General features: G+C 41.9%; 2 pseudogenes across 2 annotated transcripts in view; both read left to right on the top strand.

Annotated features, from left to right (window-relative positions):
• Positions 1-826, top strand: part of LOC145338721 (perforin-1 pseudogene) — a 20,424-nt pseudogene extending 19,598 nt beyond the window's left edge. Inside the window, exon 2 of the transcript XR_013885875.1 lies at positions 1-826. This exon is cut by the window's left edge and continues 1,617 nt beyond it. The product of XR_013885875.1 is annotated as a perforin-1 pseudogene (transcript).
• A 14,846-nt stretch (positions 827-15,672) lies between these two features.
• On the top strand, positions 15,673-41,915 carry LOC145338720 (perforin-1 pseudogene; annotated as a pseudogene). Its single transcript, XR_013885874.1, has 2 exons — positions 15,673-15,711; positions 39,471-41,915. The product of XR_013885874.1 is annotated as a perforin-1 pseudogene (transcript).
• The last annotated feature ends 9,559 nt before the right edge of the window (positions 41,916-51,474 follow it).

The raw sequence follows: 51,474 nt of genomic DNA on the forward strand, positions 1-51,474 counted from the left end.
CACCTGCCAGGATTACACACCCCGGCCTGACGGACCTGCCTTTACCCCCGACCTGGGATCCGCCAATTTCACCCTGCTCCCGGTCTTCCCCTCTCCACCTCCAGCGGAAGAGGCCCCTCCCTCGGTCGTACTGGCCTGAGATCTGGGGTTTTGCTCCTATCCCCGTTTGTGGCTACCCCTCCCCTCCCACCTTCCTCTCCTCTCCCCACCCACTGAAGATGCCGGTCCCCGCTCCCCTCTGCTCCGTCCCGATCCTGCCTCCGGGAGAATCCTGGTCCTTGCTTCCCAAAAACGCCAGCCTGCCCAAGGTACCAGCCCCTCAATTTGACCGGAGGGGATCGAGATAAACTCCCATCGCCCCCCCCCCAGACTGGCTTCTGATCTCCGTGGAGCGGGTACAATAAATCAGGACAATACTTTGTCACCAGGTCACCTCAGAATGGGGTCGATCAGAGAGACACCCCGCCCCCAAACATCCCCCCCAACCGTCTCAACACCCCGTCAAGGGTTCCGGAATCGCCCATGACACCCGGGTGGAGGTGCCACGATCAGCCTCGGTCCAGAGGCCAATCAGGTTCGAATGAACTGTCTGTCACCCAATTCCAGACACTCCTCCAGGCCCGGATCCCAACTCCCTCAACCGGCATTCCAGTGGAGGCTCCCTATCGCAGCAGCAACGCTAAAAGCTTTGAGCTAAAGAGATGCTTTGAATGAATCACAGTAAAGCAAGGGATTCCGCACACCAGGCGGTGCAGCGACAAACATGAAGGCATGCTGAACTGCTCTTGCATCTGTATAATCTTACATTTTCCAATAAATGCAATTGAGAAGCATTTAGCCTGCGATGTATGATTAGTCTGTGTGGGGTGCTCAGGGGACACATGGAGGCTCAGTCGGAGAGGTTGGTGGGTGCACAAAGCTTTTCTCAATCAGTTACGCTTGGAGGAAGAGAGCATCCACCGAACGTATATTGGCGTTTAATGCGGAAAAGTGTGAGGTAATTCACTTTGGCAGGAATAACAGATGTGTTGAGTATAGGGCTAACGGTCGGACTCTGAATAGTATGGATGAACAGAGGGATCTAAGTGTATGTGTTCATAGATCCCTGAAAGTTGGGAATCAAGTAGATAAGGTTGTTAGGAAGGCATACGGTGTCTTGGCGTTTATTGGTAGGGGGATTGAATTTCGGAGCCGCAGCGTCATGTTGCAACTGTAAAAAACTCTGGTGTGGCCGCACTTGGAGTATTGTGTTCAGTTCTGGTCTCCACATTACAGGAAGGATGTGGAGGCTTTGGAGAGGGTGCAGAGGAGGTTTACCAGGATGTTGTCTGGTATAGAGGGGAGGTCCTATGAGGAGAGACTGAGGGATTTGAGGTTGTTTTCGTTAGAAAGAAGGCGGCTAAGAGGGGACCTTATTGAGACATATAAGATGATTAGAGGTTTAGATAGGGTGGACAGTGATAGCCTTTTTCCTCGGATGGAGAAAGCTAGCACGAGGGGGCATAGCTTTAAAGTAAGGGGGGTAGTTATAGGACGGATGTCAGGGGTAGGTTCTTTACCCAGAGGGTGGTGAGGGATTGGAATGCCCTGCCTGCTGCAGTTGCAGATGCGCCTAGTTTGGGGGCGTTTAAGAGATCCGTGGATAGGTTTACGGATGGAAAGGGATTGGTTTAGGTTAGAGGGTCATTGCTTTTTAATTGGTCAGCGCAACATCGTGGGCCGAAGGGCCTGTTCTGTGCTGTAATGTTCTATGTTCTACACATCTTTGGACACTAAGGGACAATTTAGCATGGCCAATCCACCCTAACCTACACATCTTTGGAAACTAAGGGGCAATTTAGCACGGCCAATCCACATAACCTACACATCTTTGGACACTAAGGGACAATTTAATGGGGAGGTGAATAAGGGGCACAGTGATGTGTGTGGGTACTGGGGCCAGGGGGTGTGGATAAGGGGGATACACACACATCGCTGCCCCACTTACCCACCTCCCCATTACCCAGACCGAACGCCACCCCTGCCCCCCTTTTCCCCCCCACCGATCGCCCACAGAGTGGAAGCGGACCCCCCCCCACCTCCATCCCTAGAGATCCATCTGATCTGCCTCCCTCCTCCCCCCAACCCCTCGACAATGACCTGGCCTCACTACCGCCTGACAACAAACGTGCCTATCTCCCAACCCCCCCAGAGAATGGTCTGGCCTCACACCCCCCACTCCCCTCCAGAAGAACATCTGAACCGCCTCCTCCCCGACCCCCACCACCAGACAACGATCTGACCCCCCCACCCCCACCACCAGACAACGATCTGACCTCCCCCAACCCCCACCACCAGACAACGATCTGACCCCCCCCCCCCCCCACCCCCACCACCAGACAACGATCTGCCCTCCCTCCCCTCCTCCCCCATTCCAACCAGGCTCCAATCGAACTCCAATCGGGGGGCGGGGGGGGGGCGGTGATCAGTCCCAAGTGCTGTGGGACGCTGGAACCTGAAGAACAGGAAATGCTGTGAAATCTCAGCGGGTCCACCTGCGTCTGTGCGGAGAGAATAGAGCCAACGCTCCGATTCTGGGTCACACTTCATCAGAGCTGAGGACAGGGACAATCCGGATGATCCTCAGCACTGTGAGGGTGAGGGCGGCTGTAACTGATAACACAGACACAGGGGCTGGAAACAGCGGCGCTGAAGGCTAGGAATGGTGCTAATAGCGGCCAAATCCAGAACAGCTTCTTCCCTGCTGCTGTCAGACTTTTGAAGGGACCTACCTTTCATTAAGCTGATCTTTCTCTACACCCTTGCTGTGTCTGGAACACTACATTCTGCACCCTCTCCTTTCCTTCTCCATGAACGGTATGCTTTGTCTGTACAGCGCGCGAGAAACAATACTTTTCACTGTATCCCGATACACGACAATAATAAATCAAATCTAATCCAACTAAGCGTGTCTGAGTGTGTCAGCATGTGTGTGTGTCAGTGTGTGTATATGTGTGTGACAGTGTGTGTCAGTGTGTCTCAATGTGTGTGTGTGTCAGTGTGTGTGTCAATGTGTGTGTGGGTCAGTGTGTGTGTGTCAATGTGTGTCAACGTGTGTGTATGTCACTGTCTATGTGTCAGTGCGCGTGCACGTCAGTATTTGTATGTGTGTGTCAGTGTGTGTGTGTGTGTCAGTGTGTGTGTGTGTTCCTATGTGTGTGTCTGTATCCATGTGCGTGTCAGTGTGTGTGTCAGTGTGTGTGTGTCACTGTGTGTGTCACTGTGTGTGTCAGTCTGTGTGTGTCAGTCTGTGTATGTGTGTGTCAGTGTGTGTGTGTCAGTCTGTGTATGTGTGTGTCAGTGTGTGTGTGTGTGTGTCAGTGTGTGTGTGTGTCAGTGTGTGTGTGTGTGTCAGTGTGTGTGTGTGTCAGTCTGTGTGTGTCAGTCTGTGTATGTGTGTGTCAGTTTGTGTGTGTGTGTCAGTGTGTGTGTGTGTCACTGTGTGTGTGTGTCAGTGTGTGTGTGTGTGTGTCAGTGTGTGTGTGTGTGTCAGTGTGTGAGTGTCAGTGTGTGTGTATCAGTGTGGTGGGTCAGTGTGGTGGGTCAGTGTGTGTGTGTGTGTCAGTGTGTATGTCTGCATATGTGTGTGTGTCAGTGTGGTGGGTCAGTGTGTGTGTGTGTCAGTGTCTGTGTCTGTGTGTGTGTGTGTCAGTGTGGTGGGTCAGTGTGTGTGTCAGTGTGGTGGGTCAGTGTGCGTGTGTCAGTGTGTGTGTCTATGTGTATGCCACTGGATCCCGCAGGGATCTGTTCACATTATGAATGGTTTGGGAGAGGGAGCTGAATGTGTTATCACCAAATTTGCCGATGATACAAAGTTGCGTGGGAGGGTGAGCTGTGAGGAGGATACAGAGATGTTTCAGTGTGATTTGGACAGGCTGAGTGTGTGGGTATCTGTGTGGGAGATACAGCATCATGTGGATAAATGTGAGGGGATTCACTGGGGAAGCAATAATAGAGACAGATTATTACCTGAATGGGTGTAAATTCAGAGAGGCGGGTACTCAGCGAGACCTTGGAGTCCTCGTCCATCAGTCGCTGACAGTAAGCCTGCAGGTACAGCAGGAACTAACAGTTAAAATTTAGTTCCTAGTCACAAGTACGCTGACAATAACACTGCAATGAAGTTACAGTGAAATTCCCCTCGTCGCCATGCTGCGGTGCCTGTTCGAGTCAATGCACACTGACTGGTGTCTCTCAGTCCTCTCACTCTCTCTCAGGGAGATATCTGTACACTGACTGGTGTCTCTCAGTCCCCTCTCTCTCAGGGAGATATCTGTACACTGACTGGTGTCTCTCAGTCCCCTCTCTCTCAGGGAGATATCTGTACACTGACTGGTGTCTCTCAGTCCCCTCTCTCTCAGGGAGATATCTGTACACTGACTGGTGTCTCTCAGCCCCCCTCTCTCTCTCTCAGGGAGATATCTGTACACTGACTGGTGTCTCTCAGTCCCCTCACTCTCTCTCTCAGGGAGATATCTGTACACTGACTGGTGTCTCTCAGTCCCCTCTCTCTCTCTCTCAGGGAGATATCTGTACACTGACTGGTGTCTCTCAGTCCTCTCTCTCTCTCTCTCAGGGAGATATCTGTACACTGACTGGTGTCTCTCAGTCCTCTCTCTCTCTCTCTCAGGGAGATATCTGTACACTGACTGGTGTGTCTCAGTCCCCTCTCTCTCTCTCAGGGAGATATCTGTACACTGACTGGTGTGTCTCAGTCCCCTCTCTCTCTCTCAGGGAGATATCTGTACACTGACTGGTGTCTCTCAGTCCTCTCTCTCTCCCTCTCAGGGAGATATCTGTACACTGACTGGTGTCTCTCAGTCCTCTCTCTCTCTCAGGGAGATATCTGTACACTGACTGGTGTCTCTCAGTCCCCTCTCTCTCTCTCTCAGGGAGATATCTGTACACTGACTGGTGTCTCTCAGTCCCCCCTCTCTCTCTCTCAGGGAGATATCTGTACACTGACTGGTGTCTCTCAGTCCTCTCTCTCTCTCTCTCAGGGAGATATCTGTACACTGACTGCTGTCTCTCAGTCCCCTCTCTCTCTCTCTCAGGGAGATATCTGTACACTGACTGGTGTCTCTCAGTCCCCTCTCTCTCTCTCAGGGAGATATCTGTACACTGACTGGTGTCTCTCAGTCCCCTCTCTCTCTCTCAGGGAGATATCTGTACACTGACTGGTGTCTCTCAGTCCCCTCTCTCTCTCTCTCAGGGAGATATCTGTACACTGACTGGTGTCTCTCAGTCCCCTCTCTCTCTCTCTCAGGGAGATATCTGTACACTGACTGGTGTCTCTCAGTCCCCTCTCTCTCTCTCTCAGGGAGATATCTGTACACTGACTGGTGTCTCTCAGTCCTCTCTCTCTCTCAGGGAGATATCTGTACACTGACTGGTGTCTCTCAGTCCCCTCTCTCTCTCTCTCAGGGAGATATCTGTACACTGACTGGTGTCTCTCAGTCCTCTCTCTCTCTCAGGGAGATATCTGTACACTGACTGGTGTCTCTCAGTCCCCTCTCTCTCTCTCTCAGGGAGATATCTGTACACTGACTGGTGTCTCTCAGTCCTCTCTCTCTCTCAGGGAGATATCTGTACACTGACTGGTGTCTCTCAGTCCCCTCTCTCTCTCTCAGGGAGATATCTGTACACTGACTGGTGTCTCTCAGTCCCCTCTCTCTCTCTCAGGGAGATATCTGTACATTGACTGGTGTCTCTCAGTCCCCTCTCTCTCTCTCTCAGGGAGATACCTGTACACAGACTGGTGTCTCTCAGTCCCCTCTCTCTCTCTCAGGGAGATATCTGTACACTGACTGGTGTCTCTCAGTCCCCTCTCTCTCTCTCTCAGGGAGATATCTGCACACTGACTGGTGTCTCTCAGTCCTCTCTCACTCAGGGAGATATCTGTACACTGACTGGTGTCTCTCAGTCCCCTCTCTCTCTCTCAGGGAGATATCTGTACACTGACTGGTGTCTCTCAGTCCTCTCTCTCTCTCTCAGGGAGATATCTGGACACTGACTGGTGACTCTCAGTCCCCTCTCTCTCTCTCAGGGAGATATCTGTACACTGACTGGTGTCTCTCAGTCCTCTCTCTCTCTCAGGGAGATATCTGGACACTGACTGGTGTCTCTCAGTCCACTCTCTCTCTCTCAGGGAGATATCTGTACACTGACTGGTGTGTCTCAGTCCTCTCTCTCAGGGAGATATCTGCACACTGACTGCTGTCTGTCAGTCCTCGGTCAGGGAGATATCTGTACACTGACTGGTGTCTCTCAGTCCCCTCTCTCTCTCTCAGGGACATATCTGTACACTGACTGGAGTCTCTCGGTCCCCTCTCTCTCTCAGGCAGATATCTGTACACTGACTGGTGTCTCTCAGTCCCCTCTCTCTCTCTCTCTCTCAGGGAGATATCTGTACACTGACTGGTGTCTCTCAGTCCTCTCTCAGGGAGATATCTGTACACTGACTGGTGTCTCTCAGTCCCCCCTCTCTCAGGGAGATATCTGTACACTGACTGGTGTCTCTCAGTCCCCTGTCTCTCTCAGGGAGATATCTGTACACTGACTGGTGTCTCTCAGACCCCTCTCATTCTCAGGGAGATATCTGTACACTGACTGGTGTGTCTCAGTCCCCTCTCTCTCTCTCAAGGAGATATCTGTACCCTGACTGGTGTCTCTCAGTCCTCTCATTCTCTCTCAGGGAGATATCTGTACACTGACTGGTGTGTCTCAGTCCCCTCTCTCTCTCTCTCTGAGAGATATCTGTACACTGACTGGTGTCTCTCAGTTCCCTCTCTGTCTCTCTCAGGGAGATATCTGTACACTGACTGGTGTCTGTCAGTCCCCTCTCTCTCTCAGGGAGATATCTGTACACTGACTGGTGTCTCTCAGTCCCCCCTCTCTCAGGGAGACAGTTCCTGTGTACAGATACACTGCCCTGTCTCTCTGAATGCTGGTATCCTTCATGAGAATGTGAGTGGGCCTTTTGCCTGGTTATGTTGGTGTCACCATTGTGTGTGTCCCTGCAGTCAACAGGGGGTTTGAGTTTAAGAGCCGTGGGGTTTTGCAGCAACTGTACGGGGCCTCGGTGAGACCAGATTTGGAATATTGGGTTCAGTTCTGGTCCCCTCAGGATGTGGGAACATTGGAGAGGGGAGATTTACCAGGATGTGGCCTGGTTTGGAGGGCAGATCTGATGATGAAAGGTTGAGGGAGTTGGGGACTTGTCTCTCTGGAGCGCAGGAGGATGAGAGGCGACTTAATAGAGGTTTAGAGAGGGGGATAGATAGAGTGGACATTCAGAGACTATTTCCTCGGGTGGGTGTAGCTGTTACTAGGGGGCTTAACTATCAGGTGGGAGATATCGGAGGGATATCCGAGGTAGGATCTTCACTCAGAGAGTGGTTGGGGTGTGGAATGCACTGCCTGCTGGGATAGTCGGATACTTTAGGAACTTTCGAGCGGTTATTGGATAGGCAGATGGAGCACACCGGAATGATAGGGAGTGGGGATAGCTCGATCATGGGTTCGGACATTTCTCGGCACAACATCGAGAGGCCGAGGGGCCTGTACTGTGCTGTTCTGTTCTATGTTAAAGGGCTTGTTTCTCAGTGACCTGCTGCGTAGCCTGAGGCCTGTCGCCTGTGGAGCTCAAACAGAAGTTTAGTAGGCCTGGAACCCCAGGCTTTCTTTCTGCTCTAAGCTGCAAAGCTGCCTTGTGTTTTCACAGGTGCTCCCAGAATAGATGTGGGAACTTGGCCTCTGAGATCCTCCCTTCTCTGCCTTGACCGAGGTGTGACTCGCTGTCCCCACAGCGTGTCAGCTCACTGCCTGCAGCTGCCTGGTGTTCTTGACACCCCTGGCCTGTGCTTTTGTTGCTGTCGTGCTGTTTGTGGTTGGCGGGGCCTTGGTTAGCAGGCAGCAGTTTCGAGCAATTTCTCCAAGAGCTCGGGGTAAAAGGCTGATAGCCCTGTGTGCAAGGAGCTAGGCTGCTGAGGGCTCTTCGAGGGGCTGAGACGGTGAGGGTTAATGGAGGCCAGGAGGAGAGAGGGTCACTCGAAGCCTGGGACAGGAAAGGGTTAAGGGGGGGACTGAGAGACACCACTCAGTGTACAGATATCTCCCTGAGAGAGAGAGAGAGGGGACTGAGAGACACCAGTCAGTGTACAGATATCCCCCTGAGAGAGAGAGAGGGGACTGAGAGACACCAGTCAATGTACAGGTATCTCCCTGAGAGAGAGAGAGAGGGGACTGAGAGACACCAGTCAGTGTACAGATATCCCGCTGAGAGAGAGAGAGGGGACTGAGAGACACCAGTCAATGTACAGGTATCTCCCTGAGAGAGAGACAGGGGACTGACAGACACCAGTCAGTGTACAGATATCTCCCTGAGAGAGAGAGAGGGGACTGAGGGACACCAATCAGTGTACAGATATCTCCCTGAGAAAGAGAGAGAGAGGGGACTGAGAGACACCAGTCAGTGTACAGACATCCCCCTGAGAGAGAGAGAGGAGACTGAGAGACACCAGTCAGTGTACAGATAATCACCCTGAGAGAGAGAGAGAGGGGACTGAGAGACACCAGTCAGTGTACAGATATCACCCTGAGAGAGAGAGAGAGGACTGAGAGACACCAGTCAGTGTACAGATATCTCCCTGAGAGAGAGAGAGAGGACTGAGAGACACCAGTCAGTGTACAGATATCTCCCTGAGAGAGAGAGAGAGGGAGACTGAGAGACACCAGTCAGTGTACAGATAATCACCCTGAGAGAGAGAGAGAGGGGACTGAGAGACACCAGTCAGTGTACAGATATCACCCTGAGAGAGAGAGAGGGGACTGAGATACACCAGTCAGTGTACAGATATCTCCCTGAGCGAGAGAGAGGCGACTGAGAAACACCAGTCAGTGTACAGATATCTCCCTGAGAGAGAGAGAGGGGACTGAGAGACACCAGTCAGTGTACAGATATCTCCCTGAAAGAGAGAGAGGACTGAGAGACACCAGTCAGTTTACAGGCATCTCCCTGAGAGAGAGAGAGAGAGAGAGGGGACTGAGAGACACCAGTCAGTGTACAGATATCTCCGTGAGAGAGAGAGAGAGGGGACTGAGAGACACCAGTCAGTGTACAGATATCTCCCTGAGCGAGAGAGAGGGGACTGAGAAACACCAGTCAGTGTACAGATATCTCCCTGAGAGAGAGAGAGGATTGAGAGACACCAGCCAGTTTACAGACATCTCCCTGAGTGAGAGAGAGAGAGGACTGAGAGAGTCAGTGTACAAATATCTCGCTGAGAGAGAGAGAGGGGACTGAGAGACACCAGTCAGTGTACAGATATCTCCCTGAGAGAGAGAGGGGACTGAGAGACACCAGTCAGTGTCCTTGGACCTGTTTCCATCTCTCTGCACCGTTAGTTCATCCACTGTGTTGCAAATGCTCCGCGGGTTAAGGCACAGAGATTTTAAGCTTGTCTTTTTAACATCATTTGCCTTGCTCCCGATCTCTTTGTCTCTCGTCCTGTGTCCTTGGTTTCTCTGCCTATCAAGTTTCTTATTCCCTGTTCTACCTTGAGAGAGGTGACTGCAGCCAGAACCTTTCCTGGTGTGCTGCAGTTTCATGTGTTCACATTTACAAACTTTATAACCATTCTGACCAGCAACTGGGTTTCTGATAAGTTCTTTTGTCAGAGCTTTCTTCACAAGTGAAGATAGAGATCTGGCAGTGTTACCACTGCAGTGTTACCAAAGATTCACACGGACATGCAGACAGAATTGTCTCTTTCTATACATCACTCCATTTCATTCTGCAAAGCTCGAAACATTACAGACTGTCTGAATATCACAATTCCACACACTGGTCACATTGCAGGCAGTGGGAGTGAACGGGAAGGGGATTGGGATTGTGTACAGTGGGAGTGAACGGGAAGGGGTTTGGGATTGGGATTGTGTGCAGTGGGAGTGAACGGGAAGGGGATTGGGATTGTGTACAGTGGGAGTGAACGGGAAGGGGTTTGGGATTGGGATTCTGTACAGTGGGAGTGAACGGGAAGGGGTTTGGGATTGGGATTGTGTACAGGGGGAGTGAACGGGAAGGGGTTTGGGATTGGGATTCTGTACAGTTTGAGTGAACGGGAAGGGGTTTGGGATTGGGATTGTGTACAGTGGGAGTGAATGGGAAGGGGATTGGGATTGTGAACAGTGGGAGTGAACGGGAAGGGGTTTGGGATTGGGATTGTGTACAGTGGGAGTGAATGGGAAGGAGTTTTGGATTGGGATTGTGTACAGTGGGAGTGAGTGGGAAGGGGTTTGGGATTGGGATTGTGTACAGTGGGAGTGAATGGGAAGGGGTTTGGGATTGGGATTGTGTACAGTGGGAGTGAATGGGAAGGGGTTTGGGATTGGGATTGTGTACAGTGGGAGTGAATGGGAAGGGGTTTGAATGAGATGGCTTTGGCAGGTAGGGTTAAGGAGAATCCAAAGGCGTTTTACTCCTATCTTAAGAACAAAAGGGTGGCTAGGGGTAAAGTTGGTCCTCTCAGGGACAAACGTGGGCAATTGTGCTTAGAGGCAGAGGGAATGGAGGAGATCCTGAATGAATACTTTGCGTCAGTATTCACGAAGGAGAGGGCTTGATGTCTAGTACGGTCATTGAGGGAGCGGTAGACCGATTGAAAGATCTATTGATTACAAGGGAAGAAGTGTTAGGGCTTTTAGAGGGCATTAAGACCGATAAATCTCCGGGGCCTGATTGCATTTATCCTAGGCTGCTTAGAGAGGCGAGGGATGAGATTGCTGGGCCTCTGACGCAAATCTTTGTCTCTTCTTTGGACACGGGTGAGGTCCCAGAGGACTGGAGGATAGCGAACGTGGTACCGTTGTTTAAAAAGGGTAGGAGGGATAACCCGGGTAACTACAGGCCGGTGAGCTTAACGTCAGTGGTAGATAAGTTGATGGAGAGGATTCTTAAGGATAGGATGTATGCGCACTTGGAGCGTTGCGATCTGATTAAGGATACGCAGCATGGCTTTGTCAAGGGGAAGTCTTGCCTTACGAATCTGGTAGAATTCTTTGAGGAGGTGACAAAAACGGTTGACGAAGGACGAGCCGTTGATGTCGTCTATATGGATTTCAGTGAGGCGTTTGACAAAGTCCCTCATGGTAGGTTGGTACAGAAGATTAAAGCTCATGGGATATGTGGTCAGGTATCTAGATGGGTAGAGAACTGGCTTGCAAAGAGGAGTCAGAGAGTAGTTATGGAGGGGTCCTTTTCTAGCTGGAGGTCTGTCACTAGTGGTGTGCCGCAGGGCTCGGTACTGGGACCTCTTCTCTTTGTAGTGTATATAAATGATTTGGAAGAGGGAGTAGGTGGTGTGATCAGCAAATTTGCAGATGACACTAAGATGGCTGGATTGGCGGGCAGTGAGGTGCAGTGTCTGGCAATACAGCAGGATATTGATAGGCTGGTAGATTAGGCAGATACATGGCAAATGGAGTTTAATCCAGATAAATGTGAGATGATGCATTTTGGCCGGAATAATGTAGGGGGGAGTTATATGATAAAGGGTAAGCCCGTAAGGAATATAGAGTCGCAGCGAGACCTGGGGGTGAAAGTGCACAAGTCTTTGAAGGTGGCAGTGCAAGTGGAGAGTGTGGTGAAGAAAGCCTATGGTATGTTAGCCTTTATAGGAAGGGGTATAGAATATAAGAGCTGGAGTCTAATGTTGCAGTTGTACAGAACGTTGGTTAGGCCGCATTTGGAGTACTGCGTACAGTTCTGGTCGCCTTACTACCAGAAGGACGTGGAGACTCTGGAGAGAGTGCAGAGGAGGTTTACCAGGATGTTGCCTGGTATGGAAGGACTTGGGTATGAGGAATGATTGAAGAAATTGGGGCTCTTTTGCCTTGAAAGACGCCGAGGGGGGATCTCATAGCGGTATATAAGATTATGAAGTGTATAGATAGAGTAAACAGAGGTAAGCTATTTCCTATAATAGAGACACGTTGGACAAGGGGCCATGGACTTAAGGTGAGGGGGGAGCGGTACAACACAGATATTAGAGGGAGGTTTTTCACACAGAGGGTAGTGGGGGTATGGAATGCTCTGCCAAGTAAGGTGGTGGAGGCAAACACGCTAGAGTCCTTTAAGAGTAACTTAGACAGGCACATGAGTGGGTTGGAGATGGGTGGATAGAGGAGAACCTTTTAAATAAGGGTCATTAGCATTGGGGCATCTTTCATTCACAGGTTTTAAGTCGGCCCACCTCGTGCCCAACGAGGGGCATACACGCGATGGGTCATACTTGGGCTGCTCTTGGTTGTTCGAGATTGGCCTAGTGCTTCATGTCGTTAGTGTGTGCCTAAACTGGACCAGATACTGGGCAGGACGACAGCTCAGTGACGATCGCTGATTGCTGTGCAGACACATGGATTTGGGTCGGTGTCTGTGGGAGTTTGTGCATTCTCCCTGTGCTTGTGTGGGTTTTCTCCGGGTGCTCCGGTTTCCTCTCACACCCCAAAGATGTGCTGTTAGGCTGATTGGCAGGAATAAATTGTCCCTAAATTAGTTTCCCTCAGTCTGGATGGCCATAAAACATTAGATAGGGGTCATGGGTTGAGAGGTGGACTGGTGATGTTGAGATGGCGGCGCGGGCTCATTGGGCCGAAGGGCCTGTTTCCCGGGCTGTTTTTGCTCTTTGTTTTTTTCTTTTCTTTGTGTACAGTGGGAGTGAACGGGAAGGGGTTTGGAATTGGGAATATGTACAGTGGGAGTGAACGGGAAGGGGTTTGGAATTGGGAATATGTACAGTGGGAGTGAACGGGAAGGGGTTTGGGATTGGGATTGTGTACAGTGGGAGTGAACGGGAAGGGGTTTGGGATTGGGATTGTGTACAGTGGGAGTGAACGGGAAGGGGTTTGGAATTGGGAATATGTACAGTGGGAGTGAACGGGAAGGGATTTGGGATTGGGATTGTGTACAGCGGGAGTGAATGGGAAGGGGTTTGGGATTGGGATTGTGTACAGTGGGAGTGAATGGGAAGGGGTTTGGGATTGGGATTGTGTACAGTGGGAGTGAACGGGAAGGGGTTTGGGATTGGGATTGTGTACAGTGGGAGTGAATGGGAAGGGGTTTGGGATTGGGATTGTGTACAGTGGGAGTGAACGGGAAGGGGTTTGGAATTGGGATTGTGTACAGTGGGAGTGAACGGGAAGGGGATTGGGATTGTGTACAGTGGGAGTGAACGGGAAGGGGTTTGGGATTGGGATTGTGTACAGTGGGAGTGAACGGGAAGGGGTTTCCTTGTTTATCTCCATGTGTGTAACTACAGACAGTTACCCATATATTCGACCAAAAAACACACCCCTCAACTCAACAGACTGATCAAGACCTTTGATCCTGACCTTCAGAGCACACTCTGTGCTCTCCTCCCACGTACTCACTGCATTGGAGATCTCTACTGCCTCCCGAAGATACACAAGGCAAACACACCCGGCTGTCCCATTGTATCGGGCAATGGGGCCCTGTATGAGAACCTCTCCAGCTCCACTGTACAAAGAACCCCCAGCTTTTGTCGTGACACTACGGACTTCCAACACACACTCAGCACACATGGAGCAGTTGAACCAGAAGTACTCCTGGTCACAATGGATGTCTCCGCACTCTACACCAACATCCCCCACGACAATGGCATTGCTGCAACTGCCTCAGTACTCAATGCCGACAACTGCCAGTCTCCAGATGCAATTTTACAACTCATCCCCCTCATCCTGGACCACAATGTCATGACCTTCAACAACCAGTTCTTCAGCTAGACACACTGAACAGCCATGGGGACCAAATTCGCACCTCAATATGCCAACATCTTCATGCACAGGTTCGAACAAGACTTCTTCACCGCACAGGGCCTTCAACCGTTGCTGTACACTAGATACATTGATGAGATTTTCTTCCTTTGGACTCATGGTGAACAATCACTGAAACAACTATATGGTGATATCAACAAGTTCCACCCCACCATCAGACTCACCATGGACTACTCTCCGGAATCGGTTGCATTCTTGGACACACGCATCTCCATTAAGGACAGTCACCTCAGCACCTCACTATACCTCAAGCCCACAGACAATCTCACGATGCTCCACTTCTCCAGCTTCCACCCTAAACATGTTAAAGAAGCCATCCCCTATGGAGAAGCCCCCCGAATACACAGGGTCTTCTCAGATGAGGAGGATCGCAACAGACACCTTCAGACGCTGAAAGATGCCCTCATAAGAACAGGATATGGCGCTCGACTCATCGATCAACAGTTCCGATGCGCCACAGCGAAAAACCACACCGACCTCCTCAGAAGACAAACACAGGACACGGTGGACAGAGTATCCTTCGTTGTCCAGTACTTCCTCAGAGTGGAGAAGCTACGACATCTTCTCCAGAGTCTTCAACATATCGTTGATGGAGGCGAACATCTCGCCAGGGCCATCCCCACACCCCCACTTCTTGCCTTCAAACAACTGCACAACCTCATACAGACAATTGTCTGCAGCAAACTACCCAGCCTTCAGGACAACAGTGACCACAACACCACACAACCCTGCCACAGCAACCTCTGCAAGACATGCCACATCATCGAAAAGGATACCATCACCTCACGTGAGAACACCATCCACATACTCTGGCAACTCGGCCAACGTTGTCTACCTGATACGCTGCAGGAAAGGATGTCCTGAGGAATGGTACACTGGGGAGACCATGCAGACGCGACAACAACGGATGAATGAACATCGCTCGACAATCACCAGGCGAGACTGTTCCCTTCCTGTTGGCGAACACTTCAGCGGTCACGGGCATTCGGCCTCTGATCTTCGGGTAAACGTTCTTCAAGGCGGCCTTCACGACACACGACAGCGCAGAGTCGCTGAGCAGACACTGATAGCCAAGTTCCGCACACACGAGGATGGCCTTGACTGGGATCTTGGGTTCATGTCACACTATCTGTAACCCCCATGACTTGCCTGGAGTTGCAAAATCTCTCTCACTGTCCTGTCTGGAGACAATACACATCTCTTTAACCTGTGCTGAACCCTCTCTCCACTCACACTGTCTGTACCTTTGAGGCTTGATGACCTGTAAAGACTCACATTCCAACCATTATTCTGTAAATTGAGTTTGTGTCTTTATATGCCCTGTTTGTGATCAGAACTCCCACTCGCCTGATGAAGGAGCAGCACTCCAAAAGCAAGTGGGTTGTGCTACCAAATAAACCTGTTGGACTTTAACCTGGTGTTATGTGAATTCTTAGTGCGTTAACTCCATGTGTCCAAGATTGTCCCAATCTCCCGGTCTCTCCAGGCCCTCCTGCTGTGCAGAGAAAGACACCGATGTATCAAATGTTAACGCATTCACCCTTTGCGAAAGAGGAACCACCATCAGACATCCCTGAGTGTGAAACACACGAACTGTTAATCTCACACCTCAACATACCCCTGATGGACCATTTTCACCACAAAATTGGCGATCTTAGTTCCCACATCAAAAACGTGGCTAACACCTTAAAAGATTGGTCACTGCAGCATCCTGGGATGCTCAGTGGTCAACAGAATCTCTGTATTAAATCCGATGCATCACGTACCTTTAGCATCTGAACATCGGAGACTGAGACAGGGAGCGCTGAACTTTCCGTGCAGGTGAGTGGTGAGATATCCCCAGGTTGAAACAGAAAAACCAGGAGAACAGGTATCACTGGAAGCAATTCTTAATCCACATTACACACGTTGGCAAGGCTTCAGAACCACAGACAGCAGAGACAGTTCAAAAGAAATGATGAGTTACAGAACGGAATAACAGATACCTGGGAATGAGATACACACTCAAAGCCAATTGAGGGGTTCAGGGTGGTTTATATATAGAATAACAGATACCTGGGAGTGAGTTACAGACTGGAATCCAATCGAGGGGTTCGGGGTGGTTTATATATAGAATACCAGATACCCGGGAGTGAGTTACAGACTGGAATCTAATCGAGGGGTTCGGGGTGGTTTATATATAGAATAACAGATACCCGGGAGTGAGTTACAGACTGGAATCTAATCGAGGGGTTCGGGGTGGTTTATATATAGAATAACAGATACCCGGGAGTGAGTTACAGACTGGAATCTAATCGAGGGGTTCAGGGTGGTTTATATATAGAATAACAGATACCTGGGAGTGAGTTACAGACTGGAATCTAATCGAGGGGTTCGGGGTGGTTTATATATAGAATAACAGATACCCGGGAGTGAGTTACAGACTGGAATCTAATCGAGGGGTTCGGGTGGTTTACACAAAGAATAACAGATACCCGGGAGTGAGTTACAGACTGGAATCTAATCGAGGGGTTCGGGTGGTTTATATATACAATAACAGATACCCGGGAGTGAGTTGCAGACTGGAATCTAATCAAGGGGTTCAGGGTGGTTTATATATAGAATAACAGATACACGGGAGTGAGTTACAGACTGGAATCCAATCGAGGGGTTCAGGGTGGTGAAATACAGAATAACAGATACCCGGGAGTGAGTTACAGACTGGAATCTAATCGAGGGGTTTGGGCTGATTTATAAATAAAATAACAGATACCCGGGAGTGAGTTACAGACTGGAATCTCATTGAGGGGTTCCGGGTGGTTTATATATCGAATAACAGATACCCGGGAGTGAGTTACAGACTGAAATCTAATCGAGGGGTTAGGGGCGGTTTATATATAGTATAACAGATACCCGGGAGTGAGTTACAGACTGGAATCGAATTAAGGGGTTCGGGGTGGATTATATATAGAATAACAGATACCAGGGACTTAAACCTGGTGTTTTACTCTGAGATTGTGTCTGCTCTTTAACCTGGTGTTTTACTGTGAGATTGTGTCTGCTCTTTAACCTGGTGTTTTACTGTGAGATTGTGTCTGATCTTTAACCTGGTGTTTTACTGTGAGATTGTGTCTGCTCTTTTACCTGGTGTTTTACTGTGAGATTGTGTCTGATCTTTAACCTCGTGTTTTACTGTGAGATTGTGTCGGCTCTTTTACCTGGTGTTTTACTGTGAGATTGTGTCTGCTCTTTAACCTGGTGTTTTACTGTGAGATTGTGTCTGCTCTTTAACCTGGTGTTTTACTGTGAGATTGTGTCTGCTCGTTAACCTGATGTTTTACTGTGAGATTGTGTCTGCTCTTTAACCTGGTGTTTTACTGTGAGATTGTGTCTACTCTTTAACCTGGTGTTTTACTGTGAGATTGTGTCTGCTCTTTAACCTGGTGTTTCACTGTGAGATTGTGGCAGCTCCGAAACCTGTTGTTTACTGTGAGATTGTGTCTGCTCTTTAACCTGGTGTTTTACTGTGAGATTGTGTCTGCTCGTTAACCTGGTATTTTACTGTGAGATTGTGTCTGATCTTTAACCTGGTGTTTTACTGTGAGATTGTGCCTGCTCTCTAACCTGGTGTTTACTGTGAGATTGTGTCCGCTCTTTAACCTGGTGTTTTACTGTGAGATTGTTTCTGCTCTTTAACCTGGTGTTTTACTGTGACATTCTGTCTGCTCTTTAACCTGGTGTTTTGCTGTGAGATTGTGTCTGTTCTTTAGCCTGGTGTTTTACTGTGAGATTGTGTCTGCTCTTTAACCTGGTGTTTTACTGTGAGATTGTGTCTGTTCTTTAGCCTGGTGTTTTACTGTGAGATTGTGTCGGCTCTTTAACCTGGTGTTTCACTGTGAGATTGTGTCTGCTCCTAAACCTGGTGTTTACTGTGAGATTGTGTCTGCTCTTTAACCTGGTGTTTCACTGTGAGATTGTGTCTGCTCCTAAACCTGGTGTTTACTGTGAGATTGTGTCTGCTCTTTAACCTGGTGTTTTACTGTGAGATTGTTTCTGCTCTTTAATCTGGTGTTTTACTGTGAGATTGTGTCTGATCTTTAACCTGGTGTTTTACTGTGAGATTGTGTCTGCTCTTTAACCTGGTGTTTATTGTGAGATCGTGTCTGCTCTTTAACCTGGTGTTTTACTGTGAGATTCTTTCTGCTCTTTAACCTGGTGTTTTACTGTGAGATTGTGTCTGCTCTTTAACCTGGTGTTTTACTGTGGGATCATGTCTGCTCTTTAAACTGGTGTTTTACTGTGAGATTGTTTCTGCTCTTTAACCAGGTGTTTAACTGTGAGATTGTGTCTGCTCTTTAACCTGGTGTTTTACTGTGAGATTGTGTCTGCTCTCTAACCTGGTGTTTACTGTGGGATCGTGTCTGCTCTTTAACCTGGTGTTTAACTGTGAGATTGTGTCTGCTCTTTAACCTGGTGTTTTACTGTGAGATTGTTTATGCTCTTTAACCTGGTGTTTTACTGTGAGATTGTGTCTGATCTTCAACCTGGTGTTTTACTGTGAGATTGTGTCTGCTCTTTAACCTGGTGTTTTACTGTGAGATTGTGTCTGCTCTTTAACCTGGTGTTTTACTGTGAGATTGTTTCTGCTCTTTAACCTGGTGTTTTACTGTGAGATTGTGTCTGATCTTTAACCTGGTGTTTTACTGTGAGATTGTGTCTGTTCTTTAACCTGGTGTTTTACTGTGAGATTGTGTCTGCTCTTTAACCTGGTGTTTTACTGTGAGATTGTGTCTGCTCTTTAACCTGGTGTTTTACTGTGAGATTGTGTCTGCTCTTTAACCTGGTGTTTTACTGTGAGATTGTGTCTGCTCTTTAACCTGGTGTTTTACTGTGAGATTGTGTCTGCTCTTTAACCTGGTGTTTTACTGTGAGATTGTGTCTGCTCTTTAACCTGGTGTTTTACTGTGAGATTGTGTCTGCTCTTTAACCTGGTGTTTTACTGTGAGATTGTGTCTGCTTTTTAACCTGGTGTTTTACTGTGAGATTGTGTCTGCTCTTTAACCTGGTGTTTTACTGTGAGATTGTGTCTGCTCTTTAACCTGGTGTTTTGTTGTGAGATTGTGTTTCCTCTTTAAACTGGTGCTTTGCTGTGAGATTGTGTCTGATCTTTAACCTGGTGTTTTACTGTGAGATTGTGTCTGCTCTTTAACCAGGTGTTTTACTGTGAGATTGTGTCTGCTCTTTAACCTGGTGTTTTACTGTGAGATTGTGTCTGCTCTTTAACCAGGTGTTTTACTGTGAGATTGTGTCTGCTCTTTAACCTGGTGTTTTACTGTGAGATTGTGCCTGCTCTTTAACCTGGTGTTTTACTGTGAGATTGTCTCTGCTTTTTAACCTGGTGTTTATGTGAGATTGTCTCTGCTCATTAACCTGATGTTTACTGTGAGATTGTCTCTGCTCTTTAACCCGGTGTTTTACTGTGAGATTGTGTCTGCTCTTTAACCTGGTGTTTTACTGTGAGATTGTGTCTGCTCTTTAACCTGGTGATTTGCTGTCAGAAGTGTCTGCTCTTTAACCTGGTGTTTTACTGTGAGATTGTGTCTGCTCTTTAACCTGGTGTTTTGCTGTGAGATTGTGTCTGCTCTTTAACCTGGTGTTTTACTGTGAGATTGTGTCTGCTCTTTAACCTGGTGTTTTACTGTGAGATTGTGTCTGCTCTTTAACCTGGTGTTTTACTGCGAGAGTGTCTGCTCTTTAACCTGGTGTTTTACTGTGAGGTTGTGTCTGCTCTTTAACCTGGTGTTTTACTGTGAGATTGTGTCTGCTCTTTAACCTGGTGTTTTACTGTGGGATCGTGTCTGCTCTTTAACCTGGTGTTTTACTGTGAGATTGTTTCTGCTCTTTAACCCGGTGTTTTACTGTGAGATTGTGTGTGCTCTCTAACGTGGTGTTTACTGTGAGATTGTGTCCGCTCTTTAACCTGGTGTTTTACTGTGAGATTGTGTCTGCTCTCTAACCTGGTGTTTACTGTGAGATTGTGTCTGCTCTTTAACCTGGTGTTTAACTGTGAGATCGTGTCTGCTCTTTAACCTGGTGTTTTACTGTGAGATTGTGTCTGTTCTTTAACCTCGTGTTTTACTGTGAGATTGTGTCTGCTCTTTAACCTGGTGTTTTACTGTGAGATTCTGTCTGCTCTTTAACCTGGTGTTTGGCTGTGAGATTGTATCTGCTCTTTAACCTGGTGTTTTACTGTGAGATTGTGTCTGCTCTTTAACCTGGTGTTTTACTGTGAGATTGTGTCTGCTCTTTAACCTGGTGTTTTACTGTGAGATTGTGTCTGCTCTTTAACCTGGTGTTTTACTGTGAGATTGTGTCTGCTCTTTAACCTGGTGTTTTACTGTGAGATTGTGTCTGCTCTTTAACCTGGTGTTTGGCTGTGAGATTGTATCTGCTCTTTAACCTGGTGTTTTACTGTGAGATTGTGTCTGCTCTTTAACCTGGTGTTTTACTGTGAGATTGTGTCTGCTCTTTAACCTGGTGATTTACTGTGAGATTGTTTCTGCTCTTTAACCTGGTGTTTTACTGTGAGATTGTGTCTGCTCTTTAACCTGGTGTTTTACTGTGAGATTGTGTCTGCTCCTTATCCTGGTGTTTTACTGTGAGATTGTGTCTGTTCTTTAACCTGGTGTTGTACTGTGAGATTGTGTCTGCTCTTTAACCTGGTGTTTTACTGTGAGATTGTGTCTGCTCTTTAACCTGGTGTTTTACTGTGAGATTGTGTCTGTTCTTTAACCTGGTGTTGTACTGTGAGATTGTGTCTGCTCTTTAACCTGGTGTTGTACTGTGAGATTGTGTCTGCTCTTTAACCTGGTGTTTTACTGTGAGATTGTGTCTGCTCTTTAACCTGGTGTTTTACTGTGAGATTGTGTCTACTCTTTAACCTGGTGTTTTACTGTGAGATTGTGTCTGCTCTTTAACCTGGTGTTTTACTGTGAGATTGTGTCTGCTCTTTAACCTGGTGTTTTACTGTGAGATTGTGTCTGCTCTTTTACCTGGTGTTTTACTGTGAGATTGTGTCTGCTCTTTAACCTGGTGTTTTACTGTGAGATTGTGTCTGCTCTTTAACCTGGTGTTTTGCTGTGAGATTGTGTCTGCTCTTTAACCTGGTGTTTACTGTGAGATTGTGTCTGCTCGTTAACCTGGTGTTTTACTGTGAGATTGTGTCTGATCTTTAACCTGGTGTTTTACTGTGAGATTGTGTCTGCTCTTTAACCTGGTGTTTTACTGTGGGATCGTGTCTGCTTTTTAACCTGGTGTTTTACTGTGAGATTGTGTCTGCTCTTTAACCTGGTGTTTTACTGTGAGATTGTGTCTGCTCTTTAACCTGGTGTTTTACTGTGAGATTGTGTCTGCTCTTTAACCTGGTGTTTTACTGTGAGATTGTGTCTGATCTATAACCTGGTGTTTACTGTGAGATTGTGTCCGCTCTTTAACCTGGTGTTTTACTGTGAGATTGTGTCTGCTCTTTTACCTGGTGTTTTACTGTGAGATTGTTTATGCTCTTTAACCTGGTGTTTTACTGTGAGATTGTGTCTGATCTTTACCCTGGTGTTTTACTGTGAGATTGTGTCTGCTCTTTAACCTGGTGTTTTACTGTGAGATTGTTTCTGCTCTTTAACCTGGTGTTTTACTGTGAGATTGTGTCTGCTCTTTTACCTGGTGTTTTACTGTGAGATTGTGTCTGTTCTTTAACCTGGTGTTTACTGTGAGATTGTGTCTGCTCTTTAACCTGGTGTTTACTGTGAGATTGTGTCTGCTCTTTAACCTGGTGTTTTACTGTGAGATTGTTTATGCTCTTTAACCTGGTGTTTTACTGTGAGATTGTGTCTGATCTTTACCCTGGTGTTTTACTGTGAGATTGTGTCTGCTCTTTAACCTGGTGTTTTACTGTGAGATTGTGTCTGATCTTTAACCTGGTGTTTTACTGTGAGATTCTGTCTGTTCTTTAACCTGGTGTTTACTGTGAGATTGTGTCTGCTCTTTAACCTGGTGTTTACTGTGAGGTTGTGTCTGCTCTTTAACCTGGTGTTTTACTGTGAGATTGTTTATGCTCTTTAACCTGGTGTTTTACTGTGAGATTGTGTCTGATCTTTACCCTGGTGTTTAACTGTGAGATTGTGTCTGCTCTTTAAGCTGGTGTTTTACTGTGAGATTGTGTCTGCTCTTTAACCTGGTGTTATCCTGTGAGATTGTGTCTGTAACTCACTCCCGGGTATGTTATTCTATGTAGAATCCACCCTAACCCCTCGATTTGATTCCAGTCTGGGTGTCTGTTTTTCAATATACTGACCACTGCGAACCCCTTGACTAGATTGCAGTCTGTATCTCACTCCCGGGTATCTGTCATTCTCTATATAAACCACCCCGAGCGCCTTGATCAGATTCCAGTCTGTATCTCACTCCCGGGTATGTGTCATTCTCTACAGAAACCACCCCGAACCCCTCGATTAGATTCCAGTCTGTAACTCACCCCCGGGTATCTGTTATTCTGTATATAAACCACCCCGAACTCCTCACTTAGATTCCAGTCTGCAACTCACTCCCGGGTATCTGTAATTCTATATATAAACCGTCCCGAACCCCTTGATTAGATTCCAGTCTGTAACTCACTCCCGGGTATCTTTTACTCTATATATAAACCACCCCGAACCCCTTGATTAGATTCCAGTCTGTAACTCACTCCCGGGTATCTGTTATTCTATATATAAACCACCCCGAACCCCTCGATTAGATTCCAGTCTATAACTCACTCCCGGGTATCTGTTATTCTATATATAAACCATCCCGAACCCCTCGATTGGATTCCAGTCTGTAACTCACTCCCGGGTATCTGTTATTCTATATATAAACCACCCCGAACCCCTCGATTAGATTCCAGTCTGTAACTCACTCCCTGGTATCTGTTATTCTATATATAAACCACCCCGAACCCCTCGATTAGATTCCAGTCTGTAGCTCACTCCCTGGTATCTGTTATTCTATATATAAACCACCCTGAACCCCTTGATTAGATTCCAGTCTGTAACTCACTCCCGGGTATCTGTTATTCTGTATATAAACCATCCCGAACCCCTCGATTAGATTCCAGTCTGTAACTCACTCCCTGGTATCTGTTATTCTATATATAAACCACCCCGAACCCCTCGATTAGATTCCAGTCTGTAACTCACTCCCTGGTATCTGTTATTCTATATATAAACCACCCTGAACCCCTTGATTAGATTCCAGTCTGTAAGTCACTCCCTGGTATCTGTTATTCTATATATAAACCACCCCGAACCCCTCGATTAGATTCCAGTCTGTAACTCATTCCCTGGTATCTGTTATTCTATATATAAACCACCCTGAACCCCTTGATTAGATTCCAGTCTGTAACTCACTCCCGGGTATCTGTTATTCTATATATAAACCATCCCGAACCCCTCGATTAGATTCCAGTCTGTAACTCACTCCCAGGTATCTGTTATTCTATATATAAACCATCCCGAACCCCTCGATTAGATTCCAGTCTGTAACTCACTCCCGGGTATCTGTTATTCTGTATATAAACCACCTCGAACCCCTCGATTAGATTCCAGTCTGTAACTCACTCCCTGGTATCTGTTATTCTATATATAAACCACCCCGAACCCCTCGATTAGATTCCAGTCTGTAACTCACTCCCGGGTATCTGTTATTCTATATATAAACCACCCCGAACCCCTCGATTAGATTCCAGTCTGTAACTCACTCCCTGGTATCTGTTATTCTATATATAAACCACCCCGAACCCCTCGATTAGATTCCAGTCTGTAGCTCACTCCCTGGTATCTGTTATTCTATATATAAACCACCCTGAACCCCTTGATTAGATTCCAGTCTGTAACTCACTCCCGGGTATCTGTTATTCTGTATATAAACCATCCCGAACCCCTCGATTAGATTCCAGTCTGTAACTCACTCCCTGGTATCTGTTATTCTATATATAAACCACCCCGAACCCCTCGATTAGATTCCAGTCTGTAACTCACTCCCTGGTATCTGTTATTCTATATATAAACCACCCTGAACCCCTTGATTAGATTCCAGTCTGTAACTCACTCCCTGGTATCTGTTATTCTATATATAAACCACCCCGAACCCCTCAATTAGATTCCAGTCTGTAACTCATTCCCTGGTATCTGTTATTCTATATATAAACCACCCTGAACCCCTTGATTAGATTCCAGTCTGTAACTCACTCCCGGGTATCTGTTATTCTATATATAAACCATCCCGAACCCCTCGATTAGATTCCAGTCTGTAACTCACTCCCGGGTATCTGTTATTCTATATATAAACCATCCCGAACCCCTCGATTAGATTCCAGTCTGTAACTCACTCCCGGGTATCTGTTATTCTGTATATAAACCACCTCGAACCCCTCGATTAGATTCCAGTCTGTAACTCACTCCCTGGTATCTGTTATTCTATATATAAACCACCCCGAACCCCTCGATTAGATTCCAGTCTGTAACTCACTCCCTGGTATCTGTTATTCTATATATAAACCACCCTGAACCCCTTGATTAGATTCCAGTCTGTAACTCACTCCCGGGTATCTGTTATTCTATATATAAACCATCCCGAACCCCTCGATTAGATTCCAGTCTGTAACTCACTCCCGGGTATCTGTTATTCTATATATAAACCATCCCGAACCCCTCAATTAGATTCCAGTCTGTAACTCACTCCCAGGTATCTGTTATTCTATATATAAACCGCCCCGAGCGTCTTGATCAGATTCCAGTCTGTAACTCACTCCCTGGTATCTGTTATTTTATATTAAACCATCTTTGTCTCTTCACTGGACACAGGTGAGGTCCCAGATGATTGGAGGATAGCAAATTTGTTCTCTTATTTAAGAAGGTTAGCAAGGATAACCAGGGTAATTATACGCCGGTGAGCTTGACGTCCGTGGTAGGGAAATCGTTGGAGAAGATTCTTAGAGATATGACGTATGCACACTTAGGACGGAATAATCTCACTCGCGATAGACAGCATGGTTTTGTGAGAGGGAGGTCATGCCTCACAAATTTGGTTGAGTTCTTTGAGGAGGTGACAAAAACGATTGACGAGGGAAGGGCCGTGGATGTCGTCTATAGGGATTTTAGTCAAGCATTTGACAAAGTCCCTCGTGGCAGGTTGGTGCAAAAGGGATAAAAGGTGAGGTGGCTCGATGGGTGGAGAACTGGCTTGGTATAGAAGACAGAGGGTAGCAGTGGAGGGGTCTTTTTCCAGCTGGAGGTCTGTGACTAGTGGTGTTCTACAGGGCTCTGTACTGGGACCTCTGCTATTTGTCATCTATATAAATGATTTGGGTAACTGGTGTGATCGGTAAGTTTGCGGACAACACAAAGATGGCTGGACTTGGGGATAGTGATGAACATTGTCAGAGAATACAGCAGGGTACAGAACATAGAAAAACTACAGCAAAAACAGGCGCTTCGACCCACAAGTTGCGGCGATGATATCTCCACCTACTAGGCTTACCTGTAACCATCAATCCTATTAAATCCCATGTACTCATCCAGAAGTCTCTTAAAAGACCCTATCGAATCCACCTCCACCACCACCGACGGCGGCCGATTCCACTCACCCACCACCCTCTGAGTGAAAAACTTACCCCTGACATCTCCTCTGTACCTCCTCCCCAGCACCTTAAACCTGTGTCCTCTCGTGGCAGCCGTTTCAGCCTCTGGGAAAAAGCCTCTGGGAATCCACTCGATCAATACCTCTTATACACCTCTATCAGGTCACCTCTCATCCTTCGTCTCTCCAGGGAGAAAAGACCGAGCTCCCTCAACCTATCCTCATCAGGCATGCCACCCAATCCAGGCAACGTCCTTGTAAATGTAGATAGGCTGGAAAATTGGGCAGAGAAATGGCAGATGGAATTTAATCCAGATAAATGCGAAGTGATGCATTTCGGTAGAACTGATGTTGTGGGGGCGGGGTGGGAGGGAGCTGTACAATAAATGGCAGAACCATCAAGAGTATAGACACACAGAGGGACCTGAGGGTGCAGGTCCATAGATCCTTAAATGTGGCAGCGCAGGTGGAGAAGGTGGTGAAGAAGGCATGCTTGCCTTTATCGGACGGGGCACAGAGTTTAAAAATTGGCATATGATGTTTCAGCGTTGGTTAGGCCACATTTAGAATCCTGCGTCCAGTTCTGGTCACCGCACTACCAGAAGGACGTGGAGAGAGTTACAGAAAAGGTTTACCCTGGTTATGGAGGGTCTTAGCTATGGAGGAGAGATTGGGCAAACTGGGGGGTTGTTCTCCCTGGAAAGACAGAGGATGAGGGGTGGGGGGGAGCGACCTAAAAGAAGTGCATAAAATTATGAAGGGCAATAGATAGAATAAAGAAGCCCTACAGAACAGAAAGAGGCCCGTCAGCCCATCGAGTCTGCATCAACTGCAATCCCACCCAGGCCTTACCCCCATATCCCAACAAGTTATACCTGCTAATTCGTCTAATCTACACATCTCAGGACACTGAGGGACAATTTAGCACGGCCAATTCCCCCTAACCTACACATGTTTGGCTACTCAGGGACAATTTAGCACGGCCAATCCACCTAACCTACACATCTTTGGATACTAAGGGACAATTTAGCACGGCCAATCCACCTAACCTACACATCTTTGGATACTAAGGGACAATTTAGCATGGCCAATCCACCTAACCTGCACATCTTTGGGACTGTGGAAGGAAACAGGAGCACCCGGAGGAAACCCACACAGACACAGGGAGAATGTACAGCCTCCATACAGACAGTGACCCCGAGGCCGCGAATAGGGTGAACAGTGGGGAAGCATTTTTTCCCCCAGAGTTGGAAGTGACGAACACGATGGGCGGGGGGCGGCGGGCGGGGGGTGGGGGGGTTGGTGGAGGGGGTTGGGGGTTGTCACAGGTTTCAAGCTGAAGGGGAGGCGAGGTTTAACACAATATCAGACGGATATATTTTACATAATAATAATTTTATAACACTTGCAATATAAGGGGATGTATTTTCCAATATAGTATATTTTATAATAATAGTTTTATACTGCTTATAAAACAAGGGGACATATTTTACAATATATTATATTTTACAGTATAATGATAATTTTATCCTATTTATAATACATGGAGATGTATTTTACAATATATTGTGTAATATTTTATATTAGTTTTATAATGTTTATAATAAAAGGGTATATATTTAACAATATCTTACAATTCATAACATAATAATTTTATAATATTTATCATACAAGAGAATGTATACTTTATAATATAATAATGATTTTATAATATTTATAATACAGGAGTGTATTTTCTAATATATTTTATAATACAAATTTTATAATATTTATAATACAGGGGATATATTTTACAACATATTATAAGATACTTTATAATATAATACTAATTTTAGAATATTAATAATACAGGGGATATATTTTATAATATATTGTGATATATTTTATCATATAATAATAATATATTTATAATACAAGGAACGTATTTATAATATAATACATTTTATAATATCAGTAATTTTATAATACATATAATACTGGGTCTTTATTTTAAAATATATTATATTTTATAATGTAATAATAATCTTATAATATTGATAATAATGGGGGATGTATTTTACAATATATTGTGTCTTATAATAATAATTTTAAAATATTTATAATACGGGGAAAGTATTTTATACTATATTATATTTTATATAATAATTTTATAATAGTTAAAATACAAGGGGACGTATTTTACAATATATTAGAACATATGTTACAATATAATAATAATTTTATAATATTTAAAATACAGCGGGATGTATTTTACAATGTGCTATATTTTATAATAATTTTATAAAAATTATAATATAGGGTGATGTATTTTACAATATATTATATTTTATAATAATAATCTTATAACATTTATAATACAAGGGGGCGTATTTTACAATATGTTATATTTAATGATATAATAATAATTTTAAAATATTGATAATGCAGGGGATGTATTTTATAATATATTATATTTTAATATAACAACAATTTTATAATATTTATAATACAGAAGATGTATTTTACAATATATTTTGTAATAATATAATAATTTTATAATATTTATAATACAGGGTGTGCAGTTTAAAACATACTATATTTTAGAATATAATAATAATTTTATAATATTAGTAATACAGGGGGACGTATTTTATAATATAGTATATTTTATAAGAAATAATAATTTTATAATATTTATAATACATGGGAGTGTATTTTACAATATATTCATCTATGTTTATTAATATAATAATAATTTTATAATATATATAATAATGATGTATTTTACAATATATTTTATAGTACAATAATTTTATAATATTAATAATACATGGGGATTGATTTTAGAATATATTATATTTTATAGTTTACTAATTCTATAATATTTATAATAAAGGGTATATTTTACATTATATTTTAAAAAATGATCATTTTGCTATATTTATAATACAGGGGTTGTATTTTACAATATAGTATCCTTTCAACATAATAACAATAATATAATATTTATAGTACAGGGGATGTATTTTACAACATATTAGATTATACTTTATAATATAATAATATATTTATAATATAGGGGTGTATTTTACCATATATTTTATAATACAATAATAATTTTATAATATTTAGAATGCAGGGGGATATATTTTACAAAATAGTTAAATACATTCTATAACATAATAACTTTATTATATTAACAATACAAGGGGATGTATTTTACATAACATAATAAAAATTTTATACTATTTATCATACCGGGGTATATTTTACAACATAGTAAAATATATTTTATAATACAACAATAATTTTATAATATTTATAACACACAGAGATGTTATTTTATAACATAATAATAATTTTATAATATTTATAATACAGGGGGTGTATTTTATAATATATTTTATAATATAATAATAATTTTGTAATGTTTATAATACAGGAGATGTATTTTACAATGTATTATATTTTCAAATATAATAATAATTTTATAATATTTATAATACGGGGGGTATTTTACAATATAAATACAATAATATCTTTATATTATTTATAACATAGAGGGTATATATTACAATGTGTTATAATATATTTTACAATATAATAATAGTTTTATAATATTTATAATATGAGATGTATTTTACAATATATTTTATAATAATTTTATAATGTTTATAATACAGGGGGAGTATTTTACAATATAAATAAAATAATTTTCTAATATTTATAACAGGGAGTGTATTATACAATACATTATAATATATTTTATAATAATTTCATAATATTTATAGCACAGGGTGATATTTTATAATACAATAATTTTATAATATTTATTATACAGGGGATGTATTTTACAATATTTTATATTTCATAACATAATAATTTTATATTTATAATACAGGGGATTATTTTACAACGTATTGTATTTTATAAGAATTTTATAATATTTATAATACGGGGAATGTGTTTTACAATATATTTTATAATATAATAATAATTTTATAATATTTATAATCCGGGGGTATATTTTACAATACGTTATATTTTATAATATAATAATTTTATAATATTTATAACACAGGGGGTGTGTTTTACAATATATTAGATTTTATAATACAATAATAATTTTATAATATTTATAACACAGGTGGTGTGTTTTACAATATACTACATTTTATAATATAATAATAATTTTATAATATTTATAACACAGGGGGTGTATTTTACAATATATTACATTTTATAATACAATAATAATTTTATAATATTTATAACACAGGGGGTGTATTTTGCAATATATTACATTTTATAATACAATAATAATTTTATAATATTAATAACACAGGGGGTGTATTTTACAATATATTACATTTTTCAATACAATAATAATTTTATAATATTTATAACCCGGGGTGTATTTTACACTATATTACATTTTATAATACAATAATAATTTTATAATATTTATAACACAGGGGGTGTATTTTACAATATATTACATTTTATAATATAATAATAATTTTATAATATTTATAATACACGGGGTGTTTTACAATATATTACATTTTATAATACAATAATAATTTTATAATATTTATAATACAGGGGGTGTGTTTTAAAATATATTGTATTTTATAACACAATAATAAATTTATAATATTTATAATACGGGGGTGTGTTTTACAATATAATAACTTTATAATATTTATAATACAGGGGGTGTATTTTACACTATATTACATTTTATAATATAATAATTTTATAATATTTATAATACAGGGGGTGTGTTTTACAATATATTATATTTTATAATATAATAATTTTATAATATTTATAACACAGGGGGTGTGATTTACAATGTATGTATATTTTATAATATAATAATAATTTTATAATATTTATAATACAGGGTGTGTGTTTTACAATGTATTATATTTTATAATATAATAATAATTTTATAATATTTACAATAGGGGGTTTGTTTTACAATGTATTATATTTTATAATATAATAATAATTTTATAATATTTACAATACGGGGGTGTGTTTTACAATGTATTATATTTCATAATATAATAATAATTTTATAATATTTACAATACTGGGGGTGTATTTTACAATATATTACATTTTACAATACAATAATAATTTTATAATATTTATAATACAGGGGGTGTGTTTTACAATATGTTATATTTTATAATATAATAATAATTTTATAATATTTACAATACAGTGGTGTATTTTACACTGTATTATATTTTATAATACAATAATAATTTTATAATATTTATAACACAGGGGCGTGTTTTACAATATGTTATATTTTATAATATAATAATAATCTTATAATATTTATAATACAGGGGTGTATTTTACAATATATTATATTTTATAATAATATAAAGGGTACAGAGGAGATTTACAAGGATGTTGCCTGGACTGGGAGGCATGCCTTATGAAGCTAGGTTGAGGGAACTGGGTCTCTTTTCCCTGGAGAGACGTAGGTTGAGAGGCGACATGATAGAGGTTTATAAAATGTTGAGAGGAATAGATAGGGTGGATTCTCAGAGGCTATTTCCCCGGGTTGAAATGGTCGCTACGAGAGGACACAGGTTTAAGGTGCGGAGAGGAAAGTACAGAAGTGATGTTAGGGGTACGTTTTTCACTCAGAGGGTGGTGAGTGAATGGAATCGGCTGCCGTCAGTGGTGGTGGAGGCGAACTCGCTGGGGTCTTTTAAAAGACTTCTGGATGAGTATATGGGGTTTTATGGGATTGGGGGTTATAGATAGGTGTTGATGTGATCGGCGCAACTCGTGGGCCGAAGGGCCTGTTTGTGCTGTAGTGTTCTATGTTCTAATAATAATTTTATAATATTTACAATACAGGGGGTGTGTTTTACAATCTATTATATTTTATAATATAATAATAATTTTATAATATTTATAATACAGGGGATGTATTTTACAATCTATTATATTTTATAATATTTATAATACAGGGGATGTATTTTACAATCTATTATATTTTATAATATAATAATAATTTTATAATATTTACAATACAGGGGGTGTGTTTTACAATATATTATATTTTATAATATAATGATAATTTTATAATATTTATAATACAGGGGATGTATTTTACAATATATTATATTTTATAATATTTATAATACAGGGGATGTATTTTACAATCTATTATATTTTATAATATAATAATAATTTTATAATATTTACAATACAGGGGGTGTGTTTTACAATATATTATATTTTATAATATAATAATAATTTTATAATATTTACAATACAGGGGGTGTGTTTTACAATATATTATATTTTATAATATAATAATAATGTTATAACATTTACAATACAGGTGGTGTGTTTTACAATATATATTTTATAATATAATAATAATTCTATAATATTTAGAATACATGGGGTGTGTTTTACAATATATCATATATTATAATATAATAATAATTTGATAATATTTATAATATAGGGGGTGTGTTTTACAATATATCATATTTTATAATATAATAATAATTTAATAATATTTATAATACAGGGGGTGTGTTTTACAATATATCATATTTTATAATATAATAATAATTTTATAATATTTACAATACAGGGGGTGTGTTTTACAAAATATCATATTTTATAATAATAATTTTATAATATTTACAATACAGAGGGTGTGTTTTACAATATATTATATTTTATAATATAATAATAATTTTATAATATTTATAACACAGGGGGTGTGTTTTACAATTTATTATATTTTATAAAATAATAATTTTATAATATTTATAATACGGGGTGTGTTTTACAATATATTATATTTTATAATATAATAATAATTTAATAATATTTATAACACAGGGGGTGTTTTACAATATATTATATTTTATAATATAATAATTTTATAATATTTATAATACGGGGGTGTGTTTTACAATATATTATATTTTATAATATAATAATAATTTAATAATATTTATAACACGGGGGTGTGTTTTACAATATATTATATTTTATAATATAATAATAATTTAATAATATTTATAACACAGGGGGCGTGTTTTACAATATATTATATTTTATAATATAATAATAATTTTATAATATTTACAATACAGGGGGCATGTTTTACAATATATTATATTTTATAATATAATAATAATTTTATAATATTTACAATACGGGGGTGTGTTTTACAATATATTATATTTTAAAATATAATAATAATTTTATAATATTTACAATACAGGGGGTGTGTTTTACAATATATTATATTTTATAATATAATAATAATTTTATAATATTTACAATACAGGGGGTGTATTTTACAATATATTATATTTTATAATATAATAATAGTTTTATAATATTTATAATACAGGGGGCGTGTTTTACAATATATTATATTTTATAATATAATAATAATTTTATAATATTTATAATACAGGGGGTGTGTTTTACAATATATTATATTTTATATAATAATAATTTTATAATATTTACAATACAGGGGGTGTGTTTTACAATATATTATATTTTATATAATAATTTTATAATATTTACAATACAGGGGGTGTATTTTACAATATATTATATTTTATAATATAATAATAATTTTATAATATTTATAATACAGGGGGTGTGTTTTACAATATATTATATTTTATAATATAATAATTTTATAATATTTACAACACAGGGGGCGTGTTTTACAATATATTATATTTTATAATATAATAATAATTTTATAATATTTATAATACAGGGGGTGTATTTTACAATATATTATATTTTATAATATAATAATAATTTTATAATATTTATAATACAGGGGGTGTGTTTTACAATATAATATATTTTATAATACAATAATAATTTTATAATATTTATAATACAGGGGGTGTGTTTTACAATATAATATATTTTATAATACAATAATAATTTTATAATATTTATAATACAGGGGTGTGTTTTACAATATATTATATTTTGTAATATAATAATAATTTTATAATATTTACAATACAGGGGGTGTGTTTTACAATATATTATATTTTATAATAGAATAATAATTTTATAATATTTATAATACAGGGGGCGTGTTTTACAATATATTATATTTTATAATATAATAATAATTTTATAATATTTATAATACAGGGGGCGTGTTTTACAATATATTATATTTTATAATATAATAATAATTTTATAATATTTATAGTACAGGGGGTGTGTTTTACAATATATTATATTTTATAATATAATAATAATTTTATAATATTTATAATACAGGGGGCGTGTTTTACAATATATTATATTTTATAATAGGATAATAATTTTATAATATTTACAATACAGGGGGTGTGTTTTACAATATATTATATTTTATAATATAATAATAATTTTATAATATTTACAATACAGGGGGTGTGTTTTACAATATATTATATTTTATAATATAATAATAATTTTATAACATTTACAATACAGGTGGTGTGTTTTACAATATATATTTTATAATATAATAATAATTCTATAATATTTAGAATACAGGGGGTGTGTTTTACAATATATTATATTTTATAATAGAATAATAATTTTATAATATTTATAATACAGGGGGCGTGTTTTACAATATATTATATTTTATAATATAATAATAATTTTATAATATTTATAATACAGGGGGCGTGTTTTACAATATATTATATTTTATAATATAATAATAATTTTATAATATTTATAATACAGGGGGTGTGTTTTACAATATACCATATATTATAATATAATAATAATTTGATAATATTTATAATATAGGGGGTGTGTTTTACAATATATCATATTTTATAATATAATAATAATTTAATAATATTTATAATACAGAGGGTGTGTTTTACAATATATCATATTTTATAATATAATAATAATTTTATAATATTTACAATACAGGGGGTGTGTTTTACAAAATATTATATTTTATAATAATAATTTTATAATATTTACAATACAGAGGGTGTGTTTTACAATATATTATATTTTATAATATAATAATAATTTTATAATATTTATAACACAGGGGGTGTGTTTTACAATTTATTATATTTTATAAAATAATAATTTTATAATATTTATAATACGGGGTGTGTTTTACAATATATTATATTTTATAATATAATAATAATTTAATAATATTTATAACACAGGCGGTGTTTTACAATATATTATATTTTATAATATAATAATAATTTTATAATATTTATAACACGGGGCGTGTTTTACAATATATTATATTTTATAATATAATAATAATTTTATAATATTTATAACACAGGGGGTGTGTTTTACAATATATTATATTTTATAATATAATAATTTTATAATATTTATAATACAGGGGTGTGTTTTACAATGTATTATATTTTATAATATAATAATAATTTAATAATATTTATAACACGGGGGTGTGTTTTACAATATATTATATTTTATAATATAATAATAATTTAATAATATTTATAACACAGGGGGCGTGTTTTACAATATATTATATTTTATAATATAATAATAATTTTATAATATTTACAATACAGGGGGCATGTTTTACAATATATTATATTTTATAATATAATAATAATTTTATAATATTTACAATACGGGGGTGTGTTTTACAATATATTATATTTTAAAATATAATAATAATTTTATAATATTTACAATACAGGGGGTGTGTTTTACAATATATTATATTTTATAATATAATAATAATTTTATAATATTTACAATACGGGGGTGTATTTTACAATATATTATATTTTATAATATAATAATAGTTTTATAATATTTATAATACAGGGGGCGTGTTTTACAATATATTATATTTTATAATATAATAATAATTTTATAATATTTATAATACAGGGGGTGTGTTTTACAATATATTATATTTTATAATATAATAATAATTTTATAATATTTATAATACAGGGGGTGTGTTTTACAATATAATATATTTTATAATACAATAATAATTTTATAATATTTATAATACAGGGGTGTGTTTTACAATATATTTTATTTTATAATATAATAATAATTTTATAATATTTACAATACAGGGGGTGTGTTTTACAATATATTATATTTTATAATAGAATAATAATTTTATAATATTTATAATACAGGGGGCGTGTTTTACAATATATTATATTTTATAATATAATAATAATTTTATAATATTTATAATACAGGGGGCGTGTTTTACAATATATTATATTTTATAATATAATAATAATTTTATAATATTTATAATACAGGGGGTGTGTTTTACAATATATTATATTTTATAATATAATAATAATTTTATAATATTTATAATACAGGGGGCGTGTTTTACAATATATTATATTTTATAATAGAATAATAATTTTATAATATTTACAATACGGGGGTGTGTTTTACAATATATTATATTTTATAATATAATAATAATTTTATAATATTTATAATACAGGGGGTGTGTTTTACAATATATTATATTTTATAATATAATAATAATTTTATAATATTTATAATACAGGGGGCGTGTTTTACAATATATTATATTTTATAATATAATAATAATTTTATTATATTTATAATACAGGGGGTGTGTTTTACAATATATTATATTTTATAATATAATAATAATTTTATAATATTTACAATACGGGGGGTGTGTTTTACAATATATTATATTTTATAATATAATAATAATTTTATAATATTTACAATACGGGGGGTGTGTTTTACAATATAATATATTTTATAATACAATAATAATTTTATAATATTTATAATACAGGGGGCGTGTTTTACAATATATTATATTTTATAATATAATAATAATTTTATAATATTTATAATACAGGGGGTGTGTTTTACAATATATTATATTTTATAATATAATAATAATTTTATAATATTTATAATACAGGGGGTGTGTTTTACAATATATTATATTTTATAATATAATAATAATTTTATAATATTTATAATACAGGGGGTGTGTTTTACAATATATTATATTTTATAATATAATAATAATTTTATAATATTTATAATACAGGGGGTGTGTTTTACACAGTGAGGGGGTGGGGGTGGGTCTGTAACGCCCTGCCAAGCAGAGGGTGGACACACTGGGATGGTTTCACACTGATCTATATAAACAGACTGGGAATGGAGGGATTATAAACACAGGCTCCAGTGGGGCCTCATCAAACACCTTCTCTCCCGGCGGGAGCCGGTTTGCTGCTGCTGCAAAATGGCGCCGGCTCCTTCCCCGTCCTCACCCTGAGGAGAAGGGGGGGCGGGGAAAGGGGAGAGAAACCCGGGGATTGGACCGCTGGAGGGGGCGGACTCAGCGCTGATGGGTCCCGGCGGCTGTCAATCAATGAACGCTGATGGGTCCAAATGAACGTCAATCAAATGCTCGGTGCTCGGAGTGGTCAGCTGAGCTGTCAGTCAGCGCTGAGCGAGAACCTGAATGGCAGAGAAGGACTGGGCGGGCCGTACGGTGAATTGATCAGCTCAGCTGTCAGTCACCGCTGAGGGAGATCCAGAATGGCGTAGCCAGAAAGCAGGCAATCGCTGAGTGGTCAGGCGAACTGTCAATCAGCACGGACTAACGTCCGATTGGCCAAATCCACTGTCTGTCCGGAAGCCGTGGGGACCTGATTGGTGGACTGGTGACGGGCCCTGCTCTGATTGGTTTAGTCGGCTGTCAGTCACGGAGCTCTCACGTCGGTAACGCCCTGTGGAAAAGGCGCCACAGAGAAACTCCCTTGCAGAGAGACTCCCTCTTTAACAGGAGTCCCTGACGGAGAGACTCCCTCTTTAACAGCGGTTCCAAACAGAGAGAACCCCTCTTTAACAGGGGAGTCCCTGACCAAGAGACTCCCTCTTTAACAGCGGTTCCTAACAGAGAGACTCCCTCTTTAACAGGGGAGTCCCTGACCGAGAGACTCCCTCTTTAACAGGAGTCCCTGACAGAGAGACTCCCTCTTTAACAGGAGTCCCTGACGGAGAGACTCCCTCTTTAACAGCGGTTCCAAACAGAGAGAACCCCTCTTTAACAGGGGAGTCCCTGACCAAGAGACTCCCTCTTTAACAGCGGTTCCTAACAGAGAGACTCCCTCTTTAACAGGGGAGTCCCTGACCGAGAGACTCCCTCTTTAACAGGAGTCCCTGACAGAGAGACTCCCTCTTTAACAGGAGTCCCTGACGGAGAGACTCCCTCTTTAACAGCGGTTCCAAACAGAGAGAACCCCTCTTTAACAGGGGAGTCCCTGACCAAGAGACTCCCTCTTTAACAGCGGTTCCTAACAGAGAGACTCCCTCTTTAACAGCAGTCCCTGACAGAGACTCCCTCTTTAACAGGGGTGTCCCTGACGGAGAGACTCCCTCTTTAACAGGGGTCCCTGACGGAGAGACTCCCTCTTTAACAGCAGTCCCTGACAGAGACTCCCTCTTTAACAGGGGTGTCCCTGACGGAGAGACTCCCTCTTTAACAAGGGTGTCCCTGACGGAGAGACTCCCTCTTTAACAGGGGTCCCTGACAGAGACTCCCTCTTTAACAGGGGTGTCCCTGACGGAGAGACTCCCTCTTTAACAGGGGTCCCTGACGGAGAGACTCCCTCTTTAACAGGGGTCCCTGACGGAGAGACTCCGTCTTTAACAGGGAGTCCCTGACGGAGAGACTCCCTCTTTAACAGGGGTCCCTGACAGAGACTCCGTCTTTAACATCCGTCCCTGACGGAGAGACTCCACTGCCTCGGCAAAAGCAGCCGGCATAATCAATGACTCCCCCACCGCCACCTCCCCCCACCCCGCCCCCCATCCCGGACATTCTTCTTCTGTCAGGAAAAAGATACAAAAGTCTGAGGTCCCGTACCGACCGACTCAAGAACAGCTTCTTCCCTGCTGCCGTCAGACTTTTGAATGGACCTACCTCGCATTAAGCTGATCTTTCTCTACACCCTCGCTGTGACTGTAACACTACATTCTGCACCCTCTCCTTTCCTTCTCCCCTCTGTACTCTATGAACAGTATGCTTTCTCTATATAGCATACAAGAAACAATACTTTTCACTGTATCCCGATACACGTGACAATAATAATTAAAATCAAAATCAAAGATTCCACCGTCACCATCCCCCCACCCACCTCAGACACCATCCATCACTCACCCTGCCATAGCCCCTTACTGCCCTGTTATACTCCTTCCATTTCAGGTCCCCGGACAACCCATCTATAAACCTCATGCCCCCTCTACACCTTCTACCCACCTCATAGGTTCCACACAGCCCGAATATTCCTGAATCCCCAATAGCCATTCTCCCCTGCCTGGCTCCTGGAGAGACAGAACTCTTTGCTCTACTCTACACAACCACCCTCAGAACCCATTACCCATGTTTCACTCTGCTGGACTACCCCTACCGTACCTCCCCCATAACCACCTCCCCCACAATTCTCAAACCATTCTCTCACTTTTAACCCCTCACTCCCAATATCCCCCCATCACTCCCCATTGCACTGTCACTCCCCCGCACCATCTCATACTCACTAATACCCCATCACCGACCCATTGACAAGCATATCCTGAGCACCCTAGTCCTGCAATAACGTTGGGCTGCTCAAAAATCTGTCAAAAGAAACAAAGAGTATCTCACACCCTCCACCCATTGGCAAAAACATGATTATATCAACAGCCCATTATTAAATCAAAATGGAGTTCAGATTCCCCTTAATAGCTGTGGCAACAACCTCTGCTGAGCAGAATCTTTTGGTGAAATTAGCAGCTCAGCCAAGCATTCAAAAATTCCTTCTTCAAAAGGCACCAATGAAGGTGAGACTCACTCTAACAATCTTCTCTCCATTTCTCAGGTTTTTCTGCAGCTGTGCCCTCGATGCCATGGTGCCAGTCACAAGACTCTGGGTTGCCCGTTTTCTCCTCCTCTGCCTCCTGGCAGGAAAAGTCTCCGGCGGCTGCAACACGGCCAGTGCTGGGGAGTGCCGCTATGCCCGCAATGTGCCAGGGGCCAGCCTGGCAGGGTCCGGCTACGACGTGGTGACCCTACAGAGCAAAGCGGCCTCCGTGATCGATGTCAACACCTGGAGGAACGCGAATGGCAGCTGCATCCTCTGCCGCAACCAGCTGCTCTCTGGCGCCCGCCAGCGGCTGCCCCTCTCGCTGGTGGACTGGAGGGTCCAGCGGCAGTGCCGGCATGATGTGTCCAGCCGCCTCTACCGCTCGGCCGCAGAGCTGCTGGAGTCCGCCACCTCAATGATCTCCAATGACTGGAAGATGGACCTCAAGGTGAGCCCCAAGCCTGGCACCACCGTCAACTGGATGTTCGGCGGGTCCAGATCAAAGTTGACTGGCTTCAGCACCAGTCGGGCCCAGTCGGACCATTACAGCTTCACCAGACAGGAGTTTCTGTGCCGTAAATATCGGTATCGAGTGAAGACTCAGCCACGCCTGAGTCCCGAATTTGCCCGAGCTCTGGCTTCCCTGCCGAGAAACTGGAACAACAAAAACGATGCCAAGTACAAGCGCCTGGTGCAAACCTATGGCACCCATTTCATCCAGGACGTTACTCTGGGCGGGCGCATCAGTGAGGTGACGGCCATACAAACCTGCAAGGTGGTATTCTCTGGCGCCACTGTGGAGAAGGTAAAGGACTGCCTCAAGACAGAAGCCGGTGTCCAGGCGGGATTTATCGGAGCGTCGGTGCACTATCGGCGCTGCAAAGCACTGGCCACTTCGATGGCGCACCGAGCGAGCATGAGCCAGGTATTTTCTGACCGGGAGATTGAAGTATTTGGGGGCTCCGCCACACGGGTCGACATCTTCTCCCCGAGGGCTGGGTCGGCCTTCACCCACTGGATGGACACTCTGAACACGCAGCCGGGCGTGGTGAGTTACGGCCTGAAGCCCCTCCACCACCTCCTGCCCACCAACGATGCCCGCTACGCCATCCTGAGGGACTACCTCAGCAAGTACATCAGAACCAACGCCCTGGCCCAGAGATGCGCGGTCGCACACTGCCCCGCTGGCTCGTTCCGGCGGGACAGGAAGACCTGCTCCTGCTATTGCGCGGGGGTCAGGAAAGTGGACAGGCAGTGCTGCCCCACGCAGAAGGGCATCGGGAGGCTGAAGGTGAGGGTCAAGCAAGGCCGCAACCTCTGGGGTGACACCTTTGGTGGCACGGATGGCTATGTCATTGTCAAGTACGGCCAGGCCAAAGCCCAGACCTCGGTCATCTCCAACAACAACAACCCCAACTGGAACACCAAGCTGGACTTGGGGGAGGTCATTGGAGGAAATGGACGCAGATTAATAATCCAGGTCTGGGACAGTGACTCCACCAGCAGGGATGACTGGCTGGGCGAGTGTAAAGAGACCCTCTTCTCCGGGACCCATCAGAAGACCTGTTATCTCAAGTACGGCAAGGTGACCTACTCCTACACCTTCACCTGTGGTCCCCACCTCGGGGGTTCCACCTGCCAGTATTACACACCCCGGCCTGACGGACCTGCCTTTACCCCCGACCTGGGATCCGCCAATTTCACCCTGCTCCCGGTCTTCCCCACTCCACCTCCAGCGGAAGAGGCCCCTCCCTCGGTCGTACTGGCCTGAGATCTGGGGTTTTGCCCCCTATCCCCGTTTATGGCTACCCCTCCCCTCCCACCTTCCTCTCCTCTCCCCACCCACTGAAGATGCCGGTCCCCGCTCCCCTCTGCTCCGTCCCGATCCTGCCTCCGGGAGAATCCTGGTCCCTGCTTCCCAAAAACGCCAGCCTGCCCAAGGTACCAGCCCCTCAATTTGACCGGAGGGGATTGAGATAAACTCCCATCCCCCCCCCCCAGACTGGCTTCTGATCTCCGCGGAGCGGGTACAATAAATCAGAACAATACTTTGTCACCAGGTCACCTCAGAATGGGGTCGATCAGAGAGACACCCCGCCCCCAAACATCCCCCCCCAACCGTCTCAACACCCCGTCAAGGGTTCCGGAATCACCCATGACACCCGGGTGGAGGTGCCACGATCAGCCTCGGTCCAGAGGCCAATCAGGTTCGAATGAACTGTCTGTCACCCAATTCCAGACACTCCTCCAGGCCTGGATCCCAACTCCCTCAACCGGCATTCCAGTGGAGGCTCCCTATCGCAGCAGCAACGCTGAAAGCTTTGAGCTAAAGAGGCGCTTTGAATGAATCACAGTAAAGCAAGGGATTCCGCACACCAGGCGGTGCAGCGACAAACATGAAGGCATGCTGAACTGCTCTTGCATCTGTATAATCTTACATTTTCCAATAAATGCAACTGAGAAGCATTTAGCCTGTGACGTGTGATTAGTCTGTGTGGGGTGCTCGGGGGACACATTGAGGTTCAGTCAGAGAGGTTGGTGGGTGCACAAAGCTTTTCTCAATCAGTCACGCTTGGAGGAAAGAAGCATCCACCAAACCTACACATCTTTGGACACTAAGGGACAATTTAGCACGGCCAATCCACCCTAACCTACACATCTTTGGACACTAAGGGGCTATTTATTGGGGGGGGTGGATAAGGGGGACAGTGATGCGTGTGGATAGTGGGGGGGTGTGGATAAGGGGGATACACACACATCGCTGCTCCACTTACCCACCTCCCCATTACCCAGACCGAACGCCACACCTGCCCCCCTTTTCCCCCCCACCTCCATCCCCAGAGATCCATCTGATCTGCCTCCCTCCTCCCCCAACCCTAGGCAACGATCTGGCCTCACTACCGCCTGACAACAAAAGTACCTCACTCCCAACCGCCCCAGAGAATGGTCTGGCCTCACTCCCCCCACTCCCCTCCAGAAGAACATCTGAACCACCCCCTCCCCGACCCCCACCACCAGACAATGATCTGACCTCCCCCCACCACCAGACAACGATCTGACCTCCTTCCCCAACCCCCACCACCAGACAACGATCTGACCCCCCCCCCCACCACCAGACAACGATCTCACCTCCCCCCACCCCCACCACCAGACAACGATCTGCCCTCCCTCCCCTCCTCCCCCATTCCAACCAGGCTCCAATCGAACTCCAATCGGGGGGCGGGGGGGGGGGGGGGGGCGCGGTGCGGTGATCAGTCCCAAGTGCTGCGGGACGCTGGAACCTGAAGAACAGGAAATGCTGTGAAATCTCAGCGGGTCCACCTGCGTCTGTGCGGAGAGAATAGAGCCAACGCTCTGATTCTGGGTCACACTTCATCAGAGCTGAGGACAGGGACAATCCGGATGATCCTCAGCACTGTGAGGGTGAGGGCGGCTGTAACTGATAACACAGACACAGGGGCTGGAAACAGCGGCACTGAAGTGCTAATAGCGGCCAAATCCAGAACAGCTTCTTCCCTGCTGCTGTCAGACTTTTGAATGGACCTACCTCGCATTAAGCTGATCTTTCTCTACACCCTCGCTGTGACTGTAACACTACATTCTGCACCCTCTCCTTTCCTTCTCTATGAACGGTATGCTTTGTCTGTACAGCGCGCGAGAAACAATACTTTTCACTGTATCCCGATACACTCGACAATAATAAATCAAATCTAATCCAACTAAGTGTGTGTCTGTGTGTGTCAGCATGTGCGTGTGTGTCAATGTGTGTATATGTGTGTGTCAGTGTGTGTGTCAATGTGTGTGCACGTCAGTACTTGTTTGTGTGTGTGGGTCAGTGTGTGTGCATGTGTGTGTCTGTGTGTGTGTCAGTATGTGTGTGTCAGTGTCTGTGTGTCCGTACGTGTGTCGGTGTGGTGTGTGTGCGTGTCAGCGTGTGTGTGTGTATCAGTGTGTGCCAACGTGTGTGTATGTGAGTGTGCCTGTGTCAGTGTGTGTGCACATCAGTATTTGTGTGTGTGTGTGTCAGTGTCTGTCTGTGTCCGTGTGTGTGTCCGTGTGTGTGTGTGTGTGTGTCAGTGCGCGTGTGTGTGTCAGTGTGTATACGTGTGTGTATGTGTGTCAGTGTATGTGTCAGTGCGTATGTGCGTGTCAGTGTGCGTGTGTCAGTATATGTGTGTCGGTGGCAGTGTGTGTGTGTGTGTATGTGTGTGTATTTGTGTGTCAGTGTGTGTGTGTCAGTGTGTGTGTGTGTCAGTGTGTGTGTGTGTCTGTGTGTGTCAGTGTGTGTGTGTGTGTGTCAGTGTGTGTATGTCTGCATCAGTGTGTGTGTCAGTGTGTTTATGTCAGTGTGTGTGTGTATGTGTGTATATGTATGTGTGTGTCAGTGTGTGTGTGTCAGTGTGTGTGTGTGTGTGTGTATGTGTGTGCCACTGGATCCCGCAGGGATCTGTTCACATTATGAATGGTTTAGGAGAGGGAACTGAATGTATTATCACCAAATTTGCCGATGATACAAAGTTGAGTGGGAGGGTGAGCTGTGAGGAGGATACAGAGATGATTCAGTGTGATTTGGACAGACTGAGTATGTGGGAGATACAGCATCATGTGGATAAATGTGAGGGGATTCACTGGGGGAGCAATAATAGAGAGACAGATTATTACCTGAATGGGTGTAAATTCAGAGAGGCGGGTACTCAGCGAGACCTTGGAGTCCTCGTGCATCAGTCGCTGACAGGAAGCCTGCAGGTAGAGCAGGAACTAACAGTTAAAATTTATTTACAAGTAGGCTTACAGTAACACTGCAATGAAGTTACAGTGAAATTCCCCTCGTCGCCATGCTGCGGTGCCTGTTCGAGTCAATGCACACTGACTGGTGTCTCTCAGTCCTCTCACTCTCTCTCAGGGAGATATCTGTACACTGACTGGTGTCTCTCAGTCCCCTCTCTCTCTCAGGGAGATATCTGTACACTGACTGGTGTCTCTCAGTCCCCTCTCTCTCTCTCTCAGGGAGATATCTGTACACTGACTGGTGTCTCTCAGTCCCCTCTCTCTCTCTCAGGGAGATATCTGTACACTGACTGGAGTCTCTCAGTCCCCTCTCTCTCTCTCTCAGGGAGATATCTGTACACTGACTGGTGTCTCTCAGTCCCCTCTCTCTCTCAGGGAGATATCTGTACACTGACTGGTGTCTCTCAGTCCTCTCTCTCTCTCTCAGGGAGATATCTGTACACTGACTGGTGTCTCTCAGTCCCCTCTCTCTCTCTCAGGGAGATATCTGTACACTGACTGGTGTCTCTCAGTCCCCTCTCTCTCTCTCAGGGAGATATCTGTACACTGACTGGTGTCTCTCAGTCCTCTCACTCTCTCTCAGGGAGGTATCTGTACACTGACTGGTGTCTCTCAGTCCCCTCTCACTCTCTCAGGGAGATATCTGTACACTGACTGGTGTCTCTCAGTCCCCTCTCTCTCTCTCTCAGGGAGATATCTGTACACTGACTGGTGACTCTCAGTCCCCTCTCTCTCTCTCTCAGGGAGATATCTGTACACTGACTGGTGTCTCTCAGTCCCCTCTCTCTCTCTCTCAGGGAGATATCTGTACACTGACTGGTGTCTCTTGGTCGCCTCTCTCTCTCTCTCTCAGGGAGATATGTGTCCCCACACAGATGGACTTCAACGTGGATAAATGTGTAGTGGTCCATTTTGGTAGGTCCAATGGGATGAAGGATTACAATATCAAGGGTAGGAATCTTAGCAGTGTTGAAGAGCAGAAGGACCTTGGGGTCCGGGTCCATAGGACTCTTAAATTGGCCTCGCAGGTGGAGGATGTGGTCAAGAAGGCATATGGCCTTCATTAATCGAGGGATTGAGTTTAGGAGTCGGGAGATAATGTTGCAGCTTTGTAAGACCCTTGTCGGACCCCACTGGAGTACTGTGTGTAGTTCTGGTTGCCTCACTACAGGAAGGATGTGGAAGCTATTGAGAGGGTGCAGAGGAGATTTACAAGGATGTTGCCTGGATTGGGAGGCATGCCTCATGAGGATAGGTTGAGGGAGCTCGGTCTCTTCTCCCTGGAGAGACGAAAGATGAGAGGTGACCTGATAGAGGTTTATAAAATGTTGAGAGGTATAGATAAAATGGATTCTCAGAGGCTGAAATGGTCGCTACGAGAGGGACACAGGTTTAAGGTGCTGGGGAGCAGGTACAGAGGAGGTGTTGGGGTAAGTTTTTCACTCAGAGGGTGGTGAGTGAGTGGAATCGGCTGCCATCGGTGGTGGTGGAGGCGAACTCGCTGCGGTCTTTTAAGAGACTTCTGGATGAGTACATGGGATTTAATGGGATTGGGAGTTACAGATAGTTCTATGGCCTGGTAGCTATGGATATGATCGGCCCTATTTGTGCTGTAGTGTTCTACAAACCGTAGACTCCTCTAGATCCTTAACATCTCCTAGCTCTCTGAACCTTTTGTACACCTGAGTAGGTTCATCACAACCTTCGTGCACCACGGTTCCCGCGACCTACTAAAACCTCCCTGTCCCAAAGAACAAAAAATAAACAAAGAACAGCACAGCACAGGAAACAGGCCCTTCGGCCCAACAAGCCCGCGCTGCCATTTTAACATTGTGAGTGCCCTCTTCTACCTCTGACCTTTGTCTACGCCTACTGGACTTCACAATAAAGGAATTATAACCAGATTGAGGGGAGACTAATTTAGGGACAATTTGTTATACCAATCAGCCTAAGAACGTTTTTGGGGTGTGGGAGGAAACCGGAGCACCCGGAGAAAACCCGCGCAAGCACAGGGAGAATGTGCCAACTCCCACAGACACCGACCCAAATCCATGTATCTGCACAGCTGACAGTGACAGTCACTGAGCTGTCGTGTTGCCTGTCAGTTGGTCCAGTTTAAGCGTACACTAACGACGTGAAGCACGAGGCAACTCTCGAAATATCCAAGAGCAGCCCTCGCACGACCCACCACGTGTATGCACCTTGTTGGACAACAAGGCGGTCCGAATCTCTTGTGGATGTAAAAAAAAGACATCAGTCAACATACACAACTTATACAGACATTCACAGAATCCCCAAAACCTCAAACATAAGACAGGTGAGCCATAAAATATGTCGGTCGGTCCATAGGAATCTATTGATTCCCAGGAACGTCCCAAGGCTCTTGATCCTTATTTAGAACAACCTTTTGTATCCCTCCATCTCTAGTCCGCTCATGTGCCTATCTAGGTAAGCCTTAAATAACTCTAGCGTGCCTGCCTCCACCACCCTACTTGGCAGTGCATTCCAGGCCCCCACAACCCTCTGTGTGAAAAACCTCCAACATCTGAGTTATTCCTCATCCCTCTCACCCTAAGCCCGTGGCCCCTCGTAATTTTCGTGTCCAACCTGGGAAAAAGCTTACCTCTGTTCACTCTATTTATACCCTTCATAATCTTATGCACCTCTATTTCATCTCCCCTCCTTCTCCGTCTTTCTAGGGAGAACAGCCCCAATTTGCCCAATCTCTCCTCATACCCCAGTCCTTCCATACCAGGCAGCATCCTGGTAAACCTCCTCTGCACTCTCTCCAGGGTCTCCACGTCCTTCCGGTAGTAAGGCGACCAGAACCAGACGCAGTACTCCAAATGCAGTCTAACCAACATTCTATACAACTGCAACATTAGATGCCAGCTTTTATACTCTATGCCCCTCCCTATAAAGGCAAGAATACAATATGCCTTCTTTGCCACCTTCTCCACCTTGTACTGCCACCTTCAAGGACCTGTGTACTTGCACCCCAAGATCCCTCTGTGTTTCTATACCCTTAATAGACCTACCACTTATCGTGTAACTCCCCCCTACATTATTTCTTCCAAAATGCATCACCTCGGATTTATCTGGATTAAATTCCAGCCGCCATTTCTCTGCCCAATATACCAGCCTATCTGTATCCTGTTGTATTGCCTGACACTGCTCATTACTATCAGCAAGTCCAGCCATCTTCGTGTCATCTGCAAACTTGCTGATCACACCACTTACTCCCTCTTCCAAGTCATTTATGTATATTACAAATAGCAAAGGTCCCAGTACTGAGCCCTGTGGCACACCACTAGTCACAGATCTCCAGGTAGAAAAAAACCCTTCCACTACTCCTCTCTGTCTCCTGTTACCAAGCCAGTTCTCAATCCATCTAGATACCTGTCCTTGTATCCCATGAGCCTTAACCTTTTCCACCAACCTACCATGAGGGACTTTGTCAAACGCCTTACTGAAATCCATATAGACGACATCCACGGCTCGTCCTTCGTCGACTGTTTTTGTCATCTCCTCAAAAAAATTCTACTAGATTCGTAAGGGAAGACTTCCCCTAAACAAAGCCATGCTGCGTACCCCTAATCAGATCGCAACACTCTAAATGCGTATACATCCTTTCTCTAAGAATCCTCTCCATCAACTTTTCTACCACTAACGTCAAACTCACCAGCCTATAATTACCCGGGTTATCCCTACTACCCTTTTTAAACAATGGTACCACGTTCGCTATCCTCCCGTCCTCTGGGACCTCACCTGTGTCCAAAGAAGAGACAAAGATTTGCGTCAGAGGCCCAGCAATTTCATCTCTCGTCTCCCTAAGCAGCCTAGGATAAATGCCATCAGGCCCTGGAGATTTATTAGTTTTAATACTACCTAAAAACCCTAACACTTCCTCCCTCGTAATGGATATTTCCTCCAACGGGTCTAAAACTCCCTCTAAGACAGTACCAGACATCAAGTCCCTCTCCTTCGTCAACACTGGCGCAAAGTATTCATTCAGGATCTCCCCCATTCCCTCAGGCTCTAAGCATAGTTCCTCTCCTCTGTCCCTAAGAGGACCAATTTTTTCTCTTTTGTTCCTAACATACAAGTAAAATGCCTTTGGACTTTCCTTAATCATGTCTGCCAAGACCATTTCGTGCTCCCTTTTCACCCTTCTAACTCCCCGCTTGAGTTCCCTCCTACTCTGTCTGTATTCCTCCAAAGTTCTCTCCAATCCCAGTTGTCTCATCAGAACGTTGTCGTGCAGAGCTCCAGACAAACATTCCTTGAAAATCCGCCACCTTCCTTCAGTACTTTTCCCCAAGAACACCACCTTCCAGTTTACTCGTCCAATTGTCTGCCTGATGTCTTCATATTTCCCCTTACTCCTGACAAACACCTTCCCAGCCTGCCTGATCCTATCTCTTTCCAACGCTATCGTGAAGGCGATAGAATTATGATCGCCATCCCCGAGATGCTCTCCCACCAAGAGATCCGTCACCTGTCCTGGTTCAGTAGCCAATACCAGATCAAGTACAGCCTCTCCTCTCGTAGGCTTATCCACGTGCTGTGTCAGGAAACCCTCCTGAACACACCTAACAAACTCCCCATCCAAACCCCTTACCCTAGGGATATTCCAATCGATGTTTGGGAAATTGAAGTCTCCCATCACGACAACTCTGTTATTACTACATTTCTCTAGGATCTGTTTCCCTATCTGCACCTCAACTTTCCTGTCACTATTGGGCGGCCTATAGAAATCACCCAGCAGAGTTATCGACCCTTTGCTGTTTCTAACTTCCACCCACAGAGACTCCGTAGACAATCCCTCCACAGCATCCACCTTCTCTGCAGCCATGACACTGTCCCTGATCAACAGTGCCACTCCACCACCTCTTTTGCCTCCCTCCCTGTCCTTCCTGAAACATCCGAATCCCCGCATCTGAAGTACCCAGTCCTGTCCCTGAGACACCCAAGTCTCTGTAATAGCCACCACATCACATTCCCAAACAGCAATCCACCCCCTAAGCTCATCCACTTTATTCACTACACTCCTGGCCTTAAAATAGACACACCTCAGACCCTCGGTCTGGGCACTTCCCTTCTCCATTACCCGTCTAACCTCCCTCTCATACTGTCTACAGTCCTTCTCTACCTGGGAGCTAACCTCCTCACTCTCAGTCACCTCACCTCTATTCCCTCCCCACAACCTTTCGAGTTTAAAGGCCCCCAGTAGCCCGAGCCAACCTTCCCGCCAGGAGATTGGTCCCCCTGGGATTCAAGTGCCACCCGTCTTCATTGTACAGGTCACACCTGCCCCTAAAGAGTTCCCAATGATCCCTGCCCCCTGCTCCAGTCCCTCAGCCACGCATTCATCCTGATTATACTCATAACATAATAATAATTTTATAATATTTATAATCTAGGGGGATGTATTTTACAATATGTTATCATATATTTAATAATATAATAATAATTTTATAATATTTATAATTCAGGGGGTGTATTTTACAATATATCATAATATATGTTATAATAGAATAACTTTATAATTACAATACAAGGGGATATACTTTACACTATATTATATTTTATAATAATAATTTTATAATATTTATAATACAGGAGGTGTATTTTACAATATATTATAATATCTCTTATAATACAATAATTTTATATTTATAATATAAGAAAATGCATTTTACAATATATTTTATAACATCATAATAATTCTGTAGTATTTATAATATAGGGTGCATTTTGCAATATATTGTATTTATAGTAATAATATTTTAATATTTATGATACAGGGGATGTACTTTACAATATATCATAATATATTTTACAATATAATTATAAGTTTATAATATTTACAATAGAGGATGTACTTTAAATTATAATATAGGTAATAATGTAATAATACTTTTATAATATTTACAATACAAGGCGATGCATTTTACAATATATGTTATAATAATAATTTTACAATAAATTAAAATGTATTTTGTGATATAATAATTTTATAATGTTTACATAAAAGGGATGTGTTTTACAATATATTATAATATATTTTACAATATAATAATAGTTAAAAACATTTATAATACGGGCAAGTATTTTACAATATATTACATTATGTTTTATATAATAATAATTTTATAATACTTATAATACGGGGGTGTGTTTTACAACATATTACATTTTATAATATAATAATAATTTTGTAATATTTATAAAATATGGGGTGTGTTTTACAATATATTATATTTTATAATATAATAATAATTTTATAAAATTTATAATACGGGGGTGTATTTTACAACATATTTTATAATATAATAATAGTTTTGTAATATTTATAACATAGGAGATGTGTTTTACAATATATTATATTTCATAATAATAATTTTATAATATTTATAATACAGGGGGTGTATTTTACAATATAATATATTTTGTAATGTAATAATAATTTTATAACATTTATAACATAGGGGGTGTGTTTTACAATATATTATATTTCATAATACAATAATTTTATAATATTTATAATACGGGGCGTGTTTTACAATCTATTATATTTTATACTATAATAATAATTTTACAATATTTATACCACAGGGGTGTGTTTTACAATATATTATATTTTATAATATAATAATAATTTTATAATATTTATAATACAGGGGGTGTGTTTTACAATATATTATATTTTATAGTATAATAATAATTTTATAATATTTACAATACAGGGGGTGTGTTTTACAATATATATTATTTTATAATATAATAATAATTTCATAATATTTACAATATGGGGGTGTGTTTTACTATATATTATATTTTATAATATAATAATAATTTTATAATATTTACAATATAGGGGGTGTTTTACATTATATTATATTTTATAATATAATAATAATTTTATAATATTTACAATACGGGGGGTGTTTTACAATATATTATATTTTATAATATAATAATAATTTTATAATATTTACAATACGGGGGTGTGTTTTACAATATATTATACTTTATAATATAATAATAATTTTATAATACTTACAATATGGGGGTGTGTTTTACAATATATTATATTTTATAATATAATAATAATTTTATAATGTTTACAATACAGGGGTATGTTTTACAATACATTATATTTTATAATATAATAATAATTTTATAATATTTACAATACAGGGGGTGTGTTTTACAATATATTATATTT

This window comes from Carcharhinus amblyrhynchos, unplaced genomic scaffold (assembly GCF_965287045.1).
Source record: "Carcharhinus amblyrhynchos unplaced genomic scaffold, sCarAmb.v2.hapA chromosome_153, whole genome shotgun sequence".
Classification (NCBI taxonomy): Eukaryota; Metazoa; Chordata; class Chondrichthyes; order Carcharhiniformes; family Carcharhinidae; genus Carcharhinus; species Carcharhinus amblyrhynchos.